This window comes from Gavia stellata, chromosome 29 (genome assembly GCF_030936135.1).
Source record: "Gavia stellata isolate bGavSte3 chromosome 29, bGavSte3.hap2, whole genome shotgun sequence".
Taxonomy (NCBI): domain Eukaryota; kingdom Metazoa; phylum Chordata; class Aves; order Gaviiformes; family Gaviidae; genus Gavia; species Gavia stellata.
In genome coordinates, this window is record NC_082622.1 from 560,157 (window position 1) to 629,743 (window position 69,587).

The window sequence follows — 69,587 nt, forward strand, 5'->3', positions numbered from 1 at the left end:
TGCATGGCTCTGGGCTCTCGCCATGGACCCCACTTGGTGCTGCTTCCCAACCCTGCAAAACTCCTTGGGCTTTCCGCTATTGCTCTGTTCTGCAGGGAGGCAAATGCCTTACGAGGTGCAGGTCTCTGCTGGCAGCTGGCAAAGCTTCCCAGCCCCATGCAGCCCGGTGGCGTGCATGCCTGCCGTGCCCCGCGGAGACCCTTTGCTTCTCCGGCATGCCTTGATTGAGTGTCATTCCCGGCATTGCACAGCCCTTACGGTAACACAGAGAAGAAAAATTTATTTAGCAAGGCTTAAGGTCAGGTTTTGAGAGTTAACAGTTACAAGGTCGGGAACAGAGAGTTACAAGAGGAAACAAAACATAAACCGCAGTCCCATGCTGAGTGCGAGGGCCAGGCTGCTCGCTCCGGTCTGGTCCCGTTGCCACAGGGCTCCTGTGGCGTACGGCAGCGCGAGGATGCACAGAGCCCCGCTGCCTGCCTGGGGCTGTCTGCGGCCCATGTTAAGCCGTGCTCCTCGTGCCTTCCTGCGGGGCAGGGATGGACGGGAAGTCGTCTCAGACCCAACTGCCACATTCCCTTATGGGGATGTTTGGTGAGGCTAAACCTTTCCGCAGGTGTGTAAACAACCCCAAAGAGCTGTCAGCATTGGCCACAGCCGTCCTGGCACTGTAATGATGGGCTGACAGCTGATGTGAGCTTAATGACTGGCGGGCAGTGGGACTCACTGGCTGGGGAAACTGGAACTTGACACAAAGCCAGAGGTGTCCGGCTGGAAAATTCTGGCTTGTTTGGGAAAGGCCACTGCGATGCCGCAACACTTGAGCTAGCTGGATTACGAACAGCTCCAAAAAAACAGCAGTCAATGGAAAGTGGAATAAAATGTACCACGGGTTCCTCAGCAAGCGATCCAGGCAGGCTGTCCCGTGTGCACTGTGGTGAGGCAGGCGTCCGAGCGGTTACTTGCCAGAGAACGGGAGTGCAGGAGATCTAAACCACACGCATTGCCGTCAAATGTGAGACAAACTGTTGGCTAAACCACAGCAAACTGAGATTAAAGCAAGAACGGCAAGGCAAGTAAGAATTGGGTAAAGACGGCAGCCGCGGGGCAGTGGCATGGGGCGGTGAGAATTTGCCTGGGGACACCCCTCGGGGCTGGGAAATGCACTGCAGGCACAGGGCACTGGTGGCTTGGGGAGCTGGAATATTTCAGAGAAAAATGCAGGAGTAAGGTAACTGGGATGAAATTTGTTATTAAAAAGGGCGACGCTGTGCTTCAGGCCTGGCAACACTTTCTGCTGTAAGTGGAGTTCATCAGCTAGAAACAGCTGTACTGGAGAAAGACCTGAGTTTATCAGTGCGTCATAAGATGATTCCCTCTGGCCTTCAATATCACCATCCTCTGGCCTGCAGAAAATGGCCCGAGCTGCTTCACAAGGAAGTTTTTCCGGCAGACACACAGTGGTCTCATCAGGCTGCGCAGAGGGGCTCGAGCATCGCGCTTTGCGTCGTAGGTGCCTGTTCGCCCTCTGACGCCTTCGGGCTTGCTGCGGGTGGAGGGCTTGGTCCCATCCCTGGGTACGGCCGCGGCCAGGAGAGCGCATCGGAGGGACGGTGGCAGGAGGGACCCACCTGCTGCTGACGGTGGTGCGGACCCTGGCATCACGGGGCCGGGGTCCCGCCGGCGTCTGCCCCCACCTCTGCAGCAGGAGGTGGTACTGCCTCTACCCCTTCAGAGGCAAAATGCTGATTTCTGTCTGAGCAAGAAGAGGCCCTTTCCGTGATATTTGGTTTGTACTTCACGCAGCACTCCTGCAAAAGGTTTGAACGAGGATGAAAGCCCCCTTTTAGGAAGAGAGGCTGTATGATTAAGCAGCTCTCTTCCTTTTCACTCAAGTACTGTGCTGGTTGGCAGCTGCTCTGTGCCTGTGATAATTATGTCAAAGCCTGGGGTGCCATCAAGGGTCTCCGACCATCTGCAAGTGAAGAGCTTCTTTCCAATTACTAGCACTGGCATCCCATGTCCTCTTTGGTCCGAGCTGATGTTTGCTGAAGGATATTGGAAGAATTAGTAGATATATTTCTTTCTAATCCTGTCCCAAGCGACAGCAAAATCACACTAAAAAGCACCGGATCGCGTGCTGTTGTTTTAGGCAATAGCCCAGTGGTATTAATGAAGGTTTTTATCATTCTGGGGGCTGCATTGATTTAGAGAATGAAATATCCAGGGTAACAAAGCTGGATGAATTAAAAGCTTAACAGCATAAATAGGTGTTATAGCACCACAAATTCTTCGGGAACTTGTCTGGGCTATCCCACTCTTTCTTCAGACTGGTGTCCCTGCCAGACAGCGTTATCCTTCCCTTGGGGGTTGTTCACATGCTCAGTTGCTGGATTGCCTCTTTCTAGGAAGGAGGCTTTAGGGGAAGGCAGACTGTGGCAGTGCTGCTGCTTGCCCTGTTCCTTGCAGGCGACAGCTGCCTGCCTGCCCTGGCTCCCTGGCGTGACCCGTCGGGCGCAGTGATGGGACTTGCCCGTCCCCACAGCCAGAGAAGGGGTGCCTTGCTCATGGACACGCTGCAGCTGGGGAACAGGCAGGGCAGCGGAGGGGTTGCACTTTGTATATGGTGTATTTGGCAGGGATGCAGTGTGGTGGGGCTGTTGGGGGGGTTCAAAAAGCCAGGAAACCATTTGTCACTGTCTGTGTTTTGGCTTATATTTGATGAGCCAAATAATATAAATAAATGGACTGTATTTGCAAAGGTGATGCTTCTGCATTTCTAACTGGCATGAACAAGCAGCTTTGGGGAAGAATAGCAGGGCGTGGATGTTTCTGAGAATCTTCTTCAGTCTTTGCTCTTCTTTCCTGGCAATAACAGCAAGCTCTCAAGCACCTCTGCTCTCTAATCTAATCAGTCCTAGGGAAACAGGATTTGCCGCAGTGTCTGACCACTTAGGTACCCACCAGCAGAGTAAATACCAGATATATTTTGTGAGAATGGCCAAAAGCTGTCCCAGCACCTTTTAATGCAGAGACAGGGTCTCTGGAACCTGGACCTCTCCCTGCTTTGTGCTGCTGTTCCAAATTCCGCCACTGCCAACTTTGAGCAAGACTCTGGCAGGCAGGTTTGTCGATACAGAGGAGGATATGTACGCGGGGAACTCCAGTATTGAGAAGTAATTACTGTCCTCTCTAAAGCCCTGTGATGAGGACTGACACAGCAGCTCGCCATACAGCTCCTTACTGGTGCTTGTGTGTGTTTATAAGGGTAAAGAGACAAAGCTTTTCAAAGAGCATAAACAGCTGCTTGTGACCATAGTCCAATGACAAGATGTGCTTGCAACCACTGCAGTTAAAAATGTCAGTTTTGAAAACATGGCTTTGCTCCTCCGTGGGTCTGAGCTCTGCATTGGCTCTGGCTGTTCCCTTGGGATGCAGCCAATCCCCGTCCCATCCCTTGGAGCCCTCAAGTGAAGTGCTGTGGGCCAGACGCCCTCCTGCTTCAGATGTGTTTCCCATTTCCATGGCTGGAGCTCACAGGGAGGTGACATGCATCTCTCATCCTCTGCCCATGCTGTGGGTGCTGTGTCTGAGCTGGCTGCATGGACGCCGCTTCTGAGAGGTGTGGCGAAAGGGGCTCTTCTGGGTGTGCAGAGCAGTCAGATGAATTGGAGCGGGGGGTGCGCAGCCCCTTCCTCCTCATGAGACGTGTGGAGCCGCTGGGTGTGGGGCAGAGGGGCGGCTGTGCCGAGGGATGGGGACGGGAGGCAGAGGCTGCTTGGCCAGGACTCGCTAGTCCCACTCTGGCTTCCAGGTGGCAGGGAGAGCCCTAAATTACCGCTAAATTACTACTCAATTTCTTATGGACTTGGTCCAAATGCCACTTTCCTGACTACATCACACGTGTTTTCCAAGCAGCAACCAGACTGGGTGGTAAGGCAGGGGAGATTTGATTAGTCCTGTTATTAAAGCTCAAGCAATGGGAGGTAATGGTCCCTCGGGGCCCATCTGCCTGGGGAGTGTGAACCTGGCAAAGCTCTGCCTCTGGGTCCAGCCCCTCATCCCGGAGGCAGGAGAAGGACTTCTGTTAGATGCTTGGCTCCACCGGGCTGGGTGGGCTGGTCCAGGCAGGGCAATGCTGCAGTGCCACGGGGCACAGATGCACAGCGAGCATCCGTCCCAGCACCCACACAGCCCAAGAGCTCTTCTCTCCGGTGAGGGACTGCTTAGCAGGCACAGGCCACCCTTAGGGATGGCTCGGACACCTGGTGTGATGCTGCTGCCTCCAATACGGATGGCTGCGGCTCTGTCGTGTTAAATTGCCCTGCGGATGCCTTGGTCTCACAGACATGTTGGTGGGGTCAGCTGGCTGGGATAGCGCAGGATCCGCGGCACTGGAGCCGCTGCTGCTGCGCCGTGCTGTGAGCTGCAGTGCTGGGGTTTCCCTAGGGATGCGTTGTTAGGGGATTTACAGGTGTCTTCCAAGGTCTTCTCCTTTATGATTCTTGATTAGTAGATAAAAGGCCCATTTCTTCTTTTAATGGAGTCTCTGATGTTAATGGCCTCCCTCCAGTCAGATTAAGGTGCTTTGGCCTGTTTTACTCTAATAGAGGATGATTGAGAAGCGTCTGGCTGGTTCACAGTTGGCTTCGTCGCACGTCTTGCTGTGCTGTGCCACTGCCACCCCTGCCAACGAGAAGCTTCCTGGAAATAATAATTAAAAAAAAGGCTGGAGGAGCTCATCCCCTCCCTTCGCAGGGGCTCCAGCGCTCCCTCCTCCTGGCCTCCTCCTTGCTGCAGACACATCTCGGGACCGTCCTAAGGGGCGCGTGGCCGTGGAATGGGAGCAGGGGAAAGGCTGTGCTGGGGCTGCGCCCACCCCGCTGAGCTCCTGGGGCAGCTGATGCTGCAGCAACTGCCTTCCCCGGCGTGCTGTGGGAGCAGTGCTGCCCGCCCTGCCTGGCCCTGCCAGCCTCTGCCACGTGCCGCCATCCAAGGGCAAAGCAAAGCGCTGGCGTCTGCAGGATAATCAGAGCTATTAGAGGCACTCATGTGTGCAAGAGGGTGTGAAATGCAGATGGATGGAGGCCCCTGGGGAGCGGGAGAGAACAAGTGGGGATGTGCCCGTGTCCCTGCCAAGGCCGGGGCGGAGGGGAGCCGCAGGCTGTGGGAGCTGGCACGGGGGCCCCAGCGTCCCTGTGCCCTGCTCAGCCACCGGCATCTCTGAATCAGCACGGAGCAACTCCCCAAGCTGCAGTCTCGTTGTATTAACAAGGCACCATTTCTGCATCTTAAGTGCGTGCTCCTTGATGTTGTCCTGCCTCTAAATGATCCTGGAAATGTATTGTCTACTTAACTCCCTTTTAATTAAAAGTCAGGGATATTAGAAAAGAGAAATCAATTCCTGTCACAATTAAGACTTGGTTTGAACAATTGCAGCGTGTTTCAGCAAAGGATCCTCTCTGGACTTATTGATCTGTATTGTCATAATGTCTGGTTTATTACCATGGCTCAGACGGTCTTAAATGAATATTTTGCCTGAATTATGCATGTCATCTGGCAGGCAGAGGAAGCTGCCTGCTAGAGTCTGCAGGGCTTCCGGGCCCCCGCGCCTGCCCACAGGGGCAGGGGCTGGGGCGAGCAGCCTTGTCCCCGACGGTGTCAGGCTTGTCCGCGAGCATGATGCTCGCACCAAGGGCCTGGCGCCTGCTGGAGCAAGCCAGCGAGACTCAGGGTTTGCAGCCCCAGGAACCATCTCAAAGCCTGGAGGCGGCCATGGCAAGCAGTACTGGGGGAGCAGAAAGTGGCAACCGGCAGCGCCCACCGGAGCGTCCCGCGCCCAGCGCGATGCCATGTCTCCCTGCTGACAGGAGTGGGCCCAGGACCAGGAGGGCAGGCTGGCATCGAGGCTGGAGCCTTCCCACGGGCGGATGCAGCTCCCCCAGCTGCTGAAGCCTTCCTCTCCCTCTCCCTCTGCAGAGACGGGCTGCGGGGAGGTCTCCGGCACTCTTCCCTGTGGAAGTGATGGGAAAGTAAGAGGCTGATTAATCAAAATCTAACATGATGAAGGACCTTTCTAAAGGTAGAAGATGCCCCAGTTATGGTTTCTCTGCCCTTTAAAAGTTCTTGAAAACTAGGGAGTCTTGGAGGAAAGAAAATTGATTTCTCATGGTTTCTTCCATACCTCGGGGCAAAAAGTAAATTCAAAGGGGTCCTGACATGAAAGGTCAGAGTCTCTGTTGCTGTGGCTGATAATGAGATCTCTCACAGATAAATCAAAACACCTGGATTTCACCACAGAGGAGGCACTGGTTTAACCCAAGATACTGGGATTAGGAAGAAGAGAGGGAATGTGCTAAAAACTTGTCTGCCGTGGAAGCAGACTTGGCAGCGGGAATGCTGCAGCCCCAATTATCCTGGGGTCAGGGCTGTATCCTGCTGCCTCGTGGTGCCTGGCACATCCAGTGCTTCCCTGCAGTTTGCACAGAGTCTGCCAGCCTCCACCAACTTGCCTCTTGTGCTGTCACTGCTCTCTCTCTTGCTGTGGTCCTCCGGCGGCGACTCCTGTAGCTGCTTTCTCTTCTCCTCCGTGCTCCCTCCGGTGCTGCAAGCTGCCTGCTCGCCCACAGCCGTGTCGCCCAGACTTAGGGGCCGGGGAAGGAGAAACCCCATGGCCTTGACAGCATTTCTTGTAAATGAATGGCCGTGGCTCCCAAGGCTGGAGCTTTGTAATAAATAGGATTCACAGAATAATTTCTGGCTCTTATTAATGCTTTTAATCTGCAGACCTCAGGAGCACTCAGGCAGGGAGAGGTGAGCCAGAGAAAACCAGGAGAGAGAGAGATGCTCAGAAAGAAAGGAAAAGAAGCAGAGAAAAGTGAGTAGGATGAACTCTTTACCTCTCTATCCCATTAGCACATTCACCACAGATTGCAAAATCCTGTTAGGAGCAGGCAGCTGGCAGAGCTGGAAGGCAGCACCGGGTGCTGGGTGCCGGGCGGTGGCTTCGGCTCTGCCTGGATCTGCAGCAGTGCCTGGACTCACCCCACTCACGGGCTGCGCAAGTCGGGGTGTCGGGGATGGCTCCAGCCCTGCCTGCCCCTGGCCCCGAGTGCCTCCCCTTTGCCGGAACAGTCTCCAGCTTTGGTCTTTGCTGCTCTCATTTGTGGGTTAAGTGACTCTCAGGCTCTGTGTTCATGCCTTTGGTGTATGACTAATTGGAGAAGTGTCTAATCTTGTCCTCCACCGATGTTACTGTTATGCAGCCTGTGATTAAACATGCTGTCAGCCGCTGCTGTTTACAGATAATAAGGCTGCTTTCTCTCCATTCCTACATTATCAGCCTCATTTGGAAGATTTATGGATAAATTAGTCCATCTGGGATTGAATACTGTCTCAAATGCACTCACTGAGCACTGCACCCTCTGACTATGGCTGGATGGGTGGTGACTCTGGTGACCCCGAACTGCGGCATGGGGCAGAGACCTGGCCCCACAGCAGGGTGACCCCCGGCGCCAGAGCCTAACTGCTGTGCCCATGTTGGCTCTCTTCATGGACACCCTTTCAGGGGTGCAGCCCCCCACTTTTGCTACCAGACTGGAGACAGCAGTAAGTGTCTGGTTTGATAAAATTCACTGATGCTTCATTACAGCAGAATCTGCAATACATGCAAAAAGATGCTCTTTTTCCACTCTTACTGGATGAAACAGTCATACATTTCCAGAGAAAGCTCCTGGTACGGATGGTGCATGGCCTTTCAGATACAGTAGGAACAAACTGCAGCTGCAGATGGGAACAGGTTGTTTCTGCCATTTGTTATTCTTTCCCCTAATTATAATGCAGATTGGACATTCTCTCCAGCATTTCCTCCCTTTCCGTTTATTTAAGCAGTATTTTTGCGAACCTACATGGCAATCTCGCCCTGGGACGCAAGTGCACCATTAAAATGAAACTGATTTATTGCTTCTCTGAGCTGCAGGCCTTTTCCAAAGCCCCTTCCACCGGCAGCCAGCACTGAGCCAGGGGCTAGGAGCAGGGCCGGGATGCGCTGGCCGGGAAGGGTCCCCGTCTCCATCATCGGGATGGAGCCAGCAGGACCCCCATGGCAGGCATCCCGGGGACCACATGGCCAGTGGCTAGCAGTCCCTCTCTGGGGGCTGCATCCAGCCCCGGCACAGCGGCAGGTGGAGCAGAGGCACCCAACAGGCGTGGGAAGCCGTCCAGCTCTCTGCTGCGCACTGAGCACTCTGTAATTACTGGAGAGCTTTAATGGAGCTGGACACACCGTGCTGGTGCCTTATTTAGAGTCTGCCCAAGTGCCGAGTCCTGGAGTGCAAAATGCATCTAGGAATTAGCCCCAGCTGGACTAAATTGCTAATTATCATTTGCAAAGAATATTACTCTCTTTTATCATGGACAAATGAAAAAGACTTGCTCTGCATGACCTCCCTGTCACCCTCACCCCGTGACTAAGGGATAATTGGCGAGTGCCTTGTGGTGATTGAGTTACAGAGCGAGTCCCAAAGTGTCCTTCTTCATCAGTGTGTCATGCAACTTGCATCTTTGATTGCCTGATGAATAGGAGCCAGAGCAGCATTCACCCCAAGGAAATCCACCGTAGCTCAGTGCTGTAACTTCAGTGCCCTTGTTAAGGGATGTTTATTGCCGCTTTATTGAGGGGCCAATAAAGTTAGAAATCTTGGTAATTGATTTTAAATGGTGATCAGTGCAAAGTCTTAAACGTAAAAAAGCTCTTAACAAATAGGGGAAACACTGTGAAATGGGGAAATCCACACCTGAGGCTCGCTGGCACTTTGGGGTCCCTCCTTGGGGGTGCAGGGTGATGCATGCCCAGAGCTGTGGGTCCCCTCAGGAGCAGCACAAACCAGCCTGGCACTTACTTAGTTTTCAAGTTTGGAAATGTTTGGCTTGCAAATGCAGTGCAGTGCTGCTTGGAGCAGTCAGTGGAGGTCCGGGAAGAGCAGGGGCTGTGGTGAGAGCTCGGCACAGGGACAGGCACAGGCCTTTGCCGTAGCTGCTCTGGAGCATCCTTCCCCGGCTCTTGGGGCCGGACACTCACCTCACGCAGCCACACGACCAGCAGGACCGGTCTGTCTGAAATGTATCTGACCACGAGTGATGGCCACATGCTGCAGATCCCTTTATAAAACATAAACAGCCTGCTGTGAAATTATTTCCGACACCACTGAAAATGAAAATCCTAATGACAACACTTCAAACAGAACTGCTGCAAATCTCTGTAAGTGATTTTAATGAAACCAGCCAGGAATACAAGGAGAGCAAATCAAAGCTAGGACAACTCCTTTGTTCAAATTATGCGTAATTGGTATCAAAATTATGATAATGGTTGTTTGCACCATTATACTTGAGGTATATCATCATTTCCATCACAGACCTCAGCTCTCAGAGGCTCAGACACCTGAGCTCTCAGTCTGCAATTCTGTCTTTCGATCAGAGTAAGAGTAGAAGAAGCAGAGGGACTGTTTTGAGTGTGAAGAGGCCCATCTGTGCAAAGACCAAGGTGCTGGCGTCCTGCCCTGTATTCGGCACCACTGGCAAAGCATCTCTGCAGGGCAGGACCGGCCTCCCCGGGGGAGCTGGGGTGTGTCTTTGGTTGGGAAACCCACACAGCCCAGTTATAACGGTGCTGTGCATGCCTCCATTGCGAAGGTCTGCACTTGCTGCCAGCAGTAAAGGGGCTGGTGCGGAGGCCGGCCAGGGATGGCATTAGTGCCCGTGCCTCTGCTTGTTGGCTCTGGGAGCGCAGGTCAGTATTTCTGATCCTGGGGCTCAGAAGTGACTGAATGGGTGGGGCAGGACACAGTCCCAAATTCAATATGTTTACTTTAAGTAATTGGACATTAATTAGCACTAAATTACAGCTGAATTCCTCTGGAGCTCTAAATTACTTTTCTATTAGCACCAAATGGTTTCCTCTTGATCGATGCCACCCAGGTGAGTGTCAGAGCCATGGTCAGTGGCCAGTCAGTGGTGACTGCCATGACCCTCAGGGGACGTGCCGGTCCCCTGGCTGCTGTATGTGCAGGGCGTTTGGGGAGGAGCCCGTCTGGTGTAGTGGGCTGGCGGCCATCCCGGGCACGATGACAGACCGGCTGGGAGAGGAGCTCCCCTGCCCCACTGTTAACGGGCGACGCCAGGTCTCTGCGCTTTCACGCTGCCTTTTCTGCATGCTGGCCGAGCAACACTTGTGCTGGAGTGACCTTGGAGAGCGGAGCCAGAAGCACCAGTTTACTCAGCAAGGAGCAAAATGAACCGAACCTTCCCGTGCTGGGACAGAGCTGGGCAAACGCAAACCATCGTTTTCTCCTGGGAAAAGAAAAAGTAATTCTTTCTCCTCTGTGTGTTCCAGTCCTGCATCAGCCCTGCGCGAGGCTCTGAGTGCTGCTGTGGGCTGGGACAGGATCGGATTTGTCTGGCTTTGTTATGGCCTGAGCTCCCTAAGCTCTCTGGCCTCAGTGATTGTGTGACGCTGACGAAAACCTCCTGTCAGATAATTGATTCCCTTTGTTTGTTTGTCATCCTTCGATATCTCCATATCTCCTTTCTGATACTAATTACCTGCATGGGGCCCTCCCTGGACCAGCTGCCCGCTGCAGGTGGGTTTCTGCCCGGCCCACTGTGCCGAGCCCGCTTACAGCTGTGGAGAGGCGGGAGGGGTTGGGGGAGCCCAGGCAGACCCCTGGGAGCTGCAGGGGCTGTGGCTGCCCTGGGTGCCACCACAGGAGAGACCGAGGATGCTGGGCTTGCCTTCCCCCAGCAGCCAGCAGCTTCACTGGCCTCATGTTCTTGGCAATGGCTCCAGCTCTGCCGCACAACCCCATCCCCGCGTGCCACTGACACAGAGCTGCACAGCTGTGGGGCTGAGTCCCCTGGGAACAGCACAGGGAGTCTAATTAATGCATGTAATAGGTCTGCAGAATTAAGTGGCCTGTCCGCACTTGTGCATCCATTGCTTCCTCCTCCCCAGATATAATTACATCAGGCAGCTCTTAAAATACGTGCTTTTTCCCTTACAGGGGTTTTGTGACTGGAGCTGAAGGCAGCATGAGGACTCGCACCCAGCCTGGGCTGGGGCACCCTGGGACAGCTGGGTCCTGGGAGTGCTGCTGAGCAGGCACAGCATTGCCCGGACCAGGGGCCCTTTGTAACCCCTCGACACCAGAAGAGGTGAGACAGGCTGCCTCCGTGAGAAGTGCCCCTCGCTCCTTGTCCCTGCCACATCCCGTCCCTGCCCTGCAGGTTAAGTGAGTGGGTGCTTGGCTTCTGTTTTTTCTCAGCGAGGCTGGGAGGGCGGCTGGCTTTCAGCTCTTTGTAAGCAGAGAGGATGAAAGTCCCGAGGAATAGCTGCGCTACATGGCGTTCCCAGTGGCTGCTCCTGCACGTCTGCTGCAGCTCTTACCACCCCTGCCAAAGCCACCGGTGCGATCGGGGACAGGGACAGCTGGACAGGCCCGTGCCCAGTGTGTGCAGGCAGGATGGATGGCAGTGGGTCAGGCCGGTGGGGTGAGGGCAGTGCTGCCTGCTGGCATCCCGATGCTCCAGGGCAGTGGATGGAGCAGAACAAGGAGAGCTGTTGCACGCAGATGCAAAGTGACAGCAAGATAAAGCACAGGAGTTTCACCCAGGGACCATTTACTCGCTGTAAACTTACTTTACCTGCCGGCATTGGGTCCCTGTGGGGTTTTGGGCTGCAGGCAATGCGCCGTGAGCCCTGGACCCCGATAGGAAGTAGGGGATGGGGCTGCTGCCCAGCGGGGTGTGGCGTCGCAGTGCTGCTGTGCACGGAGGCTCCTGCCCCAGCTCCGAGGGGTGGGAAGGGCACAGGGCACGAGGGGAGACCCACTTCTGCACAATGGTTTGCACTCACCTCCTGCCTTTGCCCCTGCTTGGCTCTGCACAGCAAAAAGCATGGCATGGCATCACCCTCCGCGAGCCCTCCTGCTGCTCCCAGAGTGCAATTTGAGGTGGGGAGAGGGTCACGTTTTCCATGCACAGCTCCTGAGCTCAGTAAATGCCTTGGCTTGCCCTTCAGATTCTGTCACCAGATTGCAGCGCCTGGATCCCTCCTGTCTGGCTCTAATTAATAGCATGTGATAATTTGTCTCCGGTTGAGTTGGAATTTAACGGTGAATGGATCTTTGCCCTCAGTGAAAGGCTGGGTTTCATATTAATGATGACAGAATGGAGTATTACTTCTATAAGTATAATGATCTTACGCTGCCTGGAGCTCTGGATTTTCTCAGTATATGACGAATGTGAGGCATTTAAAAAAAATCAGACACTTACTATATTTTACATTATTTTCTAGAATGTGGATCTCTGTGGGCTGCCTAGAAATCCATTAGCAAGAAATGTAAAGATGCTTAAAGGCATTTACCCAGATTAGCTGCCTTCATGTAGTCAAGGATCTTTTATGTGATTACCTTAAAAGCTAAAGAGCTGCTGCAAAATGTTTATAGTACAGAGATCCTGAAGCAAAGACTACAGATCTGACGGAAAAATTAAGCCATTAAAAACAAATGCATTGCTCTGGTTGCTTTTATTTACGAACATAGAAGGTAAAAGGAGTTGATACACAGAGTATTTTCCTTTTTCAGCCCACGATGTAGGGCTGTGCAGCTTTGATCATGAGATTTATGGGGAAGCTTTACATTAACTTTTATTTTCACTGTGATTTCTACCAGTTAGCAGCAAGGAGACAGTGCCGGGATGAGACGGCGCTGTTGGGAGCAGGCTGTGAAGGCACTGGCTGCGACGGAGCGTGGTTCTCCTGGGAAGCAGTGTCTGAGCCCCGGGATCAGCCAGGAGCAGTGGGCTGGCGAGGCATGGAGGGTACCCGGTGTGGATCATTTGAGCCACGCTAACTCTGCTGCTTTCCAGTGTGGGATATTTACTTAATGCCAGATACAATTGTGCTGTATTGCTGTTGCCTGCTCTGTTCTGACTCCTGCATCGTCACAGCAGAAGCAGCAAAACTCGTCCTGGAGTATGCTTTTGTGACATGCCCAAAACGGCACGAAATTGCACAAATCCCTTGTTTTCCATTGTAAGAAAATCCTTTCAAGTGTGGAAGAGGAAGGAGAGGTGCAAAAGCTTCTGTGACGTTTCTGCGTGTTCCTTGTTTCTTCAAGGGCGGCTCTCACAGCCACATACTGAGGCCAGCATCCTCCTGGCTCCTTTGTCCTTTAGCATAAAATGTCATTTGTCAGCAAAAGAAACAAAGTTTTGTTTTTCGGACCAGATCTGGCTGTCCTCCCACTGAGACTTTCAACTCTTTATCTCAGGAATTGATGATCTCGGATTCTGATCCTCTTTCCTTGGTGTTTGTATTGATTTTTTTTTCTAGGAGGGTTATTTTCACTGTGGTTTCAAAACTATCTTTCTGTCTCCACTTACAGCAGGTAATAGCTCAGCTCAGAGAATTGCACATTTTCTGGGCTGTGCTGGCCCCAGCTCTTTGCAGACATTCCTGTGGCAATCTGGAGCCTGGATAACCAGGCATCTTTGCTTTCCCACTCTTGTCTCTCCAGGCTTATCCTGTGGCTGTGGTAGCGCTCGGGAGTGGCGTAATGGAAGCTGCCCGAGTGCTGGATGTGAGTGACAGGTGACCAGACAGCCTGGGTGTATTCCTCTTCCTTTGCTTAGAGAAACTGGCCCCTCGTTATGCTGCTGGTGCCGAGGAGATAGCTGGCCTGCTGTATCATCCCCGGGACAGCATTCCTCTGCCATGTCTGCTGGGCCGTCCCTGGGACAGCATCCCTCTGCCCTGCTCCCTGACCACATCCCTGGCGCTGGCTCGACTGTGCTGCAGCCCGTCTTTGGGCTCAGAGGCCCGTTCCTGGTCATCAGCTGTGCCTGATAATGAATAAATTCAATAGTCTCCATTTAAAAGGCTGCTCTGTTTCCTTCACCCCAGCAATGGCTTTTAGTCACCCAGTCTTGCCAAAGATTCATGAGATCATTTCCCCAAAACAACATGATACTTCAAAATCGTAATTAAAATACCTTTGACTGTTCTAATATTAAGCTTTTATAAGTGCTTGGAATAATATTTCAGATAAATGGAAAAGCTTTGTACTCTATTGGCATGACACACCCTTCTTCTAGTGAAACATATCTCTAACATCAAATCCTCCATACACATTGAAAATACTCTTCCCTGCTTGTTTCTTCACTGACATGAATGCGTACACCTCCCGTGGGTCTCTTGGTGGTGAATGGAGCTATCCCAGGGGTCTGTATCGATTTGCTTCATGACATTAATACCTTCCAGCGTACCAGCAGCAAGATCCTGTGCATGAATGCTAAATGGGAGGATGTTGTGCCCCAGAGGCTGGTAAGCAAGATCCCATATATTACAGCATCTGAGTTGTGTGTCATATTAGAGCAATCTAGTTTTAAAGGGCATCTTTCAAGCACAAACTAGCTTTTTCCCACACTTGACTGATCACACAAATAACTGTGATTAAAGGTCAAGTGCCTAGGTTTTTCTGTTCTACTCCTTAAAAATTTATATGCAAAAGAAAACCTAGAAGTTAACATAGCATGAAATTGTTATGCAGTTATGAGCCTTTAATGACAACTAAATATCACTTTTCTTCCTGGGTGGCTTGAAAAATCTCCAGTAATAATGGGTCACTTCTTCTGGTTTCCACTTGAGGAAGGTTAAAAATAAACCCTGTCTTTTGTTTTCACGCCTTGTAATGTGATGGAGGGGGAGTTTTAATCATAGGAATGTGTGACCCCAGTCACCAGGGCTGTACCCCCAGGCTCGCCGGGGGCTCCTGGGCTGCAGGCACGAGACAGGAGCATCGGCCGGGCTGGAAGCACTGGCGCAATGCGGGAGCACCGCAGGAAAGCACCGGCCCAAACTGAGCTCTCCGGGCTGGAAAGAGCATTGATAAGTGGAGGGGAATTTTCTCACTGGTCAAGTTAGCCCAGAGAAAAAGTAGTGGCCATGCTTCCAGAGGAGCTGAGAAATGGAGGGAGAGCTGGAAACACCCTCCAGCTTCACACGTCCGGCTGGGCTGTCTGTGTTCATTGTGGGTCTCTCCCCCGGATCGGCCAGGCTATGACTAAGGTGGTAGCTGAATGGCAGTTTTTGGGGCTGAGCGGCATGTGGGGAGTCAGTGCTTTGGGGTGGGGAGGGGAGTGCTGGAAGGCATGGAGAGCAAGTAGAAATATTAGAGGTGTATATTGTCAGATCCCATTCTGAATCCTCATCATGCTTGAAAAATGTTTCCCTCATTTCTGCAGAATGGCTACAGCAGCAGCGTCATCTTCCTCTTAACTGGCCAAGAGCCCCAGATTTCCAACACATTTATACTCAGATTGCAATGCCTCCCAAACCTCTCGAGAGCAAACATGCCGTCGATGTTAAAAAACTGCTTGGAAAGGCAAGATTCCTGTGGAACAGGTCAAAGAAACATTGCACTTGGGGTTTTGAGCTCGTACCTGGGTTGCTCAGGATTCCTGATCCTGCAGGGACTTTCAGATATGGTTAACTGTATTCACATGGGTAGTCTTATTGACTTCAGGAAGAGAGTACTTAGAAACTGGGGCATGAGGCAAATGAACTGCAATCACCATATCTAATTAATCTTATTATGCAATGCGCAAATCTGAGTCTGACTGACAGCAGCCTTCAATAGGATAGCAGCTCCGGTAAACTTACGCATGTGTGTGGCACCACAGAATTCAGGCTTTAGTGTCGAACATTTTTAAGATGTTTAGGTGCAGTTAGTTTGTGCAGACATACCACACTGCTCTTCCCTGGCAGCGCCGTGCCCCCTGCCAGCTTTTGCATGGGCACGTTCACTGGGCTGCTGCCCCCCAGCAGCTCTTGCTGCACCTCTCATTTCATGTGTGCGTTGTGGTTTAGTTGGGCAAGTCCTGCTGCCAGCGTGACCCAGCCCTCAGCTCTCCGTGTCCGGACACGGCCCTCTGCTCTGGGTACTCCTCACAGCTGCTGAGCCAGTGACGGTGTCACGCACTGCCCTCACTGGGGGTGGCCAGCTGCAGCAGCGGGGACCCAACAGCGAAGGCAAGGGCTGGGGGTGCCCCTCTGCGGGGCTGCATGGCTGCATGCAGGGCTTGGTCTGCGGGCTGAGCGCCCACCACTGCAAACAGGACTGCGCACAGGGTGTCGTAGCCCAGACAGGCTGCCTTAGATGGAGACTCAGTATTTTTATTCCAGACTTGCAATGTTGTACATCTGACAGCACATAATCACAGCAAAGGGAACATCCCACAGGAACAAGTGTTGCTACATAGGCAAGCTTTGGCGTCGCGGTATCAGCCATCAGGTGGGAAACTGACAGGCGTTCAGCCTGACTAAATTTTGCAGGGACCTGCAACACCTACAATTAGCGATAATCAAACCTTGCCAAGTTCCTCCCCCGGTGCAGGAGGCTGTGGGCCTGGAGGCATGCACCTCACCTGCAGCAAACCAGGAATTGCCTCCCGAGCCCAGCCAACCTCACTGCAGCCTCCCCGCGTTGTGCTTGCTGCCGCAGCACTGCCCTTTGCACAGGTCTGTCAGGATCCACCCTGCCTGGGGCTGCCTTTTCCTGGGGTTTCTTTCTGGCCACTCTGACTTTTACGGCAGCCGCTGGGCTTGGAGGACCTTGAGATGAAGGTGGGAATCTAATTTCAACCAATTTCAAGGCAGAACAGAGGGCTTGACATAAAACTGGCACTCCTGGGCATTGCACGCAGGCAAGGGCAGTAATGAGACCTGCCCCACTGCTCTCCTGGGCCCTGTGGTGCAGAAATAAGGCTCTGACTCGCCACTGACTGCTTGTTAATGGCAGCAGGGAGCAAATGTCATCCGGTGGAGTGGCCCACAGCACTGTTAATTATGTCTGTGACCACAAGGCCACAGTGTCTCAGCATCAGCAAGGGCTGTCTGTGCCCCAGCAGTCCTTTGGCTTCCGTGGGGAGGGCAGTCCCTGCCCTCGGCAGCGGTACCAGGCAGCCCAAAGCTCAGCCCCACTGTGTTCAGCCCGTTCTGGCAGGAGCCTGCCCCACAAATCGTGCAATGAGACACAGCTGGTCGGGGATTGGGCCGTAGTCGCCATCAGTAGGCTTCAGAGTGAACGGCGCCCTCGCCCCGCCCCTTTCCGCCGAGCGCCCCGGCGGCCGCCGCGGATTGGCCGTGCCGGCCCGCGGCCACACCCCGGCGGTGGCTGGCGGCCGCGGTTGGCGGCGCGGGGCGGGGGCGGGGCGCGGCGGCAGGAGCGCGGCGGCGGCGCGGGGCGCGCGGAGTCGGCGGCGCCATGGCGACGGCGCGCGGCGGCGGCGGCTTCCTCCGGGCGCTGCCGCCGCTGCTGCTGCTGCTGCTGCTGCCGCCGGTGCTGCCCCGCGCCGCCGCCGAGCAGGGTGAGCCGGGGCGGGGACCGGGCGGGCGGAGCGCCGTGGCGTGGCGTGGCCGCGGCACCCGGTGCTCCGGCACCCCCGGCCGCGCCGTGTGCCCGGTGCTCCGGCACCCCCGGCCGCGCCGTGCCCCCTCTGCCCGGCGGCCTCGGTGCCGCTGCATCGCTTCCGACGTTAGCCGCCCGCGGCGGGTCGGGCTGCGCGTTGCGGTTCCCGGCGCCGCCGGGAGAAGCCGGCGCGGCTCGGCTCGGCTCGGCTCGGCGGCGGGACCGACGGGTCGGGTCCGGGCGGGCTTCTCCTTCCTCCCCCCGGTGCCGCCGCCAGCCCCCGCGGGCGCGGCGCGGCCGTGGCTTCGTGGGGTGGATGTGCCGCTGCTCTCCGGGGCGCGGGGACCCGCGGGAGGAGCGGGACGGGGCGGGCTCGGCGGGTCCCCGCGGAGTGGCCGGGTCAGCCCGGGGGGTCCCGGGGCGAGGGGCCTCCGGCGTCCCGGTCCCCGCGATCACCAGAGGCGCTGGGCGGAACGAGCTGCTGCGGCGCCCGCTGCCCGCGCAGCCCTGCCGGTCCCGGGCCGGGCCGCCCGTCCTGGCACGCGGGGAGCGGAGCGGCGGGAGCCTGGCCCGGCTGCGGCGGTTCTGGGGGGCAGCGCTGAGCCCCGCTGCAGGGTGCGCGTCGGGGCCGTGCCGTGGGGAGATGGTCAAGCCCCAAAGCTGCGGGGGCCGCGGACAGACCCGCCGCGCCTCGCCCCCGGGAGCGCGTCCTGCCGCGCTCGCTCGTGAAAGGGCCGCCAGGGGCGCGCCCTCCGCGCACGGCGCCGTCGGGGGTCTCGAGTCCGAGAGCAGGCAGCTTGCCAGTCAGGGGCTGCTTCCGACGGCTAGCTGTGGAGGACCGTGAGACAGCGCATCTGGGGGAAGTACCTCTTCCCGTCAAACGCAGAATTAGCTGTTTTGTGGAAAAGGATGTGGTCTCGCAAGGAAATTCTTGTTTCAAAGCAGTACCCTTCAGCTCCAGGAGACAGGCATGGTACGGGAGTGGTACCATTGCAGCATCGGCTCATGGTGTCGGAGGGATTGTCCTGCAGAGTCCCTTGGGAAGGACTGCAGCCTTCCCTGGGATGTCATCCTCGTTAGGTTAGGGCGCTAATCGTGTAACTGCGAGGTCTGCTCTAGATGAGCAGCCTAGAGCTCTGCAGTGTGAGTCCTGCTCGGTGCTCACACGATGGCTGGTGGAGCTGGGGCGGGAGCTGCTCCCTGCACTCTGGGACCCGACCCACCCCTCAGGCAGGCGGGCGTCCAGGAACGGGTGCACGGCACTGAGCTTCCCAGTGGGTGGGCCGGGTGGATATTTACTGTTTACTGTGTTTTCTGCGTTTCTAATGTGTTGTCTTCCCTGCAGTTGTCCTGCTGGACTCAAAGGAATCGCAGGCAGAGCTGGGCTGGACCTCGCACCCGTCAAACGGGGTAAGTGCGGAAGTGGGACTGTCCCTCTGCACTGCTAGAGAGCGTCTGCCCGTTGGTGCTCAGCAGTATGCGAAGTCCACATGTGGAGCCGGTGGAGGGGGCTGGCAGCCACGGAGTTTCCTCGAGCTGGGGGCGGATGGGCAGCTTAGCACGAGCTGTCGTGTTGATCAGCGCCGGGCACCACGGGGAGCAGAGTGAGAAGTGAAGTATTGGTTACGTGAGCGGCACAACCAATGTGGAACAGCCCCTCGAAACGAATTGTACACTGCTGTAATAAGCAAATAAACACTAGCCGGTTAAGGCTTCGTATTGTAGTTTGGACACCAGCATGAGCTCCTGGGCATCAGTTCAGCTCTTGGAAGAGGGCTGTGGCTGAGGTGGGATCATCAGGAGCTCTGCACCACGTAGGGTTTGTTTGATCGAGTCCTTGCTTTCCTGCCAGGGTCAGTCTATAGCCGCTTTCAGGAGAGCGTGTCAGGACAGCCAGAGTTGTGTTCCTTGCTGCTTTGGGTTCATTTTCCAGAATGGAAAAAACCATTCAGAGGGAATAGTGATAGATCCTGGAGTCATCAGTGTTGCCCAGCTGTTAGTCTGCAGAAGCAGCTCTGTTTTGGGTACATCTGGCAATCTTCCATAAATTTACCCCCAGAAAGAATTGCTTTGGGAAGTTGCCAGGTCATCCTTAAGGCTGTGAAGGTTGAATCATCATTTCGCTAATCAGAATCTCTGTTGGTAACTTTGGGGAAACACTGTTTTACTTGCAGTCAGAGAATTTGTCCTGTTCCAGCTAAACCCTCTCCTGACAGAGAAGCTGCTGCTTGCTGTTCACAAAGATACTTGTCCTTGTGTGATGCTGTGACTGGCGTCACATCTCCTTGGCCATCTTTGACTTCTCTGGGTAGCCCAACCCCATCTGGCTTTATGCTGTGTGGTAATGCTGTGCAGAGGCACCTTCCCAGGGACAGAAAATCCGAGGTGCGTGTAGGAGATAAAGGCTCTGGCTTCTCAGGAGATGGTGCTTCCAGTTTCATATTAGACTTTGTTTTAGAAGGTCTGATGCCAGTGCCCTCTTTCTGGTTGTGTCTCCGTGTTTGCACCTCTGCAAAGAGCTCAGGTGTTAGGTGGTCCAGCAGCACTGCTGTGTTACTACAGCTTGTGGTTTTGGTGGGCACAGGACTTTTAGTGCCTATGATGTAATGGCGTGTAGGTGGAAAGGCTTGTGGTGATGATATTTATACTGATCGATCTGTTTCTGCCGGGGCGGCTGGTTCTTGCTCATGGCAGTTCTCAAGCTGTTACAGCCCTTTGTGTTCTTTCCCCAGTGGGAAGAAATCAGCGGCGTGGATGAGAATTACAAGCCGATACGCACGTACCAGGTCTGCAACGTCATGGAGCCAAACCAGAACAACTGGCTGCAGACAGGCTGGATTGCTAGGCGCGACGGCCAGAGGATCTTCATTGAGCTGAAGTTCACCCTGCGGGACTGCAACAGCATCCCTGGCGTGACGGGCACCTGCAAAGAGACTTTCAATCTGTACTACGTCGAGTCTGACTCCGACCTGGGCCGTAGCATCCATGAGAGCAAGCACACCAAGATCGACACCATTGCCGCTGATGAGAGCTTCACACAGGGGGACCTGGGTGAGCGTAAGATGAAGCTGAACACTGAGCTGAGGGAGATTGGGCACCTGAGCAAGAGAGGCTTCCACCTGGGCTTCCAGGACGTGGGCGCCTGCGTGGCACTGGTCTCCGTGCGGGTCTATTACAAGAAGTGCCTCACCACCATGCAGAACCTGGCCGTGTTTCCGGACACAGTGGCGGAGACGGCCTTCGCGACTTTGGTGGAAGTTAAGGGCACTTGTGTTGCTCACGCTGAAGTGGATGTGGATAATCCCCCCAGGATGCACTGCAGTGCGGAGGGCGAGTGGCTGGTCCCCATAGGGAAGTGCACGTGCAGTCCCGGCTTCGAGGCGAAGGATGGGGGATGCAAAGGTAAAAGTGGCCGTCGGTGTCCTCTGGCAGTTTTTATCTGTGTCAGCCCGTGTTGCTGCCAGACTGCTCCAGTCTGCCTGGTGCCTGAGCACAGCTCAGGCAAGTGGAATTGCCTTTTGTCAGCAGTATAGATTCTTTTAGTTGATTGCAGCTCCCCAGCTAACAGCCAGACCTTAATTTGAAGGGTGGCAATTGGGTAAATGGGGCGCGTTGCCGGTAGCTGCTCTGCAGCACGGTGTTGGCTGGACAGAAGTGCCAAAGCTCTGAATACCATCAGGCATTTCCCACAGCTTTATCTGTAAGTATAAAATGACTCCAGAACATCAATATCCCCATTGTCATGCTTTAGACACAACTTAATAATTCAATGACTTTACAGCTCGCAAGGTTACATTTAATGGCAGCTGTAAAAATGGATATAACCTCTACCTTAACGGGTATCCCTCTAATGAGCCTGGTGCTGTGACCACTTCGATCTCGCTTTCAAAGGCAGGTGAGAGCCAGGCATGGGATCAGCCCTGAGAGTGCAGAATATGGGCTGCCGTGCTCCTCCTCCTCTCAGAGTGTGTGAGCCTCTGAAAGGAGAGAGGTGCCAGGCTAATGCCTCCCCCCAGCACCTTCCTGCTTCAGTCCGTGGTCAGGACCTAGTCCCAGCTCAGCGTGGTCTCAGCTGCCTCTGTGCAGAGTCAGGTGCCAGCACGAGCCGGCAGCGGTCCCCGGCGAACGGAGGCTGCTCTGCGTGCAGTGCGGGGCAGCCGGTGTGCATCTCCAACCCCAGGAACGGCTGTTCCTCTGTCCATCAGCACCTAGGCGCTTTTCTTCTCTGAAAGGTGTAATTGGCTATCAATTATTAACTGGCAGCGTGCATGGCTGCCCTGTTCGTAAAGCTCCTTTGGGGCAGAGGAAAGGTCAGACCACCAGCTGGGGACGTGTGAGAGATGTTTTCTTCATTAAGATATGCCTGAAAACACCCTTTGCTGCCCGTGCTTGCTCTCCGGGTGATAACTTGGACCTCTGCCTTTTCACCTGGTAGAAGATGGATTGAGAGGAAATGGGCTAAGTAAGTCCCAAACAGGTACAGTTCTCCGATGTTTGAGGCTGATGGTACGGTAGGAGAGTGAGCTTTTCCTGAGGAATCAGGTCTGTCCTTCAGGAGCTACTTGAGGCTTTTCAGATTTAAATTGTACCAACCGTGCCGCCTCCCTCCAGCATGTGGGGAGCCTTTCCCAGTGCTCCAGGTAGTGGCTATTCGCTTGTTGCCCTCCTTAAGACGACCTTATTAAAACTATCGAATTGAAATCTCAGTGCTGTTCATTGCTTCAGTGCCTGCGTGGCAGCTTGCCATGCTTTCCCCATCTGTTTGGAGTGGGAATTTACATAGTGAGTCCCAGAAGGCTTTTGCTAATGTTTCAGGTTTCTCTGTGTTGAGTTTAAATAATTCATATTCTCTAAGGAAAAATATTTGAAGTAATTTAATGGACATAATTAATTCCCCCCCCCCCCCCCCCCCCCCGAAAGCAGGTCATTAGTCACTCTCCGTGGAGCAGCGTCTGATGTCTGTCTGGTCAAATATCAGAAAATAGTTTTTAAGGGTTGAAAGTTTGTGGTTTTTTTAGAGCCCTGCATTAGCATAGTGCTAAGTGAGTAACTTTAAAAGATTTGTGATGAAAACATCCGGGGCTGCGGAAATTCTTCAACAAGGACGAAAGCCCTTGAGCAGGCGGCAGGTAAATACGGTGGGAGTTTGGGGATGTTAAAACAGCCAGATGATGGCACAGCAAATGTGGCTCTACCGCTGTGGTCCCGTGGCAGTGGCTTTGGAGGGCTCAGCAGGTACGAGTCTGCTGGATCCTCCTTGCCTGTGAAACTTCTTGGCCACAGTCTCTGTCGCAGCTCTTGGGGCCATGACAAGTTGGACCCTGAGTTTGGGGAGCAGGGACAGCCCGGGGGCCGACCCCATATCCCCTGCCAGGGGTGGCTGGTGGTTCTCCAGGCTGTCTCCGGTGCCGCTTTGCAGCTCCTGGCTCTCCCTTATCCTTTGATCTTCTCCGGGGACTTTCTGGCTGCACCTACAGCGTGGGACATGCTGGTGTCTGAAATCAGTCACCCCTTTGCCCCACCGACTGCCAGGGTAGCTGCCTATGTGGTGACCCCGCGGGGCCTGGCCGCTGGCCAGATCTGAGATGGATCCGGGGTGGTGCTTAGGGCCAAGTGCATGGCGCAGCTTCTTGGGTCTAAATCAAAAGGAAATCGGACGGCAGAAGTGAAGGAGAAGTTTCCCCAGGCCATCTTGCAGCTGGGCACTGCCCGCTGTCGTTGTGCCCTGGAGTCGGGGCCCATGGCAGTGTCCTCCGCGGGGACCGGCCGGTGCCCCAGGGCCGCACTTGCCGGGCAGAGGGGCTGTTTGAGACTCTCATCTGGTCTGACCCCAGCCCAGCTGGCTGGGGGTGGTGTGGGGCTTCGCTGCTGCTGGTGCCCTTGGCGTGGTGCAGGGGCTGGGGTCGGTGCTTGCGGGCGGCAGCAGGCAGGGCTGTGCCTGGCCGGCAGCGCTGGTGGCAGCCGCGGAGCAACCACGAAGTGTGGGAGGTGTGGGCTTCTCTGCAGGAAGAACGAGCTTTATTTCCTCCTGAACTGGTGAAGCTGTTAGAACTAAATCATACAGCTAGTATCCTTGTAACCGTGATTTAAGTGTTGAAATCATCCTGCCGCTGAGAGAACATTTGTATCCGCACACTGAAATTAGGAGAGATGAAAAAAGACTAATAGGATTTACGGCACTGCTAATTACTGCTGCAAGAAAGCTGAGCCTTTTTACTGTCCATCTTTCTGTATCGCACCACTTCTCTGAAGAAACCCCAGCGTGCCTGACAGGCTTCCATGGGTTTGCACGTTTCTGATGAATCACTTCACTGATGGTTGAAATGCAGCCATCTCTAGGGTGGAGCGGAGCAGCTTTAGCATCTGTTTAACATCTACTCTCAAATAAGAGGAGAGGTTCTGTCACTGTAAATACGCTTTGACTGCTTTTCTCGTCTAATATATGTATCTATAGCCAGATGCTGGTCTGTGCTTACTCTGATCGTAAAACCTGTTTCCAGCAGATGCGCGGCGGGCGAGTGGGAAGTCTTTTTGCACTGTCGATGATCACCTGTCCATCCCTGTTTTGTTTTCAGTAGGCTTCTCAGCACTGATGTCTCTTTACCCTTAATTTTACCAGGCGTGGGCTGTGGCCCCTTCATGCCGTTTACTTTGTGGTGCATTGCAATAGCTTTTGTGTAAATGAAACCGTGACGTGGAGGATCTGCCTGACATTTGCTGTAAAGTTGTCTCTTTCTGCTTCATATTTTCCATCCAATCCCTTATAATACCTGCAAGGAGAATTTCAGCAAAGCCCAAGGTTAATATTTACCAGCCAGATTTGCTGCAAATGAGAAAACTTCAAGCAGACGTTGAATTAATATGATGGAGACCAGTTTCCAAAAATAGCTGTCAGCTAGTCGTCTTTGACAGAACCGTAAATTTGTGCTGTAGCTAAGTTTTTCCTTCTCAATTTATTTCCCTCTTCTTCTGACAGCAGCGGTGGGAACTGGCTCTGCGCGGCCGTTGTGCTGGGGAAGTGCCCTGCGCTCCGCTCTCCCTGCCCGCATCGCCTGCGCAGCGCAGCCTGGCACTGCGCTCCGTCTGGTAGACGATGGTCTAATTAGCGGGCTGTATCCCCTGCCTACGCAGGGATGACACTACTGAAACCAGTTTTAGGGAGGAAATAGCTTCTAGTGCTTTGTCAGGATTTTTAAAGGATTTTCAAGGTGAATTTGGTGTGGGCGGCCGGGCCGGGTTTGACACCTCCAGTGCTCTCGGCCGGAGGGACCGGGCAGCGAGGGAGGGTCTGGGCCTAGCCGGGGCGTGGGCGCTCAGGCGGGTCCCTGCCCAGCGCCGCTTTTCTTCTATGGCCCAGCGAAACGCGTGCACGTATTTTTCTTCCCTTGCAATAAGCAGCGAGTGTCGCTGCTTTTCAGGAAAGGAAAACCTCACACAAGAAGTCACACCAACGACTTGCAGTTTGTGGCAGCCTGTGGGCATGAGGAGCTGCTCTGATGTCCACAGTGGCTTCCGAGAAGGGGAATAAAAGACGTTCCCCCCCTTTTCTGCATTGCTGAATGCATTTTTGAGCAGCATGTTGGATTCAACGTGCCATGGATGGGGCACACGAAGATTTACTGTATCTCACTTAGGGAGAAAGCTAGAGAAAATAATAACCCTCAGTCTTGTTCTTTTGCACCTTTGCTTGTAAAGCATGTTGGTCTTCTGGGCTCTCCTGAAACGAAACTTCAAGGAAAGAGAAGGGAAAGGTGTTGCTCTTGTGGGATTTTTTCCTTTTCCGACCCCCTTCGTGTACATTTCTGATAAACCAGTGTCAGTTACCAGGCTCGGCTGGGCAGATTTGCATGCTTTGTCCCACTGTGTCGGGTACTCCTGCACGTTCCTCTGGCTCAGATAACCTTTCAGCTGCTTTGCCTGTTTGCATACGTGGGAATGGGACTTTCTGAGGGCTGGAGGCAAGTCTTCCTGCGGCGCCTTTCCCGGGAGGGTGCAGGCGCTTCCTGGAGAGGGCTCCAGCACGCGAGGCTGTTGGCGCAAGCCTGCGTGTCTGCGTCTGGGGCGTTTTCCTCTGGCTGAACTGGACTGTCTTCTGTACTGGGTTCATCCCTGGCAACGTCTGTGTGAAGGACTTTGGGGACTTTACAAGGCAAGCTAGCACGGCTGCTGGTCTTCAAACGTAAGGATAAGATGAAAGGCACAAGTGAACGCTAATTAGAAGAAAGCAGCCTTTGCTAATGGTAACTGCTAATGATACGAAATGTAATGCACGCTCGACACTGTGCAGCAGGCAAGAAATAGCTTCTCTGATCTACTGTGGGATTCATCAGTGGTCTGCTGAAAAATGGAGGATGCCGGACTGCAAGTCCACTCTGCTCATCAGGCTGGGGTGCCTTATTAATGGCTGTAATTGCCTGATGAATCTAACGCTGTGTGTAGTATAATTACACTTTGTCAGCTTATAATTGTTGCTGCTAATGAGGAGACAAGATTTGTGACAGCACGGTCTGGATTCTGATCTGGCCCTTCGTTGTTGCCATTTTCCTAACCCGTTTTCAGCACTCCCCAGTAATTCCTTACCAAAATGTGCCCATGCAAAGGCAGCCAGCTGGGCTGTTCCTTTCTCTTCTGCCTGCCGTGGCTGGGGCTCTCGGGTGCTGCAGTTCTCCCTGGGACCGGCTCTGGTGGGTGTTTATCCTCCTCTCAAAGCCCTCCAGTGGTGCCTTTGCCGCCTGCCTGGGCAGCCAGTCCAAGCACCTTGCTCTCCTCGTGTCTAACACAAATTGCCCTTGCAGTCGCTTAAGCTTATAACTTCTTGTCCTAGCGCCAGTGAGCAGTGAGAACACTTCTCTCGTAGCAGATTGTGTCTTGCTACAAATATCTCAGGGAAGTCAATGTTATCTTTCCTGTGCTTGGCTTCTTGAATAATAGGGGAACAAACGGATAAGCAAAGCCTTTGACAAGATCACCCTGCCTGTTGTGAGTAGTAGGTTCGGGGACAAAAACACAGCTGTAAATACTGTGAAATAGAGTAGTTTCTTCATTGCTGCCAGGCATTACTTGGACATAAACTTGGTCAATGTTTTGAGCCAATTTAAAAGGAAGTTTTTCTGTGAAAAAGAGGATTTGGATGAAGTCCTTGATTTTTATTTTCCAAAGGGAAGTACTGCAATAGAGAAAGTGCTCGCTTTTTAAAAAAATCAGTCCTTCTCTTTGTGTCCTGTTGTACCTCTTCTTTTAGTGCTTGCCTTTTTGCTGCCGAGCATCACAAGCTGAACGTGGGGAGAGAGATCGCTCTGGTGTTGGACCCGTTCCTTTCACGCTCGTCCACTGAGACTGCCACGACGAGGGCCTTTGCCTGGCTGCTGGCATCAGACGGCAGCGTTTGTCTCTCCCCGTCCTTGGGAGAGGGAAATGCAATCACCCAGTGCCCATGTCCGCTGTGCCGAAGGCAGGAGCCCCAGGCTGCTTCGATAGAGAGGCGAGTGCCCACGCCTCTTGGGCTGAGTTTCCGCTTCAGGAGCGGCAGTGCGCAGGCTGGGGGTCCCGCGGGGCCCTGGGCAGCGGGCAGCTCCTGCCCGGGGAGTGACAGTGCATGGCAGCACCCTCCTGCCTGCACCGTGCTGCCAGGCTGGGCTGGTGCCTCCCGCAGGCGACGGTGCCTTTCCTTCTGGCAGTGGATTGCAGACATCGACTTTAAAAAAAGAAAGTAAGTCCCAAAGCAGTGGCCTGGCCCTGAGAGCTCCTGACACCATCTTTCTCTTAATGACAGCAAGCTGTGAGCGAGGCTTGTGTCCTTGTAAGTCTCAAGGGCTGCGTGGCTGCCTTGCGCATCAGCAGCTCTCTGCTGTGAGGGGCCGGCGGGCAGCCGTGCTCCCGCTGCGGCTGGCGGCTCGGTGGGGACGTGCCAGAGCAGTCTCCGGGCGCGGGCAAAGGCCGTGCTCCCTGCGGTCTGGGGAGAGCCTGCGGGGTGGAAGTGCGATGCCTTACACCAACCCGAGTCCCTCCTGTTGTTCTGGGAATCAGCCACTTTGTTTGCCTGGTAGCAGAGAAGGAGGAAGGGAAGCATCTGAAGACCGTATGAGCTGGAGACTTCCTGAGCAGGCTGTCTCCTTCTGGAAGATGTTTTTGGAAATTGAGCGCACGTGTGCTCTGCATGGCCAGGGCTTGCTCTTGCTGAGCAAAAGCTTGGGGCAGGAGTGGGAAGTGGTATTGGTAAGATGCTTTCCTGTGCGTTGCATGTGTCCCATCAAGGCATCATGTCACTACGGTGTTCTTAGATGGAAAATAAATAGTTCAACTGAAAAGAAATTCAGAATAATAAATTTCAGTATTTTGTCATACCTCCTGAAGCCTAAGGCCTGCTTTTCCATTTAAATACAAAAAAGATGGATCCAAATATACAGCGCTCGGGGCTTTTGATTTGTTTCATCTTTTATACATTAGCTTACAAACCTGTATGTGCTTCTGGAGTTTATTTTATCTTCTGACTGATGCTTGAGTATTATGCATAATAAGTTTATTTTTTCTCCTGGGATTCTGTAAGTTGCACAAAGCACCAGGTTTTACTTTCATCACTGATGGCAGCCACCGGCATCCCACACAGACACTGCGCTCGCGGGGCCGGTGCTGATGCGCAGGTTTAGCAGCAGTTGTCAGGGCTGGAGCCAGGCATGCCAGGGCTGCGCTGGGTGGTGGTGGGATGGGAAACAGGGGCTACACATCAGGTGGGGGCTGTGGGAGTAAACCTGTGCCTGCTGCTGAAGGAATAATCGCTGCGGAAATTTATACCTCAGTTTCCTTTGGCCTTCTCCTCCTGGGTCTTGTGTTCTAGCAGAACATGGCTGGAACACCTTTGCGACGTGGGCAAAGTGACAGTTTGAAGGTGTGGAGAGCTTTGCACTGAATGAATTTGGGGTATGCACCTCCATCCGCCCATTAGCAGCGTCTGTGGTACCCGTAATGCCTTATGGTAGATGCTGCTTTCCATCAGTCATGCATATGAAACACCCTTGTAAAATATGCTTTCTCTTCAGTCTTTTTTTGAAGTAACGATCAAGCTTGGAGATATTTATTATTAGGGATTGCATATTATATTGCTGTTTTACAGTGTGTCTGAAATAATTATGGCTATGGAAATTGAGGCAGAGCCAGACACAAATTACTCTATGACACTTAATTTTGGAGCAAACTACTCAGAAAATTACAAGCATCACAATTCGTTTGCAGAATTCTTGTCAGGCTTAAGGTTATAGATCCCTGGCTGCTAGATGGACATGCTGGTTATTCTGTTGAAATACAGGGGGAAACATATCTTGCCCATGGCTAAGGGAGTTTGTGTGGGATAAAGCACTTGGCAGGAGTAGGGTGCATTGGAGATGCAGGTCAGTCAGTCCCTTGCAGGGAATCATCTGGTAGATACATTAGGGAGCTGAAAGAGACAACAGTAAATTGCAGTTGGCTCAGTGGATGTCCCTACTTTAGTGTGTCCTTGAGGAAGATTCCCGCATAAATAGCAATGAGGTTCTGTTCAGTACTGCCATAGCACTGAATTCAAGCAAATGCATTCTTTTAGATATTTCAAGACTGTCTTACTAATATTCTTGGGTATGTAATTTTCTTCTGGACTAAATCACTGAATTTAATTTCAGCTATTAAGAGCTCATTGTGGGAGGTGCACAAAGATCTAGCCTCTGGACATAGGTTTTCATTTCAGTGCTCTTAAAATTATTTAACAAGGGCAAAAATTATAGAGTAGCATTGTCCTAAAGGTTTCAGAGATGCTGGGAATGTGTTGGACTGGAGGCTGCTGAAAAGTGTTATTGAAAACCAGTTATTAAAAAAAAAAAGTTTGCAGAAGACAAGCTGCCTTTGAATTCACAGCCTGAAATACCCGTCCTGGCAGGCAAGGTACCAAGGTAAGAGGAGCTGGAGACCCGATCCAGTGCTCGTATTGATCTCTCCCTCGCGCTGACTTTGTCCCTCTTGCACAGGCGTGGAGATTGGACATGATTTTTTCCTTTCCTTACAGTGGGGCTCTGTAACGGCATCGCTCTCTGCCTGCAAAGTATTGATTACAGTTTTTGCAATCAGCCAAGGCAAGATTGCAAACCCAGCATGTAAGGGGAAGACAGGAGCCTCTCTATTACCGGAGGACATTTGTGGGCAAGGCTCTTTCACCATCTCAATACACCACTGAAATTTTATTCTGTGCTCCAAGTCTGTCCTTTGCCAGGAGGGACTCTTGGTCTGCTGGAGTGCCTTGACTCCCGGGTGCTGTGCTGGCTCTCGCTGAGGCACCCCCTCGGCGCTGGCTGCTTGTTTCCTCTAGCTGCTGTCTTTCCTAAATGGCATTTTTATGAATGCCTACTTCAGCAGAGAAAATTAACACACGTTAAAAGCAGATGAACTTTGTCAAATACAATTTTGTGACAAAAAATGGAAAGGAATTGATTTTGGAAGACAACCGAGTTGTAGTGTTAATTATAGACGACTGTATAGGCGTTTTGGGTGAAACTGCAGGCGTTATTGATTCATGCTGGCGTGCACGTGGCTCTTCTGCTATCTGCAGGAGTTCAGCAACATGAAGAAGTTCAATAGTGCTAACGCAGGCAGTGTCCTTCATGTTTTTTTTCTTTCTTCGAAGATATCTGCAAGGTTTGTGGGTCAACAAGCTGACCTGAGACAGTCTGGGGAGTTAAAAAAAAAAGGCAGAACCCATCAAAAGCGTTAAGACTAAATGCTGAGGGTGTAAGCAAACCAACAAACTCTGGTGTGAAGAAAATGATACCAGACAGCAAGGAGGGATAAGTGTGGCCACGAGGGCACTGCTGGAGCTCGCTGCTGAGACAGCGAATGCTTTCCACAGCCGGTGAGGGGTTTATTCTGTGGTGCCCAGAGGAGCCGACCCAAGGCTGTGGTCTTCGCCAGGCGCTGATGCTAGCGTGGGTGTGCTTGCACAGAGTTGCGGCTGCGCTGCATGCCCCTTCCCTGCCTCTCTGCCCCGCAGCGGGGTTGCTGTCGGCCCCTTCGACCCACCGCTTGGCTGCCCCGGGCTGGGTGTTGTGCCTCGGCATGGTCACTCTTGACAGAAACTGTGTTGATACGTACAGAATCGCCAATAATGTTTTCATTAGGAAGTGGCATCTCCATTGACTGGTGCGGGTCCGGAGCCTGGGTGTGAGAGTCATGGCGGTCCATATCCATATCCAGGTCCTGGAGGGGAAGGGGGGTTATAGCCGAAGGCAAGAGGAGGCCGTGCTGGCGTCTGTCACTGGTTTTGTGGGCTGAGAAGCACCGTTCCAGTGTGGCATCCTGAAACGGTCTTTAAAAGGGTCCTCCTGAACTGCACCCCAGGTGGGATCTTCAGGCAAGTCCTCTGTCCGTAGTGTAGCACAGCATGACTGGAAAAGCGGAGAAGGGAACACATGCATGCATACACATTTATTCCAGCTATGGAGACAGGCAGGAAGTATACTTGATGGGTTTTGCCTGATTTTTGCATTAACAGTAACATGAAGTTGTTTGGGTTAAGTAGCTTTATTCCTAAATCCATGTTATGAAGCAATTTCAGCCTAGTGTTTGTTCTTCCATCTGTGCTCATTCTCTTAATATTTTATGCTAAGCTTCAGTATTTACTTAGGTCTTGGCCCCTTCCTCTCTGCAAAATGATGAACACTTTTTAATTAGAAGAGACTTGTAAGCTGCAGGAAATGGATTTTTGGTTTTACTGGACCCTGCAATGTGTCTGGGGCAGTGTCGGTGAACGTTCCCATACTGCTGTTCACATTTGTCTATTGAAACCCACTGCATAATTTACAAAACATTTTGCAGCTGATGCAGCTACGTTGTGCAGAGCAGCTGGACACTCGCACAAGCTTGGGGAAGGATGGACGGCTTCACTGCCTCAGCTGGCAGTGGGCCCGGCGGATCAACACCATGTACGGGTGCAGGAAAGTCACATCGGAGGAGGTGAGATGGCTGAGGGTCGTGTAGCCAGGATGGAGCTGGAAAGCCTCTGCTCCGGCTTCCACTGTGGCAGCAGAATTTGCTTCCGCAGTGTGTCCAACACAGGCTTCTCCCCTGAGCAGGCACTGGGGGGATCCTGCCCTTCCTCCACTGCTGCGGACATCTGCAGCATCTCCCCCAGGCACAGCCACAGCTACGTGGCCGCCTGGTCCCCAAGCCTGCAGTCCCCAAGGCGGGTGGCAGAGGGGCAATTTCCTTGAAACTTGCCGAGTTACAGGATTGCACCTTCACTCGCTCAGCTTGCATCCAGGCTGTCTGCTCTTTTAAAGAAGACTGTCTTTTCCCTAGAAGGCGAGTTGCTGCCCATGCAATTACAGTCAGAGACGTGCTGCTTGGCCCTGCTCTCGATAAGATTGCACGTGGAAGCTGTGGGTCTGCGGGGAGGGGGGATAGAGGCTTTGAGCTTAACCGCTCCATGGGAGAACGCTAGCAGGAGCAGTGCCTGTCCGAGAGGCTGCTGGAAGAGGATTTAGTCTTTGCTCTCACTTGGTTAAAAGCCAATTTTTTTTCCTTTGTGTGTGCATAAACCAACATGCAGAGCATTTGCAGAGGAAAGCTGTGAATCCTTAAGGGCCAACTTCTGTCTGTGCTTGTGCAGTCAGTGTGCTGGCTGGACCTCCAGAGACCCACGTCCTGTCCTTGGTCCTATTTGTCTTGTATGACTTTGTGCAAATCATACGGTTGTTCTGTCCCGGTTTCCTGCTTGTCAGTGTGTTTAATGTTTCCATACTTCAAAAAGAAAACAAAGGTTAACTTAATTGTTTGAGGTAGTCAACTGTTGCAGTGATGGGTATGGTAAATGCGCAATGTAAAAGGCTGCTGACCAGCTGGTGAATACTGCCAGGGTGATTAATAACTTCATTTTACTGCTGCATGCAAAATCTTGGCCGTGCTTCACTTGAACAGCGACTACGATCAACCCTGGAGCTTACAGAGCCTGTGTTCTGCAGTCAGGTTGTCCTACTTGATGCACGTAGCGAGTCACTTTTAATCACTGTTCATTGATTAACAAGATAAAGCTGCTCAAACTCTGATGCCCTTTTGCCAATTAATCAGGATTTCAGCCGGGATCTCTTCTGCCATTTTTTTAAGCCAAAACTTGTACACTCGGCTAGCTGCAGCTTAGCAAATGTTGAGATCCTTGCTGGTGAAGGAGCAGCTCCAGCATCCTTGGAGCTGTGACTCCGAGTCCCTGGCTGGAGAGGAAGGTTATGCCTAGGAGCCGCTGCTGGACAAACCTAGTTGGCAGGCTTCATGGTGCTGTGAGATGGAGATGTCTGAACTGCTGGGGAGGGAAAATTAAAGCTGCCCCATGCCAGTTTAGTAGGAAAACATGCATTTTTTCAACTCTGCATCCTCAGTTGCCCCTGCTTTCCCTATGGCACAGGCTGGGCGTGAGAGAGGACGTTGCCTTCTCTTGATAGAGCCATCTGCTCTTGTCCGAGGAGCTGCGGCAGATGAGTCAGTAAGAGAAACCCTTCCCATGGGTGCATCATGCCGGGTAATCTGCCAAGCTGTGGCACAAGTCAATGTTGCTTGTTCTGCTACTCGTTTGATCATGTGTGCATACAGTGTTATATCAAGGAGGGAACATGTGCTCTCTCTGTCAGTGAAATGAATAAGGCACGGCTGGTGAACAGGGAGTAGCTTGTGTGGGCAGCGATGATGGAGCTGGAGAGAGGCAATTAATCTGTCTGACCCATCCAGCTGCTTGTCTTCGGCTCTAGGAGAATGTTGTATTGAATTTTTTTATTTAATAATTAAGTTGCAGAAGTACCAGAGCACAAGGAATAGTGTACAAAAAAAGAGAATTTCATTCTATAAATTGATGGCCTGATCTCTTGAGAGCTGCCACATACCCACTGCAGAAACAAGCACTGTGAAATAACAAGGACACCTAAACCAGCTGGGGACCAAGAAGAACACTTGTAGGATGAGGTGGAAGAGGGTGGGAGTTTATCTGAGAAAAGAAATGGAGATGCACACATGATGCATCACATGTGCTGGGGCGCTTTTGTTCTTCTCAAGTGCAAGATTCAGACAACCAAGGAACAAAATTAACAAGCTCAGCCCACCGGCTGAGCTGCGCCCAGGTTCCTCGTGGGACACGCTCGAGCAGGGTTGGCGTGCCTGTGTTTCTGGGAAATGCAAATCGAGGCGTTTTGTACAGTTATTAACCAACATATCTTTTGACAGACACTTTTGTAAACTTACTTCTAGTTACCAGAAGACAGGGAGGAACAGCCTGAAAGATGCTTCTAATTGAAAACGTTCAGTTTCCTACGATGAGATGTCAAATTACGTGACTGTCAGGCTCACCTTTACATCCAAGGTATGGTGGCAGTATGCTCTGCGTTTAGTGCTCAGGTCCCATCAAATTTGTAAACAAGATTGATTTTTCTGTTCTGCCTGACAGAAGGTACAAGCAGGAATATCGCGCCAGTGTTCAGACTTCGATGCCGTAACGAGATAGGCTTCTCCCTGCGGGGAGGGATGAGCTTGAGCTGGAGCCGCAGCAGAGAGGCTGCAATTGATGTGCAGCAGCGAAGCCCACGAGCCCCTGTCCCATCCTGGCGCCGTCTGCCAGGAGGCACCAGGGGACCGGCCATGCCCTGGCTCTGCTTTTGGGGCGCGCGTCTCCCCGTGTCCTCCAGCTGCCGGGAGAAGCGTCGGTTCTGTGGCAATGTGAGCCCTGGCTCTGGGCATGCGCTCGGGTCAGCTCCCTGCAGAGCCAGGAGGAAATGCTTGAGTGTTCGGGGAAGTTGAAACACTGTCCCCAGCGTGCGGGGACTGCGGGATCTGGGGGTCTGCTGATTCTCTGCCTCTCTGGGATGGGCGCAGCATGTGTTCGGCTCACTGTTGGTGGCTCTTTCGGTGGCAACCTCCAAGTGCTCAATGCTCGTGCTGGGTTTCTGTGTTGAAATCTGGCTGCCTCCTCTGCTGTGGTAGGATGTGCTCTCAGGCTTCTGCTCTCTGGAAGTGGCTGTGCCCTGTGTGTGCGCAGTGTTGGGATCTTTAGCGGGCCGCTGGTGATATTTCTGCCCTGTGTTGTGGTCAGTGCTGCCTAACTAAAGGAAAAGCAAGCTAACTATGTCTCCCTTATATGAACGTAACATTAGTTTTGGTTTGGTTTCTCAAATGTAAAGAGGAAGCTAGAAGTTTTGGGAGTAATTTAAACACTTGCTAGTTTTTCCTGTTTCATCTAGCACCCTAGGTAGGGAATGACATTTACTATGCATTGTGGCTCGCTGTCTTAATCTTAGTTCTCTGTTGGGTATGTCAAGCTGGTGCGTTTAAAGGTTAGCTTTATCTGGTATTGGAGGCGTGCAGACTGAGACGCGAGAGGTGAGTATAGAACTCCAGTGGCTCTCCAGTGCCATACCGGCAGCAGCTGTTCCCGAGAGTTTGCAAGATCAAGGAGCAAATGTCGATTCTTCTTCCTAGAAACACATATTTTCCTAGAAATCCCGTCTCCAGCACCTCTCAGGAGAGGATGCTCCAGCTGTCCAGCAGGCACTTACAGCGGGTAAAGGTGTTTGGGCTCCCCTTGCAGCCAGTGAGAGCAACGAGGGCTCCTGGGATGTGGATCGTCTCACCCAGTGCCAACATTGCAGGCAGGTCAGGCAGACCAGAAATGCCTGCATGTCTCCGGTGACCGCTGCCGGGTCCCGATGTCCAGCTCAGTCACCAGCTCAGCTGGCCAGTGCCCACTGATGAGGCTGCCCTTCGTGTCTGGGTCACTGCAGCATGTGCTGAAAAGCTTTGTCTTGTCCAGTTCAGCTAGGGACCACAGCCTAGAGGGGCCCAGGAGTAATCTGCTAATTTTGGCTCTCTCGTTTTTTAAAAGTTTTGGGGTGCTTTATTCTCCATTTTAACAACTTAACTCTTCAGTTTTGCTAGAGAAATATAATGTTGAGTCCACATCAGTTGGAAAGTTGCAATTTCCATTCCAGATACAAGGAATTCTCTCTTCATTTCTTGGGCATGACTGGAATGGGCTAGAGGAGGCCAAATCTGCTGCTTTCTGCAGGCTCTGCTTGTGTTGGGTGACAGGACAGCACAAGATCTTGTCTGGCAAGGAGCAAGGCTTTTAGGCAGCTCTTGAGAGGCTGTATCTGTTATGTAAGAAAAGCAAAAAAAGTCTCATGTGTGTTGCTGCTCCCAGCTCTGCCAAGCTGCCGTCTGTCGTGTGCCAGTGGCCAGGGGATGAAGGGACCGCTGGGAGTACAAACCTCAGCCGCGGTGCTGCAGTTCCTCCCTGTGTGTGACTGCAGGGCACTGAATTTCTAAAGACCTTGTGGTAGATGAAATAACCTCCCCTTAAATGTTCACCCATTTTCAGCATCCCAGGGAAAGACCCTCTCCACCCTGTGCTATGTCTAGTGCTTTGTTCTCAGATCACAGCTGTAGCTGCCAGTTTTATATCATGCTAAAAATTAATGAACCAGACTGCACTGGAATAATCTGCTTTAAAAGGAACAGTCTCAGCAGCCAACTCCTTAAAAATGGTAAGAGAGGGGACTGCGTTAGAGGAGCTGTTCATCTAGGAACTTTACAAGTGATTAAGTTTAAATATTCAGGGAGCTGATGAAGGCATAGCAGACAGCATCACCACACCAAGAAGATGAAGAAGCCAAGCAAAACATGACTGCTTCTGTTTGGCTTGAAATCCAGCTGAGACAAACTCCTGCCCCTCAGGCTGGCCCTGCTGGGGTCACCCCTCAGCGTGGAGGGGCTGCCAGCCCAAGGGGACCTCTGTGCAGGCAGGCAGGAGGTGTGCACGGGGCACGCCTGCCCCCTCCCCTGTGGGGCACCCAGCAATGACAGGCACACATTTCTTTGCAGGCTGCTTCCTTTTCAGGTGTTTTAGGGTCAAACTGAAGCTGTTGCAAACTGCTTTATGGAGTTTTGCAGCCTTTTTTGTTGTTTTTGTAAGGTAAGAAGTCTTTCGTGCAGAACTAGCTTCTGGGTGTCCTGCTACACGTATTGCTTGTAGGCTGCATGCTGCTTGTAGTAAAGATCAAGCAAGTCCTTGACCAGCATTTGAATTCCTTGTTTGTTTGCATATCAAAGGTACTTTTAAAACAAAAAGGGAAGCCTGTGTATGACCTACAAAAGCAAATTTATACTACTGTTGTTTAACTTCAGTACATACCTCACTGCCTGCAGTGACTGCTGTATAATCCACAATGATAAAGCCGTAGCTGCTAGTGACATGGCCTTGTGGCTTGGGTTTGTATATGAAGCTCTGGTGACTGAGGAGGTCTCCAACTTCTCCATTTTCAATATTCCTCCCCTTTTGGGGTTGTTGCTGAGCCTTGCTGTGGCTCCCATGTCATTTTTACTCTGCTCACCTGACTCTAAACTCTAAGCCATGCGTTTTCCATATCCTGCCTCTTTCTGCAGCCACCTTGTCCCCTATGTCCCTCCAGAACCTCCAGCTCCCTCCACGCGTTGCTCCAGCTGATGTCTGACCATTCCTCTAGCCCCTTGAAAGGGTCCCCCAGCCTGGAAATCAGTGCAGAGCTACAGCATCCCCATGTCCATTCTGGGTCAAACCAAAGGCACATCTCTCTTGGTGCCAGGATCATGCAGGTGCTCAGGAAAGGTAGCTTGGGAAGTGAGATCTGCTGGCCAGTGGCAGGCAAAGGATGTCCCAGGAAATGGGAAAATGCGGTCATCGGACATATACCTCATTCATCTTGTGGTGTTCTTCCCATAATTCCCTCTCTCTGTCTTTTCAGCTTGCCTTCCTGGATTTTACAAGCTTTCTCTCCGTCTCCCTTTCTGCTCTCCTTGCCCTGAGCACAGCTTCACGCATGAGGAAGCCTCCACGTTCTGTTCGTGCCAGAAGAACTACTCCAGGTCCCCGTCAGACCCACCATCTGCCTCCTGCACACGTATGTCTCGCTGAAATGCTGTCTCTTTGTAAAGTGAGGATATGGGGATCCAGACGTTGCATCTGTCCTGCGGCACAGAGCCGAGCGGGGGCCCGGGAGGTTGTCCGAGGCTGTCCCCCTGCTAGCCCGTGGGAGCTGCGCCTGGGCACAGGTGTCCCTGGGAGGTCCTGTCTGCACTAGGGTACTGCTGCGGTGGGGAGGGGATGGAGGGGCTGTCCCTATGCCACAGAGCTCGCAGGCTGAGGCTGCTGTCTGATGAGACAGACATGCAGTTGGGCTTGCATGCTCCCCGGTAAAACTCGGGCACAGTCATTTAGTCAATATAGTTCACAGATTTTAATTAAATGGCCTCTAGTTAATTGGATTGGACCCCAGCTACTCCAGTGATGGATGCCATAGAGCTGCCTGCACAGTGATGAGAAACCCTCCTGCTTTGCCGGCGAGCAAGTGTGGCTGGGCAGTGTCTGACCAGTGGCAGGGCTCCTGGGCCCCTTGCAGCCAAACCCCAGGGAGGCACCGGGTCTGGCTGTGCACCCCTCGGGCGCTGTGTGAGCTGCAGCTTGCTGTATATAACATGTCCCTCCAGCGGGGATCCTCTGTCCGGTGTCCCCACTGTGCTGCATGCATCAGTGCATCTGTGTCCCCTTGCATTGCCACGTGCTGTGACTGTGTGAGACCATGCTCTATTGCTCCACCACCGGTGCCTGTGTTGCTGCTCCCAGAGGACCCGTAGGTTTTCCCTTTTCCCCAGGCAGCGCCCAGCTGTCCCGGTGCACAGATGCTCTTCTGCTTCCAGGTCCACCCTCTGCCCCGAGGAACCTGGTCTACAGCCTGCGGCAGTCGTCGCTGGTCCTGGAGTGGAGTGCCCCCGCCGACGCGGGTGGCCGGAGTGACCTGACCTACAGCCTGTGGTGCGGCCGGTGCCCGGCAGCTCTGCGGGGCCGCTGTGAGCAGTGTGGCAGCAGCGTGGGCTTTGTGCCGCAGCAGACGGGGCTCGTGGACCGGACTGTCACCCTGGTGAACCTGCTGCCTCATGTCAACTACACCATCCGTGTGGCAGCTGTCAACGGTGTCTCAGGCGTCAGCCCGCTGTCGGGGCAGCAGTACGCCGAGGTCAACATCTCCACAGGCCTCGCAGGTACGGCTGCCGTGTAGCACAGGTGACCGCTGAAGGCGGGTGGTGCCTCGCCCCCATTGCACCAAGAAAACTGCTACCCGCGCTGTCTTACACTTGCGTGTCACCTCTGGGGTCTATGGGTCTGCTCAGCGGCCAGTTCTGTGGCTTCATCGATGGGAGGACGCGGGGTCTGGAGGTAGCGTGGGCACCGCCCTCGGACTCTGCCTGCCTGACACCGTGGCAGTGCCTGATTCCTCTTGGTTTGCTCCGGTGGCACAGATGTGGTGCTCAGTGACAGCAAGCAGCACAGGCAGGAGGAGGAGATGGAGACCGGCCTGCAACACTCCCAAGGGGGTTTCAGTTGGTGCCACAGGGAGGCAAGGAGCTGGCTGTGCTGGAGGAGCCCATGGCCCCATTGTCTCCTACTGTGCTGTGCTGGCTTGCAGCTGGGTGTCAGTGAACATGGTGACAGTCTGGGCTCCTCCCACGGGACGAGTCTGCTCTGTGATCTGGCTGGAGTTTGGATTTACAGATCACACAAAAGCACCTTCAAAGAAACAACATTTTCAGCCCATTCACAAAAAACCCTCCTTAAAATAGGTAATTCAAATATTGGCTATCCTTTGGAAACACAAAGATTGATTTTATCTCTCTTCTGTGCCGGTCTGTGGCACAATTTCTTACTCTTAAGTGCCCCTTTCCACTTCACGTTTCGCGTTTCTATTCCCTTACGTGAAGGGGAGCAAGCATCCAGCCTGCCTGCATGCACGGGGCCCCTGGCCGGCTGGAGGGGTTTCATCCCTCCTCAGTTGTTAGCTGTGCCTAGGGGAAATCAGCTATGGCTTGTTGTGTCCCCATCTATTCCTCTGCGGTTACGTTATTAATTTGCATGAAAACCCTTTGCCAAGCCACAGTTAATGGAGACAGATGATCCTCACATACCTCGTGGCAGGAATTGGCCAACAATTTCATCTGAAGAGATTAAACTTTGATCTTGTTATAAACAATTTTCCCACCACTTGATCAAATGTTTTTTGTGCCTGTTGTTGCTTTCTCTTCCCTCATACAATAATTTCTGTGAATCTGTTGGGTGGATGCTGTGCAGCAGACTGCTCTTTGGTGGAGGTGTCATTCCTCATTAGGATCTTTGCTGTTCAAGGATGGATTTAGCTCTGGGAAGATCTTCTGTCTCCTGAGCTCAGGCTATTCCTGAGCCAGCGTACAAGCTAGGGAGGCGTGAGCTTAACGAGGTCTAATAACGAGCTGTTCTTCCAGAGGCTCCCGCCTGGTGTTGGGCAGAGGGCGGGGGGACTGGTGCTCAGGAGCTGCCTCCTCTCCTGGAGCTTCAGGTCTGAGCTGGGGACAAGAGGCCGGGTAAGGGCAGCAAGCGCCCCGTCCTCTGTAGGGAGTGAAGCAACAAGTCCGTGATAGCAGCCCATGCCTTAGCCGTTCGTCTGTTTAATACAGCTTTTCTTCTGTGTAAGTGGGAATCTCAACCCCTCACTCAACACTGCATACTCCTGAAGGAACCGAAATACGCATAAAGAATATGGCATAATTAATCTTGTAATCTGTTCAAAATCAATGTCTCTTGTTGAGCTGTCAAGTCTCCGGATGCAGATGGTGGCTCAGAATTAGCTGAGCAGCTGAGGCTCAGGAAGTTTCTTGAAACGCTTACATTTTTTGCTGCTGAAGGTGTCTGCTCCCGGGGGCAGTGCCGGGCTGGACCTGCTCTGTCTGCAGGTGCCCAGGTAGCCCAGTTCCTCTCACTTTGGCACTGTGGGCAAGAAGTGACAGTGACGATTAACCTGCGCCTGTTGGCAAGGAGGGGGAGAAGGTCATCTCCTGGGGAGGCAGCGTCTCAGTCCAGCTCACGCCAGAGCCCCCCCGCTGCAAGGAGGGGACCCGCACGGGAGGGGACCCGGTGCAAGCAGGCAGCGGTGCAGGCAGGACGTGGAGCCATGGCTGGCTTGGACGTCTTGCAGAGCCGCTCTGTGGAACGTGCCGTGTCCAGTGAGACCTAAGCCCTGGAGCCCCTCATCATTAAAGCCCGTCACAGAAGTGTTGGATGGGGCCAGAGATCAGGAGAAAGGGAGACTTCAGGGATGCCTGAAGCAGTGGTGACTTCCTTGGTGGATGGTCTCGGGGAAGTCATTTGCAGCAGCAGGGAAGCTCTGGCTGCAGATATGCAGATTCAGAGGAAAAATTAAACAAAGAAACAAGACCCTATTTAGCTGTCAGATCCCTGCTCCTCTAAATATAGCCCTGAGTGCAGCTTCTGCACTGCCCTTCCCCTTCAGCAGTCACAAGAGGGAATTAGCGGTTGTTCACTGTATTTGCAGGGGAAAAGAAAAGATGCTGTTTAGTCTGCAGGAGGCAAAATTAATACTGTGTTTTTTCTAATCTGGCCCCAGCATGGGACTAAATAAAAGTGTTTGTGGAGCGAACGGAGCTGTTTACCTGCAGGAGTAGAACTGCATTAGCTATGTAAATGTACGCTCTGGGACAATGTCATTTATATTCCTGGCAGCGATCGGCTCCTATCTTAAAGGGCTTTTAAATCTGTTGCAGATTAATAATGCAGCCAGTGCCGAAATGCATTCTCCTTTCTCAGACTGTGGAGAGTGGTTTGTGCTGACTTAGGTCCTCTGAAGTAGACTTCTCTGCGCCTGTTGGTTGCTGGTACAGCAGCACCAGCCCAGCCCCAGCCCGGGGGGCCACAGGACGAGCTGATGCTGGGGCGAGGGCACACGCCTGTGGGGGCTTTGCCCTCCACGTGGCGAGAACCGGACCTGGAAGAGCTGCGTGGTAACTGATGAGGCCGCTTCTCTGGTTTGGGAAGAAAGACCCTGGGGCAGGAGCTGCCTGTGACAGTGCTCAGCGCGTTTTCTGTGTTGGGGTGTTAATAGCTGGTGGCGGAGGGGAGAGGCTAGCTCTCCCCAGCATGAGCAGTGCCGTGGTGCAGGGTGGCAGAGGTGTTTGAGGGCGACGGCACGTTCTGTCCATCCGATTGCCACTCACCCCATGCGGGGAGCAGCAGACAGCATGATGGACAGGTTGTGGTCTGCTCTTGCTTGCTGTGTTTGCTCGGCTGCCCCGGGTCTGAAAAGGTGTGGGGAGCACGTTCCTGGAGACGGCTGGGTGCAGGAGCTGGGGCCGGGCACCAAAGAGGCTCTTCCCGCTGCATGACTTGCAGGCACTCTTGGTTCAACTCTATCTTTAATTACTTGCTGTTGTCCATCCCTAACCCCTTTGGATTTTGGATGCAGCAGGTCATTCAGTGGAGGGTCATGGTGCCCACACCTAGTTTTATGCCTTTTCTGCTGGTACACTGGTTAATTAAGAGGAGTAAACCCACATACAATGGAATGGAGTTTATAAAATCAGGCAGAGTGGTGAATAATTTAATCTTTGCTTTTTCAGAATAGTGGCAATGTTAGGGAAGCTTAAAATATTGATGGGAAACACATTTTTTTCACAGTGTGAAATGCTTTATAGTCTGTGTGATTTTCTTTAATCCCTTTTAAACATGTTTGAGGCCAGAGCCTGCTTTTCTGGCATGTACCATGGGTTCTGCTCTACAGCCCATCACTAAGCGAGTGTGATTTTTCCTCATGACTTCATTAACAGTCAGGACCACTTGTTCAGGTTTCTTCAGTCCGTTTGCTAGATTCAGAGATACAAGAGGGCATCTGTGTGATATTTTATTCATGGGAATCGTAAAACAGCAAGGAGCACTTAACTTAGTTTACAGGAGCAAAACCCAAGTTAAGCATCAGGCTGGCCTCAGCCGCCTGCCTGTATCACTTGTCATTTCGTAAAACATGCAGTGACGTGCACTCATGCAGAGGCCACACGGTCATGGTGGGGATTACCCCACTGTTCCAGCAATGAGAGCTGTGAGCATGCCCATGTGCCTTCCTGTTGGTACTTGTGGGTCAGTGTGTGTTTGCGAGACTGATGAAGGAAGTCGAGAATATGTATCTTTTTTTTTTCATCTTATTGAAATACCTCTTGCATATGAAAACCATTCTCACCACTCTGTCCCAACAGCAAATGCCATACTACAGTCTGTGCCAGCCTAAACCTGGCTCTGTGAAGTGGGAGTAAGGAGCAATTTGCAAGGTTTGGAGCAAAAGCGCGCCAAACTGGTGCAAATGCAATCATAGTCATTATTGCTGTTTGAAGTGCCACAAGAGGGCACGGGGCTTCCTGACGGTATTGGCGGGGTTGAAGGTCTCTGGCAGAGGAGGGGAACCTTTGCTGCGCATGGGTGCTGCTGTGGCTGGCCGTTTCCCATGCGCTGTCATGCAGCCTGGTGTGCGGAGGATGGCAGCACCACGTGCACCATGGGATTGCCATGCTGGAGGAGTCGCAGACCTCCCCTTGTGCAAAAAATGTTGGCAAAAAATGTGGGAGGTTGGAAAGCTGTGAAGTGTTTGGCAGTCTGATGTGAGCAGGAGAGGTTCGCTGCATGGGCGCCCGTGAAGATCTCTATAGTCCTACCTTTTATCTTGATCCCCAAGAAAGAGGCAGACCTCGGCACGTGTTTGTGCCACGGGTTCGTGGTGCAGCCACCCCAGGGGGTCGTGTCCTGCTTGGCCTGGTGGACCTTTCTGCCTTGCTTCGCGCGCCAAGGTGAACTGTCTCCCCCTTCCTTACACGTGGACAATTGGATATCTCCTTCAAGGTCAGCTCTGGGGCCATTTACTCAGAGAATCCTTTTTAAAAACATCAAATGACATGCAGCCAGATTGCAGCAGAGGGAGCTGTGTGCAGGGGGTGTGAGCTCCCACGAGCACCGGGGCTCCCAGCTGCCCTTTGGGTCCTCTCGCTCTTTCAGCACAAACCGAATGGACTTGGAATCAGGGAGCAAATCATCATGAATAAAACATCAGGAGGACTTTTTTCTTCAGCAAAGATTAATGAACTGAGTAATAAATACAAAATTTCACAGGTACTTAAGTTTACTTTCCAGGGACTTGTTCCTCTCCACAGGCGTCTCTGTGGGATAGTCAGGGTCCAGCAAACGTCCTGATTTGATGGAGAGGCAGGACAAGTGAGAAACAGCCAATTTCCCCACGCAGCTTTCCCTGTGCCTGCTGCAGGGCCACTGGTGTAAATGGGTGAATCGGTGACTGCAGCCCCTTGAGCCTGGTGTGCCTGGCCCTTGGTGCTTTCTGGGGTGTTCTGGGGACCACCCTTCCTTGTGCTAGGACTGTGCCATCCAGACACAGCCAGGCTCGTGGCTGCTGAGTGCAGGCTGGGCAGCCCAGAGCCACAGTTACGTGAGGTTCTTTTGCCATTCCCCATTCCCTCCGCATCCAGGGAGGAGGCTATCTGCCCCCCAACCATGACAACTTGTGGCACAGCCCCAGGAGAGCTGTGAAGACCTTACTTCGTGTGTTTGGCCACCGGAAAGGTCGGGTTTTCTAATCAATCCTAATTTTCTCTCTAGTCAATCCAAAGCAGAATGAGGGGCTCAAATAGAAGCTTTTATCAAGGTACCATGTACAAAGTTTGTTCTCCCTACTAAAATATTTAGTGTCTTTCTTGAATAGCACCTTTGCAGCAAAGACACCGATGTCCTAGCATGTCCCAAGCAGCCCCTTCCTCCCTGCTTTTGCTGGTGAATGCCCTGGCCATGGGCAGATCATCGTGTCTGAGCTGCTGCTGCCTTGCTCTGGGCAGTGTGGGGATGCTGCGTCCTTGGCTGGCTCCTGAGATGCTGCAGGCAGTCTGGCAGGTCCAGCTGGCTTTCTGCTGGTGCGGGAGGCAGAGGCTTTTGGAAGAGCTGCTGGGATGCTGCCTGCAGGCAGGGAGCCCGGTGCAGGCAGTGCCACTGCCTGTCAGCTGCAGGAGCTGTACGGGCATGGAGCGCAGCTCAGCAGCTTGAAGGCAGGAGAAGGTGGTCAGAGGAGGAGACGGCGTGCAGGAGGCTCTGGGAAGATGGAGACGAGCGCAGCAGGGTAGGGCAGGCAGAGCCTCTGTTGCCGTAAACAGCAAAGGCATCAGCATCAGGCAGAGAGCCTGCAGATAGCTGTAACCGTGAGCTGCCTGCTGCGTGCTGGAGCCAAACCTGGTTAAAATGGGAATACTTGGCAAGTGCATCTTGCATAGCAAGATGAACTAAACGGGAGCACACATGCCAGGGAGGAAGATTCAGCATGGAGCATGTGCTAACTAGAAACAAACAGCCAGCTCCTGGGGCACAGGCTGTGCGCTCAGCAGCGGGTTGGGCCGGCAGCTCTCCCGTCTTCCCATCTGTCTGGGGTGGTGTGGGGCAGAGCTTGTGCCAGCGCGGCTGGAGGCGGCTGGAGAAGCCTTGGTACGTCCTACAAGCCCTCCTCAAAGATTGTATTTTGCATTTGCCAGAAATCATTAGCAGGTTCAGAGCACTGGATGTTAGCCGATGCTCAGACCCCTCCTCAGCACCATGGGCAGAGAGAGGTCCCTTTCAGATTTTTTTCTTGTTTTCGGTCAGAGTGTTACTAGCTGCCCACAGATTACAAAGCTGTTGTATTTTTACCATCATATTCTCCCATTGGATGATCACCAGCTTGGAGTTTGCCCTATTTCAGTCCTGATTCAGAGAGAGGGAACTGGTATCTGCAGAAGCAGCATGCTCTTCAGCTGTTTAGATTGTTATAGGTTTTACTGTGGCGTCACAGGGCAGAAGCAGAAATGAAGTAACCACCACTGAACACGTTTGTGCTGACATGGGAGTCGCAGTTGAGATGAATATAAGGATAGAGATAAAATTCCCTGTAATGTGTGATCTCCTGGTTGCACTTACTTGGCTGTTCAGAACCGAAGTAACCAAACCGTGGTGGCGTGCAGTGTCACTGGCCATGTCCCGGGGCTCTGCCCCAGGCCTGTCCGGCTGTTCTGGGGTGGTGTGGGGGACTTTGGGTGCTGCTGGCTGCGGGGAGGGCACAGAGCGTGCTGCCAGCGCAGAGGGGGATGCTCTGCCCCCGGCAGCACCGCGGACACCCGCTGCTTTCCTCTGCTTTTTCAGCGCCGACTCCTGTCACCGACATCCGCATGGATAAAGTTGAGCAGAAGAGCGTCTCCTTGTCATGGCAGGAGCCAGGCTTCCTGACAGCCAACGGCACAGAGTACGAGATCAAGTACTATGAGAAGGTAGGCTCTGGGGACTGGCTCCGGCTCTTGGCCGTGCCCTGGGCCTCCCTGGCCGACTCCCGGGGGCTTTGCCTTGCCAGGTCTGCCCCTCGGGAGTGCGGTGCTGCGTGTGCCGCCGCTCCCGGTCGCAGTCAACCAGCTGCCGCGTGAAGGTTGAGCGGTGGGAAAGGGAGGGAGTGCGTGTCTGCAGACAATGCTATTGTGAAGATTTTACTGGTGCCTGAAAGTAAGAGGAGTGCTTCAAATGGGGGCCAATAAGGTCTTTTCTTCTCCAACAGTGTTATGCAATCTGCTTATGCAAGTTTTAGGAAATTTGGATTATTTGTAGAGTTTATGTTAATTAGTGGGTTTTTTCCCACCATCTGTGCAGCAAGATTTCATCCAGTCCTAATGTTGACAACTCCCTAGGAGAAAAAGTAAAGCTAATAATTTTCATTCATTCTTTCTTTTTTTTTTTTAATGCATTGGATGGCTTTTTATAAGGACATTAGAAATTTGGGGTTTGGGTGCTTGCCATTAGCCAGCTAGGCAGGGACTGCTTAAACGGTACTGGGTTTGTAAATCTTTGACGAGATGACACCTGATTCATACCCTGCTCTCTGGGAAAGCGTTAGGACTGAGGGCCACCAAGCCCATGACTTCGGTGAGCTGTGAGTGGTCTTCCACACAGGAGGGGACACAAGCAGACATTTTTCTGACAGTCTCTTATTTTTAAAAAAGCTGTTATTTGACGGTGTGGTGGGTTGAGAATTTTAGAAGAAATACAGGTGGGCAGGGACAATACTCTAAATCAAAATAAATGCAGTTTATGACACAGTTCTGCAAATTACCTTATCTGCGTGTGCTCAGGCTCGTTATGAAACTGATTACATGTCAAGCAAGCTGTGCAGGTGACATGTTGGTGTTCTGTATTTAGAAACAAGCTACCTTGAAGCTGATTCATATTAATGTGATTTCCAGCATCTGATAGATTTGAAAGGAGGAATCTGCGGGTGAGGGTGAATGCTGAAGCCTGAGATGGTAATTCCTGTGCAAATGGGCTGCAGCAACAAGATACTCAGGGTATGTGAAATGAGGAAACGTCCTGCTTGGGTAGGGAATTCAAAGTATAGTTTAGCAATTATTCACTGAAATGAGGCTTTTGATGCTGACATGAAAATAAACTTAGTTCCTAATCTTTGCTTTTAAAGCTGTACTTTAACTTTGGATATTCAAGGAGAAAAGGGTATCAAATGGAAAATACATTTCACAGTGATGTCCCCGGCCCTGCGAGTGGCACAATGAACGGCTGCTGCCTGTGCCCGTGCCAGATCACAGGGCTGGGATGCTTGTTGGGGCTGGTCCCTGGCGCGACAAGGGTGCAGTACACACGTGTGGGACCCGAGAGAGGCAGACGCTGAGGCAGCGGGACACGGCCCGGCCCTGCTCCCGGTGGAAAGTAGCCTCAGATAACCCCAGTCTGGGACTGCAGTGGCATGGGCCTCATCTTGTCACTGGGGAACTTGTTTGGAAGTACTCGACACAGCTGAGAAAACGGTCTCTGACGGCAGCTGCACAGAAGCACGGGAAGCTTTGCAGGAGCTGGCGGGAGGGCTGGGGCTTGTTTTGCTCTGCAAACCACGGGAAGCAGAGGCACGGGGCTCTGCTGCTCTGGCGCGTGAAAGCGGCGCAAGTTGCCCAGCGGTCCCACCGGCTGCCTGGCTGGGCAGAGCCCACCCGGCCTTCGCAGCCTCCAGCAGCGGCTGCAGGAGGGGGGCTGCCCGTCACGCTCTCCCTTTGTCAAAGCAGAGGTATCTGTAGATCGCTGGCCAAGTGAATAAAATCCCCGGGACCAGGACTGTTGGCAAGCCCACCTGCCAGCTTTGATTACTCAGCGTGTGCTAATACGTGCATATTTACCCCCCCTGTAGCAGGGGAGCGGGAAGGGGCTGGATGGTGCTAGCAGCCAAGCCCCAGCACAGGGGCAGGTGGGAGGAAAGGAGCCATGCGGGGTGACACAGCTGCTCCCCACTGCCCCATCCTCCGCCTGTCTTCATAGCGCATCGTCTGGCTCCATCTGCCATTTCATGTGACCTTTCCGTGTAATTTCTATTAATGAGACATCTAGTAAATATATTCCTTCTGTTGAAGTTTTATGTTTAGATAGACTGCCCGGATGGGACCCAGAGGCGAGGCGAAGATACAGCTGTGCTGTGCCTGCTCCGTGGCGCAGCTGTCAGTCCAGCTAGATCTTGGGTATCTCATTATTTCACAGGATCAGAGAGATCAAAGTTACTCAACTGTGAAAACCACGTCAACGGCCGTGACGGTCAATAACCTGAAGCCTGGCACCCTCTATATTTTCCAAATTCGGGCATCTTCCTCACCGGACTACGGAAACTACAGCCCTAGTATTGAAGTGGAGACGCTGGCAGAGCGTAAGTGTTGGCAAGGCTCATCGTCTCTTACACATGCACCTGCAGACATGAGGCGCTTTGAGCTGAGTTGTGGGGATGCTGCTGCTCACTGCTCCTGCCGCAGATGCTCTTGGTTTTGTGGAGCAGCATCTGTTCCGCTGCTGCTGCTGCTCCCAGTCTAATAGCAGGTACTTCCCAGGACTTGCTTTTCATTGCACTTTCCTATTTGATTTTAACAAGGTTGCTCCTGCTGGCCTGCCGGTCCTGGAGGTGTCTGTCCTCACTCTTCTCAGTGCAGCATCAGTGAGGGCAGCCACTCTCTGGCTCCTTTCTGGTGTAGAGGCTGGGGACAGAGTCTCTGCTCTTTGAGATTGCCCCAGAAAGTGCTTATGAGAGCCAGAGTGACCGGGGGTTGTTTTGCCTTGGCATGATGTTGGTGCTGGAACGGATCTCACCAGGTCCCTTTTGTGGGGACACCAAACAGGTGCTAGAAGGGAGTGAGTGTTGGTCCCTGCTGGCGTAACTGCCGAGGGCACGGTCCTGCCTGGGTCTGCGAAGCTGTGCAGCCCACGGTGGGCACTGCAGAGATGGGGTGGCCGGCTGCACGGGCTGCAGCAGAGGAGGCAAGACCAGCCTGGAGATCCAGCTGGCCTTGGATGCGTGCCCCAGATAGGAGATGACTGCTTACCCCTGCTGCCATCCTGGCTCATGAGGCACTTGGCTTGTTAGCTGCTTGGCTGAATAAGGTCAGCCAGCATCAGTGTTATTTGCTGGGGCTTTTCCTTTTCACAGTTTCCATTCAGAACTATAGTCCGGAAGCATCTTATTTCACTGACTAAAAGAGGGCTTGGAGAGGTGGTAGGGCTTCAGCTTAATAACCCACCCTGGCTAGAAATGAAAGCCCTGAGATGGCTGGCTCAGTACGACTCTCACAGATTGTGTTTAACAGGGCTTTAAATTGCATCCATTTGCCACACAGAAGACATTTTCAGAATGAATTGAAGTCAATAAAAATTTTATATAGAATGTAGCTTTCTAATACCCCTGTTTGCAGAAGCAGGAAGGGAAGGGATTAATGTGATGAAGGAAAACTATTTGTAAGCCATAAATTTTAATATGTCCCTCCGATAAATAGGAGCCTTTCCTCAACACTGATTAACAAAAAAAGGAGCCCAGTGTGGCAGTGCTGGGGTTGCTCCATCCACACCTGCAGCACTGCCCTGCACATTGGTCTGATCTACCAGCTCGAGCTTTTAAAACTGAACCAGCATGTGAATTGCTGTGAGGGTGGTGAAAAGTAGCCTGGCGCTGCGGGTGAATTGTCCCACAGCCTTGCTGGAGGATGCAGGCTGGCATTGGGAGCAGCGCCCGGGACTGCCCCATGCCTTGGACCTGCTCCAGGGTGTGTTGCCAACTGGCTCTGCTTCCCTCCCGCAGTGACGGTGGCCTCCAGCGAGCAGAACCCCGTCCTCATCATCGCGGTGGTGGCCATCGCGGGGCTGACGGTGCTGGTGTCCATGGTGATTGGCGTGATGGTCTGGAGGAGGTGAGCGGAGCTGCGGCTGAGCTGGGGCAGAGACCAAGGAGGTTTGGGGCTGGGGCAGGGGAGGAGGACCAAAGCGAAGCCCCCACAGCAGGGGCTCTCGGGAGCACGGGGCAGCGCTGGCTGTAAGCGTGGGAGCTGGGTTGAGCTGCCTGCTGGCTCCTTGCGCCATGGGGCTGGACCCGGTTCCTGAGCACTGTAACTTGAGGCTTTTATATCCAGTGAGAGGCTGCTGCCCAGATAATGGTGTGCATCTTCATTCTCGTTGCAGACAGTGTGGGTACAGCAAAGCCAGCCAGGACGGGGATGAGGAGCTGTACTTCCATTGTAAGTGAAGCCTGGCCACTGTGGCCGGTACGACTGTGTGGGGATGCCTGTATTTATTGCTATTATTAACCAAACTCCCAACAAAACAGCCCTGAATCCATGCTTTTGAAGTGTTGTCATCTCACATTATCCCAGAGCAGGGGCTCAGTGCAGCGAGGCTCTCTGGGGACAGAGGGCTTGACAGCTTCATAAGCTAGTGTCCATCCTTCCCGCACACAGGTCACTGCCATGCCGAAGGAAATGGGGATGCTTTCAGGGGCGTATGAATTATTCCATCAGCTTTTCACAAACGGCTACATGAGAATACAGCTTTGTTTTCTGGGGCTACTCTTGATTATTGAGCAGCAATAATTTTACGGACAACAGTTGTCAAAGGAAATTCGGATGTCAGGATTGATGAGTTTATTTGATTCCTGGCATATGCCCATGAAGCGCATACATGCTCTTCTGCTCCCTGAAGCATTTCAGAAGCAGCAGAGCCTACATGCTTCTGGGACGCAGCTTGGCCATTTCACCTGACTTTGAAGGGTCTCTTGCTGCTGAGCTGCCCTTGGGAGTTTGCCGAAGGGTTTCTGTGCAGGGCGAGGGCAGCGCAGCAGCTGCTTGGTCTTGGGAAGGTGAATGGAGCTGAGGTGGAAGGGAAGCCTTGTGTGCTGTGACCCCTTCCCAGGGGCAGCAGGGCTCTGCTGTTTGCCCATGCGCTCGTCCTGGACGGGCCAGGCAGCTCATGCAAAATATCCATCATCCTCCTTTCCTTGCCTTGCCCAGGGAGAGGAGGAGACGCGGCAGCGCTCTAGCAGGGGCTCCGCGATGGGCAGAGCTGATGTCCTTCAGCCATTGTTTCGGCTGTTTGTTTTCAGGAAATGTGAATGAGGGTTTTGAGGAAGCCCCAGCAAGCTGGTGGCTGTTTCCCCTCCGGAGCTTTGCAGCGGCTCCTCTAATTGGGTCAGCCTCGTTCCGCGCGGTTCTCCTGGACGTGCTCCCCAGCAGGGTTGCTCACCACGCAGCAGATGGTAGGCGCCTGTGGGAGGTATTTTGCTGCCCATGCTGCTAATCGAGGGGACCTGGAACATGGCTGTTGTTCGTTATTATAATTATCTCTCCTAGAGGTCTTGGGAACTGAGATGATTTGGATACTTGAGGATTAGCACGGGTGGCAGATAGGCTCAGTCCGGGCGGGGGCTGCACTAGAGTGAAGGAGCTGCTCTCCTTTGACCCAGGGGTTGTGGCAGTGGAGCAGAGTGATTAGGTTCATTTAATCCCACATGAAATTTCCTAGCAACCTTAAAGTTGAGTCTTTTGCTTTGCTTATAAAAAGGTGGCAAGTTAATCCTGCCAGCAGACCTGGAGGCAGATAACCTGGGACAGCGTTTCCCGGGACAGGCGGGCAGAAGCTCTGCCGAGCCTTTCTCACGTGCCCTTTGTGCATTTCTTGCTTTCCTGCAGTTAAAATACCAACCAGGAGGACCTACATCGACCCTGACACTTGCGAAGATCCCATGCAGGCTGTGCATCTCTTTGCCAAAGAGCTGGATAACGCTAGTATTAAAATTGAGAGGATCATTGGGACAGGCAAGTTTCTCCTCGCCGGCCCCTCTGCGGCGGGCACCGGGGTGGTGGCCGTGCCGCGGGGAGGTGGCTTTGCCGCAGGCTGTGCTTGTGCCCGGCCAGAGCACTCCCCTCTTGCCCCCGGCACGCAGGGCCATGGTAGTGCCGTGACGTTGCTGCTGCAGTCCTGCCTGACCCGCAGTGCCATGGGTGCGTGCCGGCCCTCCCGCTGCTGCCCGCGGGCTCTGCCCACTTTGCCAGTGGCTCCCAAGGCAGCTCCTCGTCCTCCGGCACCGTCAGCGCCACAGACCTTTGCTCTTGCTCTTGTCTCAGGGGGGTACATGCTTGTAGCAGGGAGATGGGAGTGGGGGCTGGTGGGTATTTTGTTCGGGAGCTTGATTTCACATTCCTGTTTGTTTTTCTGAGGCACTAAGTACAGCCAACCGAGTGAGGCATGGACCAGAAAGCGTCAGCAATTATCTGCATCTGGGCAGTTTGACAGCAGCATCAAAACTATTTATAAATATGTGAATCTAATGATTTATTGATTTTCATCAACTTCACTGCCTAAAACTTAAAAGCAAATTAAAATCCTCTCACTGGACCCTAGAGCCTTAATCGCTAATGTGTGCCAGAACATGGAAAACATGATTATTCTTTTTCATTTCTTTTCCTAAAGATAAATTCAGCTGCAGAAAAAGAAGAGGTGGAGGAAGGGAAGAGGGAAGGGCTTGCCCACCAGCTTAAAGGACAGTGTTGGAGGGAAGAGGACACTGAGGAGAAGAGGAGGTTATCTTTGTAGCTGCTGAGTGGAGCAGCTGAGACTAATCCCACATACCTTTCTGAAGCAAATTGGTGTTTGAAACATCAAGAAAAATTAGTCAGGAAGACATTTAAATATAAGGAATTTGGGAGTGCATTTGTCTCACTGCTGACCTAACAAGTACCTGGCTTTCAAATCAGTAAAGCTTTTCATAGCTGCACGTGTTTTGCTGTAAAGGCAATATTGGCCTTTTATGTTACGAATTTGGTAGCTCCTGTTGCCAAGCGCGTGGCTGTGCAGAGTGGGATGCTCTGTCTCGAAGACTGCAGAAACCCTCCTGGCCCTGCCGTGCTCTGTTCCATGAGAAGCAGAGCCGGCATGTGCCGAGCTGGGAAGCAGAATGGGCCAGGCTCAGGGAGCATGAACTCGGTGGCTGAGGGTTAATGTTCTTCTCATGGGAAAAAGCACAATATGCACTTGAGCAGAGCATGGAGAGAATGGCTGAGAGGTGTAGGAAGAGGAAGAAGAAATTGCATTGCATTATCACACATTTTTAGTATCACATGCTGATGCTAAATTTGTGTGAAGGTTGTGTGTTCAGCAAAGGTGGGGGAATATGGTAAAACAGACTTTGCAGGGGAAACTTGCAGCCGTGCAGGGCTCCGCATGTTTCTGAGTTTGTGGATTGGCAAATCCTCTGATTAATGATGGGGAAGTCTTGCTTGTCTACATAGCAAGACACATCACTTGTGCTACAGAAATGCACTTTATGGTCCCAAAGCAAAGAAAATATCCCCTAAAGGGAAGCTGACTTCCCAGAAGAGGACTGCTGCTGTTTGCTTTGTAGCGTGTGTGTGTGTGTATATATATATATATATATAGATGTATAAAACCTCTCTTTATAGTGCATTGCAGCAGCTCAGTAAAACATTGCCCTTACCCAACAATACCAAAAGCTGTGAGGAAGCTGTGAAGTCAGCTAGCAGGTAGCTTATTCTTTCACAGTCTGGAAATGGCAGAGGGATCTGTGACAGCACACAAAGGAGTGGCGTGAATGCGATTGCAGGGGTTCTCTGGGAAGGCGCGGTGCTGAGCAGTGGGCTGCGAGGGACTTCCTGCCATGGATGCTGTTTAACTCATCTCTCTGCTGCACAGGGGAGTTTGGAGAAATCTGCCGGGGATGCCTGAAGCTGCCCAGCAAGCGAGAGCTGCCGGTGGCGATCCAGACCCTGCGGGCAGGGTGCTCGGAGAAGCAACAGCGCTCTTTCCTGGCAGAGGCGTGCACCATGGGCCAGTTCGATCACTCCAACGTCATCCGCCTGGAGGGGGTCATTACCAGAGGTAAGGGGTGTCCCGGGCTATACTAGATGGGGCAGCCTGAGCCATGTGCAGTGGAGGAAGGCTCCTGTGCTGCAGGCAATGTGCTTAGGCTGCTGCTTAACCTGGTGCTGGAGGTGCAATACTGTTCGCTCTCTGGAAGTCAGGTGTTTCCTCATATATTAACTATTTTAGCATTCTGTTGATTAATAAAATGCTTACAGCTAGATTAATAAATCCAGGTAGTAGGACTGGCTTAGCAGCAAAACTGTGCACTCTTAAAAAAAGCAAACTGAAGTGAGGTTCTGTCAGTAAAACAGATGACTCTGCTCCCAGCTCTTGTGGGAGTGTGTCCGCTGAACTAGCCTGCGGATGCTGTAGTTAAATGGATATTCATGTAAATCCAAAGAAATGTGAGCACATGTGCTGATTTTAACTAGCCTTTTAATTAGGTAAGGAAGTATTCCTGTCCTGAGTCTTGGGCTGAGCTGATTGCTTTTGCTTTCACTGGGTAGTGCTGTCCTCCTTTGTGATATGGTTTAGTGTCCTGATTAAACGAGCATCTGATACTGCGATCCAGTGGGATCCCGGCTGGGAATGACAGGAAAGCCTCGGACCTGCTGCTCATTGCAAACTGTCTGAGATAAAGTCCTTGTCCCCCTTAATAGCCAGGCAGTGCAGGCTGACCACGCCGGAGGTTAGCACCCGGATTTCTAACACCTGCAGTGTTAGAACTGCCTGAGCAATGGGCAGGACTCACGCAGTGCTCCTTTTCTGTCCGTGCAGGGAGTCCTATGATGATAGTGATGGAGTACATGGGGAACGGCGTGCTAGACTCTTTTCTCAGGGTGAGTGCTGTGGAAGCTGGTGGTAACTGCTGGGGTCTGCCACCCGCTTGGGCTCTGCTGGTGATGCCCCCTTGAAGTGGGCATTACTCACCTTTGGCTTTTCCTCCTCTTTTTTTACAGAAACATGAGGGACAGTTCACGGCCACCCAGCTCGTTTGCATGTTGCAGGGGATTGCCTCTGGCATGAAGTACCTGGCAGAGATGGGTTACATACATAAAAGCCTTGCTGCCCACAAAGTCCTTGTGAACAGCAGCCTGGCTTGCAAAATAACTGGTTTCAGAAGGCCACAAGAAGATAAGATGGAGACCATCTTCTCCACCATGGTAAGCTGCATTTCCAAATTCTGTTGTCAACATTCCACGAAAGCAAAATGCTGATGGAATGGCTGCAAAACCTCCGCAGAGGTGGATCTCCCTGGCTGCAATGCACAGCCATGGCCAGGAGTGCTTGGACTGGGGCCTGGCGTCACTGGAGAGGTTTGCAGCCTGCTCTGAATGCTGAATAAGGATCAAAGCCAAAGCCAGCCAGCTTCCACAGTTGGAGTTGATAAGACATACAGCAATCCTACTCCAGAACCAGTGTTTTTCCTAGGCTCCCATTTCCTTCCTCGTGTATGGATGCGGGCTCTGCATCTTAACAGCTTCTTTCTCAGGTAGAAATCAAATGAGTTTAGCCAGGGAACCTCACAGCAGCTGCCCGGCGCCGCTCTTCCTCTGGCCGCAGCCCTGCCGTACATCTGCGCAAACTGGCAGAGAGGCGGTGGGTGGCTGGAGGCAGCCCTGGCAGCCTCAGGGTTCCTTATGTCTGTTTTATCACTTGTGATGAAATTCATGGTTTTCAATTAAGAATTAAAGTCCTGCTTCATTCACACTTATGCCTCGTCAGCTCTGCTAGCCAGCGCGTCTCCCGAGTGCCTGTGTGTGCTTGGAGGAGCTGCCCGGGAGCCCTCGGGCGTGGAGCTGGGGGGCTGCCCCTGCCCCCGAGGCCCCACAGCCACTCGCTGGAGCTGGCTCTCCCTCCCCACTTCTTTCACACACTGCTTTGGCACATTTCACTTGAGGGTGCATCAATGCATTTATAACTGCAGAGCAGTAAGATGTATTTCATTTGGTACCCGTAATCAGTATCAGCTGCCCAGTATCAGCTGGGGCTGTTAGCATATCACATCAACCAGGCATTAATATTTTAAAGAGCTTTGATTCCTCAATCAAATGAGCGCTTGCTGTTTGTAGGGAGCATTGGGCAGCCCCAAGGAGGCAGCTGACGTGTGCTGCCTGCAGGGACCCGGTGCCTGTGTCCCAGTGCAGGGTATGGGCGTCCCAGGGGGAAGAGCCGGGTTTGGCCCACACTCTGCCAGGAGCTGCAGTCATTTGCCAGCTCCAAACAGGCCAGTGGCAGAAAGAGTCTTGGAAAACTTTTTCAGGCGTTATCACTAGCTGCAGGGAGGCATGCTCAGTGCAGTCTGTAGGGAGAGCACTACTGTCCCAAAGAGTCCCTGGCAAAGCGTGACCCCCCCTTGCTGGACGTGGCGAGCGTTGCCTGCAGAGCTGTAGCTCAGCTGTGGCTGTCCTGCTGCAAAGCTCTCGAGCAGAGTTGCCCTGGCACTGGCGTGCTGCTGGGTATGGAGCAGCCCGCTGAGCGAGGGGGATGGAGAGCCCAGCAGGAGCCCTGGCTTCTCCCGCTGTGATGCAGCGGGACTGTGGCTTTGGGGTCAAGGTCTCCCTGCTGTTAATTACAATTAGCTGCGGTGTCTGTCACCTGCTTCCCCTAGTGCATCCAGAGGGCTCTGGAGATGCTGAGATGGGGATTGCTAATTACAGGAGAGCAAGCCAGGGTGGAGGGACTGTGTGTTTGCACAGCTCTGAAATGGCTTTCATTAAATATTAATGTATAAAATGCCATCAGCTCTTTCCAGAGACATTCTCCTCTCCCATTAATATTTCAGGACTCACACTCCCATGTAGTATAGGATTGCACGGCCATTTTAAAATAAATTGAAGCAAAAGTTTTCTTAGCACTAAACCTGCATGTGGCACATGGGCTTGCTTGGTGTATGCCCTGCGATGCCGGGCAGGGCATGACAAACGGCCATCCGGGAATCGCGTGCATTGGCTACGTCCTGCAGTGCAAGCATGTAATTTCTCCCCTTCCGCCCATCCAGCGTGGGAAGAGCCTGGTGCTGTGGTCGGCCCCTGAAGCCATCCAGTATCACCACTTCAGTCCGGCCAGCGATGTGTGGAGCTTCGGCATCGTCATGTGGGAAGTCATGTCCTACGGCGAGAGACCCTACTGGGACATGTCCAACCAGGACGTGAGTCCCTGGCGGCCATGTGGTAGATGACAATGTTGTCATTGCTTGTGGTGTGCGGGTGGGTCTGTGGTGCACGGAAGAGCTGCTGCTGCTCCCCAGGCAGCGTGCGAGGAGGGAGGTTTGTGCCACGGGTTTGCCTGTGATCTGCATCGCAGCGTCTGACCCCGTCCCCTCCACCCTCCTCTGCCTCTGCAGGTGATGAAGGCTGTGGAGGACGGGTTCCGCCTGCCTGCCCCAGTGAACTGCCAGCCGCCCCTCCATCAGCTCATGCTCGACTGCTGGCAGAAGGACCGCGGCCAGAGACCCAAGTTCTCGCACATCCACAACATCCTGAGCAAGATGGTGCAGAGCCCGGACCTCCCGAAGTGCCCCAGCTCCACGTGCACCAGGTGACTGCCCTCTTGCTTTGCTGCCTGTTGTTCTGCTTTACCTGCCAGTTCCCACCTCAGGCGTGCCGTGCCCTGCTTCCTTCTCACCGCCCCGTTTTGTTGGCAGGTCCCACAGCACGTCCATCCCCCTCACTGAGCGTACCTTCTCAGCCTTCCCGTCTTTCAGCTCTGTGGGCGAGTGGCTGGAAGCAATAGAAATGGGCAGGTACAAAGACAACTTCACTGCTGCGGGCTACTGCTACCTGGAATCGGTGGCCAGGATGACAGCCCAGTAAGTGAACTGCTTTCCTGGCTATAACCTCATGTCACTGGGTGCAGCGTGAGTGAGCTCTGCTTTGCAGTTACAGTCAGGTGTCACTAAACAAGAGGACAGATCTTCCAAAACACGTCTGTAAGAGATTCCTGGCATGGGTTGGGCTGCGTGTGTTGTGCATCTCAGTTGCTGGTTTTTGAAGCTGAGATTTAAACCTGTAGTTTCTGACAAGACTAGTGTTGCCTGTCCCTTCCAGAAAGCAGAGACAAATTGAATGGAATTTACTGATAACCTGTTATGCAGGCAGCACAGGGCAGCAGGGCCGGGAGCTGTCTCATGCTTGGTGTGCTGCAGGCACATGTTTCCCCTGGATTCCCAGTCAGGGTCCGTATTGCTTTGGCAGGTCCGCGGTAGCCTTGATAGTCTGAAACGTGCGCTGCCCTTGCCTGAGAGCAGTCAGTGGTGGGGCACTGCACAGTTAGGTCTTGTTTTTCATGGCTGACGCCGGGCTCATTTTGCAGAGATGTCCTCAGCCTCGGGATCACGCTGGCAGAGCACCAGAAGACCATCCTGAGCGGGATCCAGACTCTCCGGGCCCAGGTGATACAAATGCATGGCCGAGGCGTGCAGGTGTGAAGCAGCCCCCTGCAGAGGTGCAGAGCACTGACCTGGCGCTGCTGGGGAGGAGACAGCCAGCCGGCCGCAAACCGGACCAAATCTCTGAAACTTTGCGGTTTCAGGTGGGATGTGGGAATCACTGGGCTGCTGCCAAAGAAGTCATTCCACGTGGCAAGAGGGCAGGGTTTCCTGTCCCCTGTGCCAGGGAAGGCAAATTCCTGGGACGTGTGTGGTGTGCCTAGGTGGATGTGGCTCTCCCTAGCACTGTTTTGTAAGATGAGTCAAACTGTAATGATGCCATTTCATATGGTAATTAGGTTAACAGGGTGGATGGACATTTGTGCACTGTCTTAATCCAGAGCTGACAGCGGTTTCGTATCTAGCATCCTACTAGTGAAATCCATGGGTATTTTTATACAAGCTGACATGTTCTAGCAACCCCACAAGGAGCTTTTATTGCTTTTATTTTTAGAGACCGGAGCACAGCTCACACCCAGTGCCCAACTTCTGGAAGGTGACTTTCCCCATCTGCTGTGCTGAAGGAAACTCTTTCCCAGCCGTGTCCCTTCCGCTCCAAGAGTTACTTCACTGAGTCTTGACACCACAGTTGGTGAACAAAAACAAATATTCTCCACTAAAGTGCAGAGCAAATGGTGCTGAATGTTTCTAAGGCTCTCTTGACAAGACAATTTCAGGGGAAGAAATGAAAAGCTTTGATGAAGAGAGCCAAAGCCAAGAGAGGGCAAGCAATGGAGCCCTTGGGCTGCCTTGCTGATGCTCTCAGCCTTCGCTGCCTTTTGTGCAGGTCCCGGCCCCTCGTTTCACTGCTGGAGCCCAGCAGTGGGGTGGGAACTTACAGACCAGAGCAACCGCAGGCAGCACTCTGCTGCCCACACGGAGACTGAGCCCACAGGCAGAGACCTGCTGCCTGTGCAGGGCTGATGCTGAAGCATCTGTTGCTACTTTAGCCTCTCTTCCCTGCTTGCTGCCTTGCAGTTTTGTGGGCAGGGCATCCCGCATCTTGCCTTCTCTGGCTTGTGGGCAGCTGTGGTGGGCTCTGACTGCTGTCCTCTAGGCTGTGGAGCAAAGCAGGCAGAGTGTCGCTGTGTGCCCACAGCCATGGGCAGATGCCAGAGCCTGGAGACTCCCAGCTGTCAGCTGAGCTGGTGTCCGCTCTGCCTCGGAGCAGTAGATGGATGAGTGCTCTTCCCTCTCTAGGTCTGGAAACTTTGCAGGGGAAAAGGTTTTATGAACCGCACTAATTCAACCCGCAGCGGCAGAAAGGAACCTCCGAACTCAGCCAGAAGTGGGATGAAAACCTGGGAATTTGTCTGCAGTCAGAGAGACAGCAGGCATGGCTGTGCTTTGGGTGAATGCTTCCCATGTTGCTCTGGCAGTGCGCCCCTGGCCACTGGAAGGGCCACCTCAGCTGCGGTGAGTGCTCTTCCGCTCCTCCTCTGGCTGCCCTGTGCCTGGTTGGGAGCAGGGAAGCGAAAGGCAGCAGCCTGCCTGGAGTGTCCTGCTCTGCCATGCCAGGGCGTCAGTTTTCCACCGCAGGTTAACGGCTGGGCAGAGGTCCGTGCCCGAGGGCTGCAGTGCCAGCGTGTGCCACAGCACCCACTGCCTCTGCGGTGGGGTGCACCCGGGTCTGGGTGTTTGAGGTGGCTGCAGAGGCTGTGCCGAAGGGACCGCGCACCCCAGCCAGACGCTGGGGCTTGGGCAGAATAGACCATTGCATCCATGGGATCCCTGAAATCCTGCCGTGCAATCCAGGCAAACCAGGGCACATCAGCACTTTATTTTGTTGCAGACAGTAGCGCAGTACTGCCTGCCTTGCACGCTGCCAGTTCCCACTGATGCAGGCCTGATCCCTGACAGAAGACATAAATAGCATCTGCTTAATAATACAAGTTTCCTTGAAGTTAGTTAATTAAATGGGTCTTTGCAGCCTTGTACAGAGTTTTGTAGGCCTTTTATTATCATCTGTAAGTATTGCAAGTGAATTATTAATGATGAAAGGCAAAGATTTACAAAGGGAATGGATGCTGTGGGAGATGTTCACAGTGCGGCTGGAAATCTGTTTGAGTCAGATCCTCCGATTAGCCTGCTCTGAGGGGACGAGGGACTAAATGACAATTGAGTGAAGGGCCCTAAGGCAGCCTCTCGTGGGGCTGGCACAGCATCTGCCCTGCCTGGGCATCTTCCTTCTCTCCCGGTCACGCGGTCAAGCAGAGTGGCACAACCGTAGGTGCTGGTGGCTGTCCTGAGCCTGCTGGCCTTCACAGAACACGTCACCGTAGGGATCCAGCTTCTGTTTGGTAAAGCCTCATTCACGGTGGTTTCCTTTTCACGGCACTCGGGCTATTCTGGCTCTGCCGTGTGTCAAGACTGACAAGATTTCATATTTTTTCAGCTACTTTAGCTTGATTGCATCAGAGATTAGAACTCTCTGCCTGAACTTCACTGACCAGTCATCTCAAGAAGGTGCCAGCTAATGCTGGCTTGTCAATTTTCTGCCTTGTGCCAGCATTCCCAGGCAGTGCCGTGGTGAGGACCACGCACTCCCAGCCACTCTCAGGTCCGGCAGCTCCGGGGGTTGTAGGCTGGTGGGGAGAAGGGCACCTTCCCCCATGCAGGTTTTGAGCTCCCGGTAGCTAACGCAAAGGGGAGTGCGAGCCAGCACAGGCAAGCCTGTGCAGAGCTCGAGACAGGAACCCCCGCCCAGGGGGGCCGGGAGCTGCCATCGGTCTGCGGATGCAGATGGAGCCGCCCCGGCAGCGTGCCTGGCAGTGTGCAAGTGCTGGGCCCGCTCCAGGGAGTTTGCTGCTCTCTGGGGTAAACAAGCTCTCTCCTTCCTGTCACCTCTGTAGTTTAAACAACATTCCCCAATGTCACTTGGTTAGTTTTTTTAATGGAAATAATTTAAGTTTGGCCCGTGTCCGGTCTGGTTGGTCACTCGCCATCCCGCTGTTTCACACCCAGGAGAGTAATAATGGTGAAGCGAAACCTTCATTTGGTAGAAATGCCAGATCCCAAGGATCAAGTGCAATTTGTATGCTCTTTATGTTTACATTTTATCTATAGAGAAAGTATATTATAGTTCTCTAGGCAGGGAGCTGAACCAACTTGATTCCACATCCTCTCCCCGCTCTCCCCGCTCTTGTCCTGTCCGCTGGGATTTGCAGCAGCTTCCTGCATTGGGATACTGGGAGCCTTGCTGGGAGGTCACTGCCGGAGAGGCTGGCTCCAGGTTGGTGCAGCTGCTTTCAGGAAGGTCTGGGGAAATCCAGGGCTTGGTGACGAGGTGACAGAGCACTTCAGAGTCTGGGAAACGGACCTGGCCATGAGCACACAGCGACAGGTTCCTCTTGAACGCCCCAGAATAGACCCTGTCTCCAAAGTTACGGACGCTGCTGGGGTCTGCTCCTTAGTCCCTCTGAGCATTGCCTGGCTGCAGAGATAAACCTCAGCACACCAGTGACCAGTGGCCTGCGGGGAGCCGTGGGTCCCTTGGGAAGCTGCCGTGGCCGTGCGGGCAGGCGTGCCTGCTCTCCCACAGCAGCTGAGCCCTGCATGGGGCTGGCAGCCCCACAGCCTCCTGTGCTGTTTGCTTGTGTAATCATCTGGTGCTCGCTCTGTGCTAGAGTACTCCAAGTAGAAGTGTGACCGTCTTTCAATCATTTCTTTAGTGTTTCCCCCACTGAATTAGGCTCCTGTACTACATTCTCTAGCACAATCAGAACTGAAGGCGTAATTTCTTTGTCTGAGTCTCTCTAGCTGTTCCCAAAAGAAATTCAGTGTTTAATTACTTTTTTGACTTACTCTGGTGAGGGACTCAGATGTGGTGTTTCAGAAAGCTGGTTTTTTTAGACAGTATGGTTCTGTGGATGGGACTGTGCTCTAACTCAGCAGAAACAAGAGGTATTTGCTTTCCTGGCCTCTCCTTCAAGAAAGAAAAGAAAGAGCACAGAATGGATGTATGCTTTCTAGCTTAGCGTGTTGCAACAATAAACACTTTTAACCAAGTTCCTTATCAACACTAAAGATAATAAAATGAGCAGATTAAGTTATAGATTGTTGTTACGATTTTAAAATTAGCTTGCATCCTCTTAGCACCTCTCTTTGGGAAGTATTCAATGCCTTATAATTAAATTAATTAGCAACACTGTTTTGAAGCTGCTCAACCGAGGGCAATGCCTCAAAATGATTTCAGTGTCTCTGCCCATCCAGCCTCTGACACGGTGCAAGGCTCCTTCGTCCTCCCTTGGCTGTGGGGAAGCCCTGATCACATCAGTGCTAAGGGCTCAGGACTGGCCAAGCACGCTCAGCCTGGCTGCAGCAGCATTAGCATTAATTGGCTTGTTCAGAGAAGAAAAAGGAGTGAGTGTTTTGTAATCTGCAGGCTTTGCTGGAGCTAATAAATAGTTACGAGAGGATTACATTTTAGATGTTCACGCAGAGTGGAGGCCAGTTATGAATTAGAGGAGCAGAGCAAGCGAGTGTGTCTAAGCTCATGTGCGGACAGGATCGTCGGCTGTTCCTTTACGGAGAAGCACCTGGTAAGCAACCCTGATCCCTTGGCGCGTCCCGTCGGCTGTCGGTGCCTTGCGACCGTAAAGCAGGACACTGTTTCCATTGTATGTCCTTTGGAAGTGCAGCACAGCAGCTTTGTGTGTCAGCAGCCAAAGGCCGAGTGCTTTTGGGGGGGTGGTGGTGCATCCAGCCTGGTGTCTGGGCGGAGGGACAGTGCACTTTGCTGCCTTGACACAGCAGCGGGAAACCTCCTGTGTCTGGGCTGTGCTTGATATTCCTCGTGGGAGCGTCTCCACTGGATGTTCCTCTTTGCTGGTGAGAAAAGGCACAGCCCAGCCTCCCCTGGGGTGGCTGGAGAGTGATTCCTGCTGCTCGCTGCAGCTCCGCTCTGCAGGAGGACTCTTGCAGGAGAGGCCCTTTCCCCTGAGCTGCCTCATCTGCGGTCCCCGAATCCCCTCCTGTGTCGTGTCTTGTTTTCTGTGAGGTCAGAAGGACGGATCCTAACTGCACAGCCAGTCTGTGTGCTGGCACAGCGCCTGCAGGATCAGGCCCTTGGGTGTGCCAGACCCCGCAGTGCCGCAGGGGTGTGTGAGCGAGTGGGGACCAGGGCCGTGTCTCCCAGCCCCAGGGGTGGCCAAAGGCCTTATGCAGCATCAGGGTGGGAACGACGTGCTGGAGCCAGAACTGGGGAAGCTCCGGCCGCAGCCCGACGTGGCGCTGCTCAGTGCTGCTCTGCGCGGGCAGGACGTGCAGCTTCCCCATTGCCAGCACCGTGTAGCACCCCCTCGCATGGAACCGAAACTGGAATCAAGTTGGTTCATCTCCAGGTGCTTTTTGATATTCATTAACCACGTGTTACATACTGTAAATACATACTTGAGAAGTCAATATATATTTTTATAAGCTTGAAACAAATGTAATATAATATCGTAAGGGACACTGTGTGCATTTCATGTTTGAACTATAGTCAGACATCTCCAGGGAGTCACTGTTGGTTTGGAATAATTAATAATAATAATATAATAAATGGTAATAAAGATCTATTGACATTTTTGTTAATTTTGTATTTATTGAACTATGTTTAAAGATTGCAATAATGCGATACCTAAATACCTAAGTAAAAACAACCACTAATTCTGCCCTGGCTTGTCTGTGTGGGTCATTTCAGGCGTTCTGATGAAAAGTACCACGTTAGCAAGGGTAGCAGGTGTCAGGTAAGGAATAGTTTTAGTAGCAGCGAGGTGTGAAATGATGCATTGGTTTATTAAATAGCATGTGTGCTAAGATGAGAGCCTTTCCTTCTGCTGAAGAGGCAGCAGCAACAGTGGAACTCAGGATGGTAGTTTCTTGCTGTTGACTTTGTTAAGGGCGAAAAAAGCCATTACTTAACTAGTACAGCGTGTGTGTTTTGTGGACAGAAAGGTCCATCGGTTGGCCTGTCAGGCCAGATGCTGTTTGGGCAGGCAGGAATCCCTCCCGTCGCCCTGAGGACCGGATAACCTTGGAAGTGCTCACAGTGTGGAGCTGTCAATACAAGTGCAATTGTCAGTCTAATATACGTGTTGCTGTGTAAGTGTGGGGATGCTGCTGAGCAGAGGGAAAACACTGCAGAGTTCCTGTGCTCAAGGCACGTAATTAATTGTTTAATTGAGTAAATGAAAGCAGTGTATGGCCAGCATGTTAAATGCACACACTGAACAAACAATAATATTTAGAAATAATTTGATGTGACTCTTTCACTAGTTCGCTTTTCTTCTCTTTTTCTTAGGCTGCTTAATGCCAAAGAACATGTACAAAAACCTCGTTTTGGTATGCTGACAACAGTGACAGCTGCGAGGAAAAAGGAACTGAATGGGTGCTTAAACTGGGTGAAGTCTATTTGCCTTCTGTCGATCAATTAATTCAGCCAGTCTTCACTAGGAGCCTGGCCAGGGCTATACTGGCACTATAAAGAAATAATTAGAGCTCTGAAGCGGGGTTATGAATAGTGGATTGCAAGTCATAACCAAGCAGATGTATTTTTTGCCCAGTTATCCGCACTCGTGCCTCCTGTGGTACACGGGTGATGGATTTACCCCTCTTCTGTGACCTTCCTGGCACGGTCTTGGCTGGGGGCCATGGGACACCTCCCCCCCGGCTGGGGACCCTTGTGCTGCCGGGTGGCTGGTCACCCCCAGCATGGACAATGGGAGGGGTGCAGTGGAGGACATGGGTGATGCTGGAGGTGGTGGTGGGCCCCAGCTGCAGCCATCGCCCTCCCTCAGGGCCGGCGGGTAGGCAGGAGCAACGGCAAAGGTACTGCGCGTCCAGCTCTGCGTCGCTCCCGTGGGCAGGGGCGGCTCCCCCAGGGAATGTGCTAGGCAAAGGCTGCGGCGTGCTGTGTAAATCGAGCTATTAATAATTGAGATCATGTCATACGGAGACAAGTCTGCTGTAGGCTGCGTGCGGCAGCTCGCAGAGACAGCCGAGAAATCAGCAGCCGCACTGGGAAAGGTCGGTGTGGAAGGCGGTCAGAGCGGGCACCAGCCACAGCTGCCCGGCCCCAGGTCCACGGCCACGGCTGCCCGGCCACGGACGCCTACATGAGAACCTGCAGCTCTGGGCCCCCTCCCAGGTCTAAGCCTTGGTCCTGGCTTTCAGAACCAGGAGCCCTTCTCCTGTCTGCACAGGCAGGTTTGAGCTCATCTCCCTTGATGCTTTGTGTGAAGAGTGAAAAAAAATAAGGAAGGTAATTGCCCAGAAATGAGTTGTTACACACCTGTGTAATTAGTTGGCATTACTTAATGGCACAAAAGGGGCTCCTTCCCCTCTGCCACCCAGGGAGCAGAGTTCCCCAGCTGTCCCACCGCAGGTCCGCACTTGAGCAGCTCACTGCATTGCCTACGATGGAGGCAGATTTTTTGGTTTACTGGGTCAAGCTGCTGCCCTGAGCAGCGTCACTGTCTCCCTGCCCTGTTTGAGCTGGAAGCTTTGTCCTTACAACTTAGTGCTCGCAGTTTTACAACTGCCCTGTTGCGGTGATGGATTGCACGGGCTGACATTGAAGCTGCTGCTCCCTTCTTCCCCCACCCTCTGCTGATGGAGCTGACCAGACTGCAAATATTTTCTGCACAATGGACCAGAGAAAACCTCTCTCCATCTAATTTTATTTCCCTGATCCAGAGGTTTGAGGGGAAAATTACAGCTGGTCTGCAACTGTGCGTGTGTCTTGTATATCCAGCAATGGACTTACCAGCTTCTGACACATGCAGTGTCTTTGAGGAAGCAAACTAGCTCTGGAAAACATCTGGAAAGTCACAGCAAACAGCACGGCTATCACGCTGTGCACGGCTGGCCCACAACTGAGCGGTGCCGGTGTCAGCTCCTGCGCCCCCGAGAGCTTCCCACCACCAGCCGGCCCTGCACGCCGTGCGCCCAGCCCGGGCTCGTGCCCCGGCTCACCCCCAGCACTGATGGAGAGCACGCTGTAACGGAGGACGTTGCTCTCTGGTGACAAAGGAGGGATCAATAAGCTGTTACGGCTGAGATGCAGTAAAACGCCAGATGCAGCAGTGATCAGTCAGGGAAGGGCTCAGCGCTTGGCAGGTGCTGCCTCATATGGGGGAGATTTTTTAAATAAAGCATTTATTGCGTGGCGCTCATGAGAGCAGCTCGCCGCAGCATGCGGCCAGCCCCGCCGGCAGGTCGATGTCTCAGGGAGAGCAAAGGAAGAGCTGGGTCTCCTCCTCTTGCCCCTCGCTCCCACTTAGCAGCCTCAGATATGAAATCCATCACGTTCCCCATTCCTCTTTTGGACATTTACTGCAGAAAGGCTGTGTGGCCCTGTCTCCACTGTGATGGCTGATGAGGCTGGGACGAGCCACTGCTCCCGTGACAGCAGCGTGGTGGGGTCAGACAAGCCCGGCCCCACTGGTGTGTGTCCCCCATCCTGCCCACACTGCCTTGGGACGAGCACAGGAAGGAGATGGGCAGGAGGAGAGCGTTGCCCAGGGAATATTAAGAAGAGCCTGGCTCTGGAATAAGAGCAACGTTTAAATACGAACAACTGCTAATTATCAGGAAGAGCCAGTGCCATCTATCATCATAATCAGCGATCTGTCAGTTCAGGTGTCACTGGGATGGATGCTTCTTTCCTCTTTGTATTAATCTCCCACCATCTTGGTGTGTGAAAAGTGCGCTGCATGCACTGGGGCATGGCCAAAACCCCACAGCTCCTCGTGCCCCTCCCCAGCACCCACCTCCCTGCCAGAACTGGGGCATGGCAGCGGCCAAACACATCATTTGGGAAAAACAGAGGCTGCACGGCCGCGGGGAGCACATCCCACAGCTCCCAGGCTTTCCTTGAGAAGAGTGTGTGTGTTACCCCGGCTGGGAGGCCGGCAGCAGAGCCGGGTCTGCCTGCGCCTGCCTGAGTCCTGCGGCACGTCCAGCTCTTGCCCTCTCTTTGGCTGATTGCAAAAGCTGAAAATGCACCGAAGGTAATGTATTAACTTTACGGTCATTGAAGGCATGATAAGCTAGTTTAAGAGGGTTTTTGGGGATGTGTTCAGCTACTCAGGGCTTTGCCTGCCTTGCATCGGCTCTGGCCTTCCTCCTTGCTTTGGCCCAACACCATCCACTTAAACCATGTCCAGTTAAAGCCGAGGCTGCAGGCTCGGGTTCAGCCACCCAGCACAGAGACGAGGCTGCAGGGACCTGCTCCTTCTGCCCCCCATCATCCCTTGCTGGGGCCAGACGCAGCCACCGTCCAGCTCTGCCGCTCGTCACGCTGGCAGGGACAGAGGTGCCAGTCCCGGGCTCGTCCGGCGGGAGCAGCCACGGAGCTCTGGCTTGGCTGAGCCCACCACAGAGCACCGGCCAGGCGAGGGGCACCCGGGCTGAAGCAAGTGCTGGGGTTTGCGGCACGTCCTGGTTCAGGTGGCCTTGGCGCAGGGCTGAGTGCCCGCCCGCGGGTAACCTTAGCTGCCTTTGCACTTACCATTGCCTGCTGACAACAGAGCCTTCTGCCCAGCAGCAAGAGATGCCTGGAAGGCACAGGAGCTGTTTAATTACACAATTATGAATGTCTTTGGCCTTTTTATCTTGCCGAGGCTGACAAGCACCTTCAGCATCAGACAAAGAGAAGCTGTTATCGCTTTGCGCAGTGGCTGCCTTCCTGGGCAGCAGCCACAGCTGAGGGGGCACAAACAAAAGCAGAGGAACAGTATTGAGTCAGCGGGTCCGTATCAGTCCCTGAGCCACTGCCTGGGCACAGGCTCGACTGCATGGCCACATCTCGGGGAGCTTGAGCTGGCCCTTTTCCTGCCTTGCTTTTGTTGCATTCCAATGACCTGCCACGTCTGGAGCTCCAACAGCAGGAGCCCATGGGCTGACAGGGGCTGTGCCCCCCCGCACCCCCCGCCCCTGCCTTTTTAGCTTTGTCTGCACGGTGTTTGGAAGCAAAACACACTTGCAATAGGGACGGTGCTGCTGGCTGGGACGTGTCCTTACCCAGCTGCTTGCTGCAAGCTGGTGGTAGTTCTCTGGTGGCAAAGGGGGAAAGAAGAGGGAGGGGAAGTTGTTTAGAGAGTTTCTGTCATTTCTGTTACAATGAAGACCCCTTATAAGGTGTTCTCCCCAGGCCCCCTCGCCCTTTTTTTTTTTAGGGTGGTATCTGACTTAGAGGCTATAAGTAGTTAAAAGGCCATTTGAATGAGTCCTGGTTTATTAGCAGACCAGCCTTTCAGGAGTCAGTTGTGCCAGGAGTGTTGCACAACTGTTCACAAAGCTCAGTGCAAACAGGCACTTTTGAAGCAAGCCACTGGGCTGCCAGAGTGGGCAAGTGGCCTTGGCACCTCTCAGGAGAAGCAGATGTCCTCGGTGCTCGGCGCAGTGGAGCAGGCTGCGTGACCAACTGGCATCCTGAGACCACACAGGGCACCATGACTGCTGCCAGTGCCAGCACCTCCTCTCCCCGCTGCTGTGGCAGCTCCTGGAGGCTCCTGTGCCCAGCGGGGCACCCTGAGCTGCAAAAGCCAGCGAGCCTGACTGGAGTGATGCAGAGGCTGCGTGCACGGGTCTGTATCACACCTAATAAAACTTTCATTAGGTGAGAGAAACTCCATGAAGCGCTGGGAATTGGCAACAGCTGAGCAAACACATTCATTAGAGATGCAGCTGCATCAGGCTCAGGGGTGCCACTGAGCATGGGTGTTCGTTAAGTCACACTTTACAAACGGACGATGAAATATTTACCCACAAACATTTAGGACAGATGAGCAGCATGGTGCTGCCCGGCTGTTGTGAGTGCCATCTCCACTGTGGTGGCAGCGCCGGCTGCTGCGGCAGTGGGGTCGGGGACACCCTCCTGCCTGCTCTGGCACACACGAAGCCCCGCGGACTGGAGAGCGGCCACAAGCCGTTTGCGGAGGCACAGGCTGCAGGAGCACCCCCGGGCTGGGGTGTCACAGGCTGGGCACCTCCTCTGGGTGCTGTGACGAACCCCCCAGGCATCTGCAGTGTGTGGAGAGCTGGTCTCGCTTGCTGCGCAGCACGATGGGAGCACAGCTCGCTGCTTTATGTACAGTCATAAACATCTCCATTAACTTGCACAGTATTTAAATTCCATAATGGCACTGAAATAAAGCAGCAGCATCTTATCCCTGCTGGAGCCCTAGATCACCTGTTACAAAGAGGCACTTTGGGGAAACGTTGCACATTTGGATAAGAACTTAGAACTCGGCAACTCAGGTTTTTCTTGCAAGTCCCTTCTCTTTAATGAAGCCTGTTCTCGCTGACAATGTCCCAGGGGAATACTGCGTCTCTGTTAGTTGGATGTTTAATGGAGTGCTCAGGTGTGATGGGGCCGCAGTGGGCCAGTGGTGGGGCTTTTGCATTTTCTGACAAAAGCAGCAAAGGTCTGGACGGGCCCTCAAGGGCCAAACGAGCAGCAGAGGAAGGACACCACAAAACCAGCCCAATGCTGCAGTGCAGGGCAAGGTGCTCGTGTGTTGTGCATCCCACTGGGCCCTCCTCACGCCTGTGGCAGACGAGCTGGCCTCATCACAGCTGTGCAAGATGGGACGAGGCAGCAGGGACACCCCAGGGGACC

The 69,587-nt window shown here is 53.0% G+C and overlaps 1 protein-coding gene across 3 annotated transcripts; it reads left to right on the top strand.

Annotated features, from left to right (window-relative positions):
• Nucleotides 1-17,318: 17,318 nt before the first annotated feature.
• Nucleotides 17,319-57,982, top strand: EPHA10 (EPH receptor A10). Of its 3 annotated transcripts, XM_059830703.1 has the most exons (17): nucleotides 17,319-17,421; nucleotides 18,808-18,872; nucleotides 20,195-20,864; nucleotides 37,235-37,390; nucleotides 38,187-38,528; nucleotides 45,526-45,650; nucleotides 47,905-48,067; nucleotides 49,484-49,592; nucleotides 49,861-49,916; nucleotides 51,363-51,488; nucleotides 53,383-53,568; nucleotides 54,331-54,392; nucleotides 54,513-54,716; nucleotides 56,555-56,704; nucleotides 56,900-57,084; nucleotides 57,209-57,364; nucleotides 57,868-57,982. In XM_059830703.1, the coding sequence occupies exons 1-17, from the start codon at nucleotides 17,319-17,321 to the stop codon at nucleotides 57,980-57,982; spliced, it is 2,973 nt and encodes a 990-aa protein (XP_059686686.1). The 3 variants fall into 3 exon arrangements, with proteins under 3 accessions (XP_059686686.1, XP_059686688.1, XP_059686687.1); XM_059830705.1 differs by lacking the exon at nucleotides 17,319-17,421 and having other exon boundaries at nucleotides 18,798-18,872; nucleotides 47,905-48,082; nucleotides 49,861-49,920; nucleotides 51,379-51,488; nucleotides 56,900-57,093; XM_059830704.1 differs by lacking the exon at nucleotides 17,319-17,421 and having other exon boundaries at nucleotides 18,798-18,872; nucleotides 47,905-48,082; nucleotides 56,900-57,093.
• Nucleotides 57,983-69,587: the final 11,605 nt, after the last annotated feature.

Coding starts and splice junctions, on each gene's coding strand:
- EPHA10 (XM_059830703.1), top strand. CDS start 17,319: ATGGCGACGGCGCGCGGCGGCGGCGGCTTCCTCCGGGCGCTGCCGCCG. Junction 48,068..49,483: donor AGTGGAGACGCTGGCAGAGC/GTAAGTGTTGGC, acceptor TCCCTCCCGCAG/TGACGGTGGCCTCCAGCGAG. Junction 57,085..57,208: donor CCGAAGTGCCCCAGCTCCAC/GTGCACCAGGTG, acceptor CAGGTCCCACAG/CACGTCCATCCCCCTCACTG.